The following is a 72,089-nucleotide window of genomic DNA, read 5'->3' as shown; positions in this document are numbered from 1 at the left end:
TTTCTGCTAGAAGACCTCTGCAATTATTCTGTAACTATTCTGGGTCCACTTCCTTTTGATATCTCAGCTGTTTCCCTGAATTTTGCTATGAAGCACACACAGTTTTCATAGACAATGCTCAGCTGTGGTCTTTCACTGACTTTGTGCCACCAGCTATATTCTGCTAGATCCTCCTCCCTCATTCCCTGATCTTCTAGAAATGACATAACTGGATGCCTGACCTTAATCTTTTGACTGCTAATATCCTCAGGAAGAAGGAGGGCCTGCCATGACATTTTCAAGTTAAAGTCCATCTGCTGGTTTCTTCTTTAGTTCTTTTTAAAAAAGGTAGAAAACCTTATTACCTTCCCTCAGAGTTTGAGAAGCCACTGAGGCTTCTTCTCAGCCTCACAGGAGATTATCTACCATAGGTGGCAAACTGTTTATATTAAAGAATGTCTTCCCAATTAGTTCATTCCCTCAGTTTCTTTTCTTTGGATTCCTCTTCCCAAGTTCAAATCTTGGGTTACACTATCAGAGACATCACCATGGTTATAGTGACCAATTCATATCCCCTCAATTTTTTTAGTTTTTTGCAAGGCAAATTGGGGTTAAGTGACTTGCCTAAGGCCACACAGCTAGGTAATTGTTAAGTGTCTGAGACCGGATTTGAACCCAGGTACTCCTGACTCCAGGGACAGTGCTTTATCCACTGCGCCACCTAGCTGCCCCTCCCCTCAATTTTCAATCTCTGAAGGTTTGATTAAAAGCAAAGTAATGATTGATTGCTTAAAAATCTAACAACTAGCTCTGATATTCAGGTTTCTCCAGTTTTTAACATCTAAACATATTTCCTTGTTAACTGGATGCACAAAACTCAGACTGACCAATTTAAATAAAAAGGAAAGCACATAAAGAGAAGGATGAATGCCATATATATTATACATTTTTGTGTGAATATGTGCAATACAAGTGTGGGAGTATGGAGGGATGAATTTACAAAGTGTCTGAAGGTGGTTCAGTCCCATCATAGAGTAACCTCCAGCAGGAAAAAAGAGCATAGCAATGACATCATGAGAAAATGCTGGAAGCCCTGTAATGACAGGTCATGTGTTGTTTTTCATATAGAGGTGTTATCAACATCTCCCCTGGCTATATGTGTTCCTTACTATGTGATGCCTGTACATGGTCAAATGTTCCACATGTGATTTATGCATTTGTGAGAGACATATGCCCCAGGTTTATGGAGGAAATATGTTTTGCTACTTTTGCTATTATTCATTATTCATTAAATGCCTTTGTATTTGGAACTGATCACATTTCTCAATTGATTGGGGGGAAAAGAAGCAAATACATCCTTGAGGGTCTATTATCTGCTATTTTGAACATCTTAATAATTGGGTAGTTAATTTGAGGATCATATGAAGGGAAGGAGGTATACCAGATGCTATATATCAAATACTTTTATAGTTGAATAAGAGGCCTTTGAAATCTCTTCCAAGCACAAAATTCTGGGCTTCTTCAAAGCTTATGCACTTATCCTGCCCCCATAACTGTTATTGTGTGGTTCTAATCACAAATTATAAAGATCTTAACAGTCTGCTTACTGTGCCACAGCTGCTTGTCAGTTGTGAGATGACATGAATATCTGTGGACAGATCAAAACTCTCTCTTTTGCTTGAAACCTTGGCAATGGTCTAGGAAACAATGCTAGTTGGGACTTATGTGGAGTGAATGTGGGAGAGAGAAGGGCATAGAGCTAGGAAAGATGGATTTGCTTTATTTTTTATCAATAATAGTGGAGAGCTCTATGAATTTTATTCTTTTTCTTTTTTCTCTGACAAAGAGAATAACTTATGGATAGGAAAGGACAGAATGGACTCATTGGAAAAGTCTGTGATGTTGGGAAAGATTGAATGCAAAAGGAAAAGGGGATGACAGAAGGTGAAATTGCATCAAGGAAGCAATGAACCAGAGTTTAGACATACTTTGGGAGATGGTGGAGGATAGAAGAACATATAGTTCTATTTTCCATCGGGTTATGAAGAGTTAGACATGACTGAACATCTACAAAGGAAGCTACAGAACATAAAGGGTTAAAAGAGAAAAATCTATCTGGTTCTAAACCCACAATGTGATAGATTATAAGGGACTAAGACTACTGGCCACTTTTGAAGGTATTACAATCCCCTAAACTAGCAACTTTGATAACAACATTAAATTCTCTCCAGCTTACTTATCAAACATTATCTGTTGTCATATCTTTTATACAAAATAAAGAAAAATAAGTATTACATACATAAACCTATGTACATGCATATATTTCTATATCTATCTGTAGAAATATTTTCATACAGTAGTGAAATGGATAGGGTGTCAGTTCTGAAGTCTGAAAGGCTCATCTTGCTGAATTCAAATCTGGTCTCAAATGCTAGTTGTTTGACCCTGGGCCAGTCACTTAACCATGTTTGCCTCAGTTCCTTATATGTAAAATGAGAAGGAAAAGAATATGGCAAGCCATTTTAGTACCTTTGCCAAAAATATCCCAAGTGGGGGTAATGAAGAGTTGGACATGGTTGAACAGCATCAACAAAACATTAATTGATAACCTAATTTATTATGTATGTCATGCATATTACATGGTTGCACATCTACTATAAATAGAGATCAAAGTATATAATTTGCAAAGCAATTTACAAAATTTGAAATACTTTAGAAACATTTTATTATCACTATTACTTTTTTTCTATTATTTAAGAATCATGTAGAAAAGTAGATGTGAGGTGGGGAGCAGAGAATAACATGAAAAACTTGAAAGTGAGATTGGAGACACATTGCAAAGGACTTTAAAAGACAAAGAGACAAGGCTACATTTTGTTCTAAGACATAAGGAACTTCAGAACCTGGGAGTGACATGGTTGAAATTATAATTCCTTCTTCTGGTCCTTCTCAATAATAGACAATTGCCAATCTGATCCATCCCCATACCCAAGATGGCAGAAAGATGTATGATATTTAGTGTTCTGGGACCTGAATCAAAAAAGAATGAGTTCAAAATTAGACTCACTCATTTACTGGCTATGTGATCATGGAAAAGTCATTTAACTTTAACTTTTTTCTGCCTTAGTTTCCCTTTCTGCACTTAATTCCCAGGGTTGTAATGAGGATAGAAAATATATTTATGAGGGATTTTGCAAATCACTATGGCATTATATATAATTGCTATTATATAAATGGTATTATTACTATCATTATTATTTTCACTTTTTGATAAGGAATTCCAGTCCTGAAATATAAGGAATATATCCCAATCCCATCACATCTTAGTGCTAACTTTGAGGTCAAATTTACCTCTATGAATTAGTGTCTCTGGTTCATCTTGCTTGTTCCCAAAACTTGGGGAATTTGCATGTAGACAGTTTATTAATTTTATTAATTTGTCTTTTTGAGGATGTTTATTCATTTATTGAAAGTCTTATTTTTCATATATATTTATATAGAGAATTTAATTACTTCTCATTTTTTGAGATTTTTATCACACTTATTTTTATTTTGTCTACAAGATGTGGCAACTGATAATAGATGTTGAGTGAGTATGAGAAGAATTGATGAAAGCAAGTTTGCCAGCTTAGATGACTAAGAGGATTGTGGTGCCTTTAATAGTAGCCAAGAACTAAAGTCCTTTATGCCCAATTCTTAAAAGTCATCTAGGCAAGTACCTCATTTTACAGATGAGGAAATTAAGGCTATCTCTCAGAGATAAATCGATTTGCCCTAGGGAGCTTTATGGATTTCCTTTCAGTTCAAACCAGTGCTTTTTCCTGTGCATCATACATTGTCTCAAGTGTCTTGGCAACAATTTTCTGTTTACTGGGACTCTCCTACTATCTTCAGTAGTATGGGGCAGCTAGGTGGTGCAATGGATAGAGCACCATCCCTAGAGTCAGGAGGACCTGAGTTCAAATCTTGCTTCAGACACCATACATACTAGTTGTGTGACCTTGGACAAGTCACTTAACCCTATTGCTCCACAAAACCAAGCAAACAAAAAGTAATCAGACAGCAATATAATATATTCTGAATGGCATTCTGGTGTTGGTGGTAGTTAAATCAAGATGATAGAGTGATGGGAAGCAATTTTGACTTTGTTCCTTCCCAATCTCCTCCACAATTAATTCTTAACATGCCAGACTTACTTCTAATCAGAAAAGCCAAAATCAATTCATAGTAAGTCATTTTTACATTTCAAAGCAGCTTAGGAATATAGATAGAAAGGTCTGTGGACAGTGGGATTAGTGATGACCAGAAATGTCATGCAGCAGCACAGTGGAAATGACAGAAGGCTATAATGGTGGTAACAACAGCAGTAGCAGTAGGAAGCAGCCCAGCACCCAAGGATAGTAGGGAAGAAAGAGATCCCCAGATAACTTTTCAGTAAATAGAAATAGGAATGGGTGCCAACTGGAAGCTCGGTTGCCCATTACCCAATTCTGGAGGAGAAGAGTAGCAATGTATGAGGGAATAGGGACCCTAGCTGTTTTAAGAACCTGGAACAAGTTCTATAATCATAGCTGATGATTCTGAGTCCAAGAACTGAGTGAGGACTCAGTTCTAATCTTTAGTCCTACACATGAATCCAAAGGAAAAAAAATAAACCAGTACAGGAGACATGATTTGAAGCAGAAAGACATATAGAATTAAAATAAGGGATTGAAGCAGAATCTGGCATGCTTATGCTGAAGTAAAAAAGTTAAGGGTGATAATCATGGTATCAGACAAATCAAAAATAATAAATTAAAAGATATAATTAGGTACCATAGAAATGAAATATGATCAATACTAAGTATATATGCACTAAATGGCATAGCATCAAAATTCATAAAAGTTGGAAGAGTCAAAGGAGGATATAGTAGAAGGAGACTAGCGGGGGGCCTCAACTTTCTCCTCTAAGAAGTAGATGAATCTCACCATAAAATAAGAAAGTAAGAAGAAATTTTAAAAATTTTGGAAAGTTAGATATAGTAGATTTATCAGGAAAATTGCATGTGAATAGAAGGAAGTATAACTTTTTCAACTGTTCATAGTACCCACCCAAAAATTTACCATGTATTAGGGCATAAAAATACCAAAACTAAATTCAGAAAAGCAGAAATATTAAACACACCTATTTCAGTCCAGAATGCAGTAAAAATTACATTCAATAAAATACAATTTTAGCAATTGATAAAAAGTAAGCTGAAGAATAAACACTATAATCTTAAAGAATGAGTGGGTGAATGAACAAATCATATAAACCATAAATAATTTCCTTTAAGAGAATGACAACAATGAAGCAGTAAACCAAAATCTGTGGGAGGCAGCTGAAGCAGGACTTAGGGGAAATTTATATGTCTAAATATAAAATATAATAATAGCAATATATAGCAAATTTAATAATATAATAAAAGGGAGAAAAATCATATCAGTGAACTTCAACTTAAGGGCAATTTTATGCAACATAAAAATGCAATGCAATTTAAGAAAAAAGTAGAAAAAGGACAAATTAAAAACCCCTAATTAAACAACAAAACAAATCCTCAGATTCAAAGGAGAGATTAACAAATTTGAAAGAAAAAGCCCTTTAAAATAATAAATGAAACTGGGAGTTTGTTTTATTAAAAAACAAGAAATAATAAACCATTGGCTAATTTGATTTTTTTAACAAAAGAATGATGAAAACCATATAACCAGTATGAAAAATTAAAGGAGATAATTTTCACAAACAATAAGATGAAATTAAAGCCACCATTAGGAAATATTCTACCCAATTATTTGGAATAAATCTAATCTAAGTGAAATAAATAAATATTTACAACAATATAAGGTGCCTAGATTTAGAGGAGATACCCTTATTTAGAAAATGAAATTGAACAAACCATAACTAAGGGAAAAAAACCTAGGACCAGATAGATAGTTGATTCTACCAAACATTTAAAAACCTATTTGAAAAATTAGGTAAAGAGTTGTATCAATTTTCTTATTGATATCAAAAGAATCCTATCTATTTCCATATTGCTGTTATTCTGTGCAATGTTTGCTTGGTTCAGTTCATTTCACTATTAATTAAGTCATGTAAATCTTTCCAAGTTCTTTTTGAAATTTTCCTTCTTTTTTATTTCTTTTAGCACAATTATATTCTATATGCCGCATCTTATTTATCCTTTCACTTTCAATGCCAAAGGCATCCTTTACTTTCTTTTTAAAAAAATTTAGAAAGGTTTCATTTATTTTGGGTTTTACAATTTTCTCCCCAATCTTGCTTCCCCCCCGCCCCATGGAAGGCAGTTTGTTAGTCTTTATGTCATTCTCATAGTATGCATTGATCTAAGTTGAATGTGATGAGAGAGAAATCATATCCGTAAGGAAGAAACATAAAGTATGAGATATAGCAGAATTACACAATAAGATAACTTTTTTAAAAATTAAAGGTAATAGTCTTAGGGGCGGCTAGGTGGCATAGTGGATAAAGCACCGGCCTTGGAGTCAGGAGTACCTGGGTTCAAATTCAGTCTCAGACACTTAATAATTACCTAGCTGTGTGGCCTGGGGCAAGCCACTTAACCCTGTTTGCCTTGCAAAAACCTAAAAAAAACAATTAAAGGTAATAGTCTTTATTTTTTGTTCAAACTCCACAATTCTTTCTCAGGATTTAGATGGTATTCTCCATCACAGATATCCTAAAATTATTCCTGATTGTTGCCCTGTTGGTATTAGCAAGTCTATTATGGTTGATAATCACTCCCATGTTGCTGTTAGGGTGTACCGTGTTCTTCTGAGTCTGCTCATCTCGCTCAGTATAAGTTCATAAAAATCCTTACAGGCTTCCCTGAATTCCCATCCCTCCTGGTTTCTAAAAGAACAGTAGTGTTCTATGACATACATATACCAACAGTTTGTTAAGCCATTCCCCAACTGATGGACATTCCCTCAGTTTCCATTTCTTTGCCACCACAAACAGAGCTGCTACGAACATTTTTGTACAGGTGATGTTTTTGTCCTTTTTCATAATCTTTTCAGGGTATAGACCCAGTGTTGGTATTGCTGGACCAAAGGGTATACACATTTTTTTTTGCCTTTTGGGCACAAAAATAGATGTTATAAAGATTTTATACAAATAGCTTATTTTCCTTTCCCCTCCCCCATGTTCTTAGGATAAAGACCTAGCAGTCATATAACTGGATTAAAGGGTACACACAGTTTTACAATCCTTTGGGCATAGTTTCAAAATGCTCACTGGAATGGTTAGATCAGTTCACAGTTCTATCAACAGTATTCCAATTTTCTCACATCCCTTTCAAAAAAAATGTCCATACTACTATTACTTAATATTGTACTATAGTAATAAAACAAGAAAAACAAGTTGAAGGAATAAAAAGATACACAACTATCAATATTTGAGATACTTAGAAGATCTTAGAGAAACAATTAAAACACCAGTTGAAACAATTGACAACTTCAACACATTTTCAGCATGTAAAATAAATCCACATAAATCATCAATATTTCCAAATATGATAAAAAAAATCCCAACAAGGATAGATAGAGAAATTCCATCAAAAGTAAGTATTGTCAATAGAAAATACTTGGAAATCTACCTGCCAAGGCATGCCAGTGGATTATATGAATACAAAATTTCAAAACAGTTTTTGCACAAAGATATAAATAATTGGGAAAAATATTAATTTCTCATTGGTAGACTAAGCTAATAAAATAAAAATGATAATCCTACCTAAATTATTTTACTTATTTGGCACTATATTAATCAAACTACAAAAGAGCTAGAAAGCTAGCTAGAGAGCTAGAAAAAAATTAATCAAGTTCATCTGAAAGAAAAAATAAGGTAACAAATAAGAAGGAAATGAATGAAAAAAAATGTGAAGGCAACACAGAAGTACCAGATTTCAAAGCATATTACAATATCGTGATCAAAAAAACAGCTTGACTGGATAAGAACAGAATGATAGATAAGTGTGATATATTAGGTACATAATATACAGTAGTAAATGATCATAGTAAATTAGCATTTTGTAATCTTAAGACCCTAGCATTTGGTGCAAGAATTTACTATTTGAGAAAAAATTATGGAAAACTAGAAAACAGTTTGGCAAAAATTAGGCATAGATACAATTTTTATAACAGGAACAAAGAGGTCAAAATATTTGCATGATTTAGACATAAAGGTTGATGTCATAAGCAAATCAGGTCAGATCATTAGATAATGGAAGAGTTTATGATCAAATAAAAGATAAAGAGAATCTCAAGAGTAAAATGGACAATTCTGATTACATGAATTTAAAAAAGGTTTTGCACAAACCAAGCCAAATGCAGTAAAAATTAGAAGGAATGTCAGAAACTCTACTGGAGGGGATATGGGAGGAAGTTTACAGAATGTTTTTTCTAATAAAGGCCTCATTTTACAAATATGAAGGAAATGGAATGAAAACTATAAAAATAGTCACTCCTCAGTTGATAAATGGTTAAAAAGATCAGCAAAATAAAGCAAATCTGAGCTAATAGATATGTTTCTATCAAATTGACAAACGTGACAGTTAAAGACAATGACAAATACAGAGGAGACATGGTAAAATAAGTACACCAGTGAACTATTGGTGGACTGGTCCAACCAATCTACAGGGCAGTTTGGAATTCACTACAAAGGAATGAAAATAGGTATAATCTTTAACCTAGAAGATTAAAAAAAAGATTTTTATGTACAAAAATATTTGTAGCAAGTTTTTTTGTGTGTAGTGTCAAAGAATTGAAAATTGTAACTATGTCAATCAATTGGAGAATGACTAAGCAAATTGTGACATATTATTTTTATTCTATAAGAAATTATGATAGCTTCTGAAAAGCCTGAAAAGACATAACTGTTATAATGTGAGGTGAAAACACAGTTCAATACACAGTACTGAAAATACTGTATTAATGATCAACTGTTCATGCCTCTAATCCATACTTTCATCAAAGACAATTCTACAGGATTTATGATTTAAAAAATTATATCCACCTATAGAAAGAGAACAGTTGAACTCTCAGAATAGATTAAAACATTTTTCTTTTATTTTCATTTATTTTTTATTTATTTATTTGCCAAATTGGAAATATATTTTACATGACTCTACATGTATAATTTTGTTATGTTGCTTACCTTCTTAAGGGGTGAATGAAAGTAGTCAAATGAAGAAAAGAATTTGGAAATCAAAATTTTTATTTTTAAGTATATTATCTTTGAATGTTAAAAAATGAATAATATGTTAATAAAAAATGAAGTTATCTTCTTTAAAAAAAATCCAGGTCATCAACTCCTTGATAAGAGATTTGACTTTACTTAGAAAAATTCTTTAACATGTATCTAGTTCAGTGGTCAACTTCCATTCTATGGATTTTTGAATTGTTAGACATTTTGAAAGAGTAGAGTCTAATTTGCTAAGAACATACTGAATATTTTAAAAACTTATTTGTTATTATGGATATTTGGAGTGATTACAATATGTCTTAACGGCATGAAATCACAAATCTTCAGTTTATCTGACATGAATCAGTGTGACCTTGGATTTGATGCTTCACCTTTGGGACCTCCAGTTTCATCATCTTTAAAATGAGAAGATTTAACCATATGGTCTCCAAGGTGTCAAACTATTTAAATAATGCCTTAAAGTTTGTAAAGCACTTCTTTCACCACAACCTCTGGAGATGTATAGGGCAAAGGTGATTATTTCCATATCAGAAATAACTAAGCTGAGGATCAGAAAGTTTGCCTGTGGTCATGCCCATGTTAAGAAATTCTTACTATTCCCATTTATATGTAATAAAACCTCATATAGAGAGAGACCCCAAGTGCCTGTAGCCTCATCTCTCTCTTGCAGGATTGTCCTTGTGCAACTCAAAGAGAGGTAGTACAGACAGTTCTCACTTCTTTCTTCACCAATCTGAGGGAGATGTTAACTTCTCCCAGGAAAGGAGCAAGGAGGTGGGGTCAGATGCTGCTGATCTGTTCTTCTTAGAGGGTGGGGGACTAAGCTAGAATTGTATCTGATCCTTTAAATATTCTTGGTCTAAGGGAAATTCCATCTAACTTCTGTTCACTATGTCATCATTTGTTGGGAGGTGAAGGAGGAGGATCCCAAGACTTGATCCTTTTCCCACCAAATACCAATTCCACAATGTATACACATCTAGCATACAGCAAAGAAACATATTGATCCAAATCAGTAGCACAACAGAAATCAGAGAAGATGCATAGAGAATATAGAGTGGATAGAGTGAGCAAACCTTTCCTTTGGAAGAGAGATTGGTTCAGTTCAGTCAAGAGGATTTTGGAAGACCCTACTTAAACAGACTGGGGACAGGGAATGGTGGGGACTTCCCACTCCTCTCATGTTTACTAGAGTCTTTTACTTCAGTAACCTGATGTATGATTTTCCTCTTCCATATTTCCTCTTGAAGCAGAAAACCAAAAATACTCAATGTGAATTGAAGCTTGAAGATTTCCAAAGGGAATGGAGATGACTGGAGTTCTTCTGTTTCCCTAATTCTGTCCTACCTTTCATGTAGGGCAGGGCCCTTATCTCTAGCCATAATGAGGGAATCCCAGGTCAGTGGACTTTGGGACCAGAATTATATGTACAATACATATATGTATGCATATGTATGTATATATATATATATATATATATATGTATATACATATATATAAAACTAAACTAAACAGATTCAGAAATATTGTCCATGTGACCTCTGGTATACACTGAATCTCAGATTTATACTCCACTCTCCACTGCATTATGCTATAGAATTAATGTGCAAACAGTCATTTATTAATCACTTTTCTTGAACCAGACATTGACTAATCAAAGGGACTAGGAATGCAAAAATAAAAGAATTCCATTTCTGCTAAGGAAATAGAACATATGTATAGGAGTGGTGACAAGGGAGGGATATTTTAATGAAAGAAGTCACTGGGATGGTGAGTAGAATTACAATAATTAGTACAAAAGAAGAGTCTAGACAAGGTGATATAAAAATTTGAAATAAGGAAAAATTTCATGGAGGAGGTACCTGAAGTGGATCTGGAAGGAAGACCAGGAATTCAAGGAGCAGAAATATGGGGTAAGAACTTCCAGGCCTAAACAATAACCTATGCTAGTGCCCACAAGTAATTGAGAACACAGGATAGGATGTATAATAACTAATCTCCTTTAAACACATATATACACACGAACAAAGATTTACTGGTAATTCACTTCATTAGATAATTGTTAACTCTGGACGTTTACATAGCACATCCTTGTGGGTGCTTGTTTCTGCCTCTAAGGAGGCTATCTCTTGGATAATGTTGACCATGCCCTCATAGAAAGTCATCTTCTTAGCTGTAGTCTTACATCTAACTTAAGTCTGACTTTTTGAGAACAAAAACAATACAATGTGTGAGGACTGATGTGAGGAACTAAATCATTTGAGCCTCTAAAACATCCAGTGTAGAGGTCAGTTTAGGAGCAAACCCAGCATAACCTGTTGTACCTGTATTTAATACATGTTTTTGACATGGTATCATAGTTTCACTGAGATCCCTGTATAAAGTTCCTGAGTTCAGTGTCCTGGTTGTCTAAGGTCCTTTAATCTGAATTCTTCAAAAATCTCCTTTCTTGAGCCAAGATGGCAACAAGAAGGGATAGAGTCTTAGGAGCTCTCTGATAAAATTCATCAGCTAAGGACTCTAACTAAACTTTTGAGAGACAGAACCCACAAAGGGACCCAGTGAGGCAGTTCTCCTACTCAAGGTAACCTGGAAAAGAGCAGAAAGGCTCTGCTCCCCTGGGTCGGAGAGGCGGCCCACCAGAGGGGTGGCCCACCAGAGCCAAAGAACTTCAGCCTCCCGGAGGCAGCCCCAGGGCGCTGGGGATCTCAGCTCACAGCAGTGGGGGAGTCTCCTGAGCTGCACCCCGAGGAGCACCGGGCACAAAGTGGGGGAACAGCAGGGGACCTCTGCCAGAGTGAGCACGTGGAGCCCAGCCCTCAGGGCACACAGCAAGCAGCATCCTCTTTCCCCAGCCCTGATCCAGGAAACAGAAGCAGGTGGAGCCAGTAAGCAGGAGCCCCCAGGGCATGAGCCCATTGAGCTGAGGGAGGGGAGTGAAGAGAGATTACTTAGCTCTGTCCTCTGCCGCTGAAACAGGACTCTGGGGCTCTGACCACATTCAGATCCTGACCACAGTCTAGGCCCCCCATAGAACAGCAGCCCCCCCCCACATCAGCCCCTTGGCAGAGGGGGGCGCTTATGATCATTCACAGACCAGGAGGGAGGACAGAACCTCACACACTGAGACCCTTGTGGGAGTGTCCCAAAATGACTTAATGAAGATGAACTGCATGTATTCCTGCATAGAAAAATGACACTGATAATACTCATATGAACCTTCTCAGTTAATAGAGCAGGTAGAGAGAGCTTTTATAGTTGAAGCACAGGAGAAAGCTGAATTCGAAGATAAAATATGGTGTAAAAATGGAGTCAATAGAAAAAAAGGGAAATGGAATGGGAGAAAGAAAAAGGAGAGGGGGAATAGTCCAAGATATTTCACATAAGATTTTTTTTTTTTATTACAATGAGCTATTGCAATGATATGGAAGGGGCGAGGCAAGGGGGAATGAGGGAAACTTTGCTCTCATCAGAGATGGCTAGGAGAGGAAAGAGCATATATACTCAATGGGGTATAGACATCTGGAGTAAGAAGGAGGGGGGAGCAAGGGGGAAGGGGTGGGGATGTGAATAAAGGAGGAGAGGATGGACAATGGGGGGAGAGTGGCCAGATATAACACATTTTCTTTCTTACTTCTTGCAAGGGGCTGGGAATGGAAGGCCTGCCCAGGACCACAGGGCCAGGTGGATTCTGGGCCTAAGGGGTGGTGTGGGGGCTCAGGGCTTCTTGGCCCCAGGACCAGGGATCTGTCTGCTGCACCATTCAGCTACCCGACAGCAGAGTCATAGTGAAAGGAGAGAGAAAATAAAGTACATGGTAGTGGAGAAATAAGAAAGGAGGGAGTTGAGATCAGCAATGGCAACATTGGAAAAATATGGAAATAACTTTTGTGATGGACTTATAAAGAATGAGATCCACCCATGACAGAGTTGTTGGTGTTGGAACAAAGACTTAAGCACATTTTTTGTTATGATTATTTGGGGGAGGGTGCAGGGCAAGTAGGGCTGGATGGCCTGCCTGGGGCCACATAGCGGGGTGATCTTTGGGTGTCTGCGGCCAGATTTGGACCCAGGTGCTCCTGGCTCAAGGGCCAATGCTCTTTCTGCCACCCAGCCACCCCTACTATTATTACTATTTTATTTTATTTTGGGTCTTTTTTTTCTTTCTTTCTTTTTTTGGTTTTTGCAGGGCAGTGGGGATCGGGTGGCTTGCATGTCACACGGCTGGGTGATTGTTGGGTTTATGAGGCTGGATATGGACTCGGGTGCTCGTGGCTCCAGGGCTGTTGCTTCTTCCATTGCGCCACCTGGCCATACCTACAATTATTACTATTATTATTTTTTATTTTAATTTTTTTCCTCTCCCCTTTACTTTTTTCGCCCAAACAAGTCTATCTATATTCATGGGGGAGGAGGAGGGGTATTCTGTTTACTTGTAAACAAGAATATTTTATTAATGTAAAAAAAACATTTGTACAAAATGAGAATAAAAAAATAAATTTAAAAGAAAAAAAGTCTCCTTTCTTAATTCCTAGTCCTAATTTAGGTTATTAATTTTCTTTGGTCCCCAAATTATATCTTTTTGTTGATCACAATTATATTTTGTAATTAATATTTTTCCTTTTTCAAATGTTACTTTGGATTGTTTCTGTCTGTCTATCTATCATCTATCTATCTATCCTCAAATATCCCCAAACATATCAAAGGTGTCCCTGGTTCTGTCCCATGTAGTTCAGTGAGTAACTAATCACAACACCATGATTGTGAATGGATTCATAATTTGATGAACAGGAAAGGGAGTCAGAGTCACGCATATTTAGCCTTTTCATTCATTTCTGAGATGCAAATCTCATTCCTATTCTCAGAGAGAATTTTCATCACAATGACCTCTTTTCTCATAAAAGGATAAAGGGTAAAGAATTTGATTGGTTTTTTGAATTTCAAACTGTGGCAGATGAAGTCTCTGATATTGTCTGAAATGGTAAAAGGAGTTTCTATTGGCTTCCAGCACAGGTGGCGTGGTTAGGAGCTGAGTGTATATAGGCCGCTCCTATTGCTATTTATCTCTCATTCAGAGATCTGGGGTCTCTCAAGAGGAGTTGGTGTCTTGAAGACTATAGTCAAACTGGGGATGTCAGGATGGCATTAGAAAGATTTTCCACCATCCAGAGGCTTGTTCTCCTTTTCTTCATTGTCATAGTGACCAGCTCTGGTAAGATTCCTACTTTCCTTTTTCTCTAAGTTCTGTGTTATTAGGAGTTAGACTGAGGTTGATTGAACTGAAGGACTTGATGGGGAGATTATCAGTCAGAAGATCATAATACAATATTTAACATCTATTTTAGGGAATGCAATTATATTGCAATGTCAAAATGTCTTTTCTTCTCTTTTGGTGGGTCTTTTCAATTTCATTTGGAGGGGTATTATTCATCCAGAAATGGTATTTTGTCCTAGAATCAGATCATAAGGTCCCTTATTATTCTAGGAATGGTCTGAACTTTTATATGACTTCCAATGTGGTGGATGGCCAAGGAACTAATAGAAAACCCATGCAGTGAAGCATTTAAGCATCATTGACCTGATTCCCTTGGCCTGCTCTGAGGTATCATCTCAGTTCCATGCCATATTTCTAAATAATTATGAAACTTCAAATCTTGCTATTTGCTAAATTCAGTATATAAATAAAAGGAAGGATGGAAGGAAAGTTTCATACATGAAGCAAGTGGAGAGATATCCTGATCTAGTCACTCAAGCCAAAAGATAGCTTTTAATGAGATTTGCTGACCTGACCTGGGAGATCATTATTAGTTTGTGAAATGACCTGAACTTTTTGCACAGCCTTTGTGACTAGGTGAGGAAAAATGCTTATATCAATTACTTCAAGATCCAAGTAACTCTGCACCTGCTGACTACTTCTGAGCTCCAATCTAGGAATTGTGATTTTAAGACCTATACCACTTTAAGTTTAAGTACAAGGGGTTATGCTTTACAGAAGTGTTTAGCAAACATTTTACTCCAAAGGTAGTTTTGAACTCCTCTTTCTGGAATTAGTCCTCCTGTCTAAGACAGGGTCAATCCTTTCCTCATCTTATAAGTGATGAACCTGAGAAAGAATAATGTCATCTGATGTCTACCCATAATCACTGATAAAGGCAGTGAGGAGTGAAGTTGAGATCTGGCCTGAAATTCAGAAGAGTGATTAAACTCCTCTAATTCGTCCCTAATTTAATATTCTCAAAGTGACTGATTATAAAATTTCTGTGAGTATTCAGAATTTCACGTTCTCCTACGTTCCCAGGAGTGACAAACCCAGCGGTGACAAAAGCTGAACTCAAATAGCAATGTTCAGTATGGATGAATTCACTGATTTCATTAACTTTCCCAAGGAAAGAAATTGAGCAACTTATATACCCCTACTCTTTCTGTAAAATAAAATTTTAGTTATAGTGGAAACAAGATTGGTCGTAGTTTGGAAACCCAGATCCTTCCACTAGTGATGTGAATTTCAGAAATTTCTTTACCTCTTTCAACCTCATTTTCTCCCATCAAAAAAAAAAGAGGAACTTGGAAGAATTTCCTTTAAGGATTTTTCCTTTGATGAAATATTAATATTCTTTATTGTTCTCCCATTCTCTTTGTTGGTTCCCTAAGGTTCCATCCCCATCTTACTGACAGGAAGGAATGCACATGATATTTTAGCTTTGGAATGTGCAAAGAAGACATTGCATGTTTTCAGGGGACAAGTCAGGGTTGGATTTAAAGTAAGAACCTTTTTGCTTAAAACATTTGTTAAGTTCCTGCTATCTGCTAGGGAACTCCTGGAGTTAAAGATTCTACTAGAGATGGAAGGGGATCTCTTCTATTGTCAATCTAATTAACTTTTTTTTAGAGTTTTTCTTTTGCAAGAAAATGGAGTTAAGTGACTTGCCCAAGGCCACACAGCTAGGTAATTATTAAGTGTCTGAGGCTGGATTTGAACTCAGGTACTCCTGACTCCAGAGCCGGTTCTGTATCCATTGCGCTATCTACCTGCCCCTTAATTAACTTTTTAACCTCTCTGTCAATCACCACTTTCACCTTGAAAAATCTCTAGGACTTCATGATATTACTATTTTCTGATTCTCCTCCTACCTGTCTGATATTTCCCCTTCAATCTCCTCTGGTCATCCCTATTAATCACTAATTTCTCCCTAGTATATAGCTGGGCTCTTTCCATCCTCTATACTATTTCACTTGCTAATATCATTCATTAACTGCTTATTTTTTTGTTAGATTTATCTAATACTGAGGGAAAAGTTGAGGTTCCCCACTACATAACTTTATTGTCTATATTTCTCTGAAATTCATTTATCTTTTCCTTTAAGAAGTTGAATGAAAACACTATATGGTACAAATTTGTGTAGTTTGACTTCATTCTCTATGGTACCTTTTAACAAGATATAGTTTTCTTGCTGATCTCATTTAATTAGATTTTTTTTCTGTTTTTGCTTTGTCTGCTTTTGCTTGTCCAAGATGATTGATACACCTTTTTTTTTTTAAAAATGACCTCAGCTAAAGCAATAGATTCCACTAGAGCCTGTAACCTTTACTTTAGTCTCTCTCTCTCTCTCTCTCTCTCTCTCTCTCTCTCTCTCTCTCTCTCTCTCTCTCTCTTCCCTCCCTCCCTCCCTCTCTCCTCTCTCTGCTTCAAGTGCATTTTGTGTAAACAACATATTGCAGAATTTTGTTTTTTTATCCACTCTGCTATGTTTAATAGGTGCTTGCTTGCACATTCTCAGTCTATTTCTTCACAGTTAACTTTATGTTAAAGTTGATTTCTGGACACTGTCTGAAACATCACTTCTTTTTTGGCCTGTACTTTGTGAGTGACCACAATTACTGATTTCTACCCTGGATCTCTAACTAGGGTCCCTGGCTCCCTGTATCTAGTATTTATACTGGTAGAGTGGCTAAGTAGTGCGGTGGATAGACCACTGGCCTTGGATTCAGGACAGGAGTTTGAATCTGACCTCAGACATTTGACCACTTACTTATTAACTGTGTGACCTTAGCCAAGTCACTTAACTCTGATTGCTTCACATCCAGGGTCATCTCTAGTCATCCTGATGCATATCTGACCACTGGACTCAGATGACTCTGGAGGAGAAAGTGAAGCTGGTGACTTTACATAGCCCCCCTCACTCTAATCCAAATTACATATTTGTTGAGGTCTTCTTCAAAAATGAAGGAAAAAAAAAATTTATTATCTAAACTTGTATCTATAATCTGCAAATGCTTCTTCTCACCCTGGGACCATGACCTGGAATGGAGTATGAGCAATTCAAGAGAGACCTGCAACCTGTGTCAGTGTAATTTTCTGACCGGTTGTCTGACCTTCTTATCATCAGTGGTTTGAAAGTCCTAGAAAATGCAACCATAAATCCAGTTGCCCCAAGGCCTGTTGCTGACTAGTGCTGGGTATATTCTGCTACGTATTGCTTTGTGCAAGAGCGTGTGGCCTCCCTGTTTTCTTGTCAGGTGTGTCATGCCCTGGATGACATTTCTTTTCTACCCTTGAGACAGAAACTTCCTGCCAAACTTAAAAGTTGTCTTGACTTGAATATTGTTTCAATTCGGTGGTTTTGTTAATTTTGCTGCTCCAGAATTTATTTTGAGTTATTATTTCAAAATTTTTCAGATGGGATTTTGGGAGACTTTGGATGAGTCCTTGCCTTTACTGTACCATCATGGCTCTGCCTCTCCTTGGTGTCTAGTTCATCTAGTATGTAGCTTGTTTTTACTAAGTCAATAATAATTTTTAAGTATCTACTGGGTGCCAAGCCCCAAACTTAGCCCTAGTGATGGTGCCTTTTAGGAACTCAAAATATAATAGGAGAGACAACAAGGAAAAAGGTTTGTGTAAACAAATATATACAAGAAGGAAACTGCCTGACCTAGAGTAACTGCAGTCCTCTTTCACTATTCCCCGGGATCTCAGAGAGATCCTTCACTTTCAAGACTTGAGTAAAATAGGGAATTCTGTTTCTTTCCAGACAAAGACAAGCTCCGACTCAGGGGAGGAGAGACCCCATGCTCTGGACGAGTGGAGGTCTGGCATAATGGTTTTTGGGGGACAGTGTGTGATGATTCCTGGGACCTGGCAGATGCAAATGTGGTTTGTCAGCAGCTGGATTGTGGCTCTGCTGTGGATGCCCCAAGAGGGGCTGCATTTTCCCCAGGAAATGGAATCATCTGGCTAGATGAAGTACAGTGCTCAGGGAAAGAGTCCTCTCTGTGGGACTGCCCTACAAGGACCTGGGGGCAGAATGACTGCACCCATGAGAAGGATGCTGGTGTGATGTGCTCAGGTGAGTGATAAGGATATAAGATGGGGTTGGAGGCTCTGAGAAAAGATGTTGAACTGGAGCACATGGGGTTAGAACTTGCACATAAATATAGTTTTCACAGGTCTGTCCTCTGGCATCAGGAGAGTTCTAATCTGACCCTGAGGTCACAGAATTTAGAAGAGAAAACAAAATTACTGGTCATTATCCCAGTGTCTCTACAGAGGAGGAAATAGAAGTCTGATGGTGTTATGAGACTATACCACAAGGGTTTACACACATGGGCAATTATAATTTGCTGGAACACTTTTGAACACAATTCCTGCAACTACCCAAACGACAATATTTCTTTTGTCCTCTAGAGTTCTGTCTAGGCTTGTATTGGGGAGATAGTAAGTAGGGGGCTTGGAAACCTTCTTGAAATATTTGAATATAATATTTAGAGCAGAGAGCTTTTCAGTTTTCAGGAGTTCTCCATGCACTAAAAATTCCTGGCCAGGATGGAATCTGGAGACTTTTCTGTTTTTCTAGTGACACTAGTGACCTGTGTTGGAAAAAAGAGCTTTGATTTTCTCTATCAGAATTTGACCTTGTACACTTTTTATATCTACTGAAAGAGTCTTTGGAGGGGAGAATCTCTGTGTGTTAATTCCTCTTATTATGTCATCTTGACTCTACCTCCTCAGATGTATAGTTTTATTCTAAAGCTAAAAGACAGACAGAAGGAGATAGACTCTCCATTCTAAAGCAAACAAGCCTAGCAAATGAGAGCATACTAATTGTGAGCAGAGATAAAGTTAACTCAAAGTTGGAGAGATCGTTTAGAGTTTGTACTTCATTCACTAATATTAATCCCTTTTTCTAGTAATTTCTATCTCCATGTTGCTACTGTTCTCTGGGTCAAGGGGACTAATGTAATAATTGAACTGCAACAATCATTCTCATAATATAATCCAGAGAGATTTACTTTGGGGCTCCCCACTTTAGGACATTATTTTCTTTTTTTAAAAAAGAAGCTTTTCTGATTTTCTCTACAGATGGATTTCTGGCAACTAACAACATCTACTCTGCACCATATTGTAACAGAAGTTGTAGTCAAATGACAAGGCATTGTAGACTTTTTCAGACTCATATTGAGGAAAATGATTTGCATAGAACTATAAAATTATTATTATTATTTTGGGGTTTTTGCAAGGCAATGGGATTAAGTGATTTACCCAATGTCACACAGTTAAGTAATTATTAAATGTCTGAGGTCATATTTGAACTCAGGTCCTCCTGACTCCAGGGCCAATGCTCTATCCTCTGCACCACCTAGCAGTCTCTAGCATTATAAAATTATGAAAAAGAATCTTTGTCAGTGAAGGTTGCCTTTTTCAGAAATCAGCAGATGTGTCACTTATTACTCTCTGTCTCTGTTTCTTGGTCTCTCTAGTTTAAATTGTTTTTGTGTGTGTGTGTGTGTGTGTGACAGAATAATACTGACCTGGATTCACAATTCACAAATCTAAATATGAGCATTGAACATCACTGTACTGGCGATTGTATTTCAAGCAAACAATTTCTTTTATGTTCTTCCCTGATTTCTTTTTTATTTCTTTTTCTTTTTATATTTTATTTTATTTTCCCCCAGTTACATGTAGAAACAAATTTGAACTTTAATTTTTAAAACTCTGAGTTTCAAATTCTTTTCTTTATTCCCACCCACTCTCTCATTAAAAAATTAAGTTATTTGATATAGATTAAAAATGTAATCATATAAAATATTACCATAATAGTCATGTTGTAAAAGTAAATATCCCCTGCTACCTAAAAAAAGAAAAAAAATTAAAAATATAAAGAAAAAGTGTATTTCAATCTGTATCCAGACACCATCAGATCTGTCTCAGGGGAAGGAAAGCATTCTTTATCATAAGTCCTTCAGACTTCTTGGGTCACAGAATTGCTGAGAAAAGGTAAGTCTTTCACAACTGATCATCCTACAATATTGCTGTAATATTGTATATCGTGATTTCCCATTGCATCTGCAATGCTTTATTGAGAGCATCGTATTCATCATTTCTTCCAGTAGAATAGTATTCCATCATAATCACAAAGCACAATTTAATCAATCATTTCCTAACTGATATGTGTCCCCTCAATGTCAACTTCCTTGCCACTAGAAAAGAGCTGCTAAAAAATCTTTACAAATATAGATTCTTTTCCTTACTGTCTTTCATCCCTTCAGAAATACAGACCTGGTAATGGCATTGCTAGGTCAAGGAGTAGGCATGGTTTCATAGCCCTTTGGGCATAATTCCAAATTGTTTTAAGAATTATTGAATAATTTCACAACTCTTCTAATAGTAAATCAATTTTACATTTTCCCTATGTCCCTCCAACATTTGTCATTTTCTCTTTTTATTCTATTAACTAATCTAATAGGTATCTCAAAATTGTTCTAATTTATCTTTCTCCAATCAATAGAGAGTTAGGACATTTTTTTGTAATATAGGTCATAGATAGCATTGATAACTTCATCTGAAAACTGCTTATATATTTTGATCATTCATCTTTTTGGGAATAGCTCTTTTTTAATAAATTTGATTTAATTTTCTATGTTTGAGGAATTAGATCTGTTATCAGAAAAATATTTCAATACTTTTCCTACAATTATTATTGCTAACTATATATCTCTCCATCCTACTCCCCCTATTTCCATTTATTCTATTCTTTCTTCCCTTTCACCTTATCCCTTCTCAATAATGTTTTGCATCTCACTACTCCTTCCCATAATATTCCCTCCTTTCTTATCACTTCCCCCATACCCTTCCTTCGCACTTTCCTCTAGGGTAAGATAGATTTCTACACCCAGGTGATTTGTACATATTATTTCCTCTCAGAGCCAATTTCTTTTTTTCTCTATAATAGAATTTTATTTATTTTGAGCTTTACAATTTCCCCCCTAATCTTACTTCCCTCCCCCACCCCCCACAGAAGGCAACTTGCCAGTCTTTACATTGTTTCCATGGTAGACATTGATCCAAATTGAATGTGATAAGAGAGAAGTCATATCCTTAAGGAAGAAAAATAAAGTATAAGAGATAGCAAGATTACCTAATAAGATTATCAATTTGTTTGTTTTTTCCTAAATTAAAGGTAATAGTCCTTGGTCTTTGTTCAAACTCCACAATTGTTTCTCTGGATACAGATGGTATTCTCCATCACAGATAGCCCCAAATTTTCCCTAATTGTTGCACTGATGGAATGAGCAAGTCCATCAAGACTGATCATCACCCCCATGTTGCTCTTAGGGTGTACATTGTTTTTCTAGTTCTGCTCGTCTCGCTCATCCTCAGTTCATGCAAATCCCTCCAGGCTTCCCTGAATTCCCATACCTCCTCTGGTCTATGGGTGACCACAAGCACTCCTTTCTGTGATGAGAGTCTCTTGCTCCCCTGCAGCTGCAGGCTCTGTTGTGTCACTGCTCTTCTGCCTGCGACTGTGACCCAGTTCAGAGTATGGACAGAGCACTACAGTCCTGCCTTAGTGATAGCAAAGAGACCCTCTATAATCTCCTTCTTACCCCCTTACAGTTCCAGAAGCAGCTGCTTTTGCTGATTCAGTGGCTTCTGAGTCCTGCAGGTCCTGGTCTGCAGGTCTGTGCTGGACTGTGCTCCACTCTCACCCTAGTGCTGCGGACATTTCCTGCAATCCTTCCAAATTGTCCTTGGCAATCTCTGAACTGAGATCTGGAAGCTGCCACTTCTGCCACTTCCCTGGTTGCCCTGTTCTCTGTTTCTGTATTGCTGGGGAGGGTTTGCTCCCACATGACCCATACTTTACTTCACTCCTCTCTGAACTTGGTGTAACAGAGTTTTCCTGTCAATCTTCCAAGTTATATTGGATGGAAAATTGTTTCATTCCATCTTTTTATAATTTCTGTCATTCTATATTTTGTTTAGAGTCATTAAAGGTATTGGGTGTGGTTTGAGGATAACTTGGGCCAGTTGTTGCCTTTATTCCACCATCATGACTCTGCCACTCTGCCCTTCCTTGATGTCATATTGTAGTATGGGTCTTCATGGCTTAGTACAGTGTTAAAGGAATGTGTGTTTAATGCCCTTATTTCTTAGCACTTGAATCCCTAGACCTCAAACATTTCAGAAGTAAGAGAAAATTAACATGGGAAAATATAGAAGTTGTATTTAGAACAAGGAGAACATAACTATAGAAGCAACCTTAGATATTTCAGCAGACTTTTAAAAAGATCTCAAGGCAATTGAAATATCATCTACTCTAAACATCTCTTATTCATTAAAAAAAAGAGAGAAGATGACAAAGTCTTACAAAATTAAAAATGAAAGAAAATGCACTCAGGGCAATTAGTTTTGGGGTGCAGAGGTGATGGTTATTTCTCTAAAGGTGAGATATCCTATGAGTCTAATTCTACTTCCTGGGAGAGAGACATCCATATACTCTGATGTTTCCATGTACTTGTCCCTTGTCTAGAAGAGTGGGAGGACTGCACTTCCCTACATATGTCAGACAGGCTCTTTTGGAGCATAGCAGGTTTTAAGTACCATCTGTTTTATTTCTTGTTCAGCCACATAAACATGCTTTCAAGGTTTTAATTGTCATGTTTTCAGTTAAGGTGTTTTCTTATGCTTCTTCTCCCTTGAGATTATAGTAGACAGAGTCATATAATTAATTTTGTTCTTTTACTCATCAGGGAAATCTTGGAGTTGAGGACCACTCAGTGGAGTTCTTTCTTGTCTTTCCAGGATTTGTCAAGCTGGTTGCAGGACCTGGGCCCTGTAGTGGGAGGGTAGAAGTCAATTCCAGACCAGAATGGAGCACAATCTGTGATTGGAATTTTAATCTTTTTACGGCCAAAGTCATCTGTGCTGAGTTACAGTGTGGGACTGCAGTCTCCATCATGAAGAGAGCTTACTTTGGAAGAGGAACTGGACACATCTGGGATAAAGAATTCCAATGTAATGGAAGTGAACCACTTCTCTCATTGTGCCCCACAGTACCACTTCCACGGGGAAAATGCCACCACAGCATGGATGTTGGAGTCATTTGTTCAAGTAAAATTTAATACAATGCTTTTATGCTGCTCCCACATTGAACTTGACACTGAGATTAAAACATCACAAATACTTTCCTAAAAACCCTGTCTTCTTCTCCCTAGGGTACACAGACTTTCGACTGATGAATGGAAGCTCACAATGTGAAGGAAGAGTGGAGATTCAAATTTTGGGAACTTGGAGAACTCTCTGTGCATCCCACTGGGACCTGGCAGATGCCAATGTTCTCTGCCATCAACTTAACTGTGGTATTGCAATGAAGCCTCCAGAAGTTGTAGATTTTGACAAAGGAAGTGTCCAAGTTACAGGGGATACATTTTATTGTACAGGGATGGAGCCTCATTTATGGAACTGTCCTGTGATTCTCCTGGGGACTTCTCCATGTTCCAAAGGAAAACTTGCCTCTGTGGTCTGTTCAGGTTAGTGAAGAAAAATCTCCCATTTGGAGACAAAGCCCATCTACATGATGAGCCAGTGAAAGTAATGATAGCAGCAGGAAAAAACAAGTATAGCAGTGTCTATAGCTATCAAGAGTCAAGGTAATCTTTTTCAATATTTAGAGAACCATGACAGTTTTTCTACTAAGGCATGTGAAGAATTCTAATCATGTTTTGGGGAATTATACATGGCTTTTGAACATATTTAGTTTATATATGTCATCATTCATTCATGACATTTTCTTGGGAACTCTCAGTTAGGAAAGATGAACTTTAGGGGAAAGTGCAGAATTATGCTAATATGTAGTTCTAACAGTGAACAGAGATATACTGATTCTGGTCTTTAGTAAAAGGGACTTAAACAGGAAAGACTAGGAATTGTCTAAATTCTCCTGTAAAGTATTTTCCTAGAAAAAGGTGGTAAGATCACATTGCAAGTTAAGACTAGATTAGAAGATCACAGACATCAAAATACTATTTGTTATTGGGAGAACCATATTACTGTTATCTCAGAATAAAACTGAAATGTTTTGTTCCTTGAAAACTGTAAGCTTAGGCTGATAGGACCATTTGCAAAAGATCTTCTCATTGGTGGAAACTGATTTCTTGATGGACAGCATTAGTGAAAGCTGAAGAAAAAGAGAGATCCTGGTCCAAAACAAAGAGGGATCCTGGATCAGGAGCTTTCCTCCAGATCTCATGAAATCAATTTCCAGCAATGAAGATTCTTTGGTCTAAGATTACACAATTTTATGTTGTCTGAACATTTGTTAGTGACAGTAGTAGTTTGCATCATTAATGTATGTATATCTGACATGCCAATAAGTCAGGGTCCAAAGCAAAATGTTGTCAGGAGTCAGAGGAACAGGATTCTTCAGAGAGAGATGTTATGCATTGGATCAATGCAGATCACTCAGCTACTAGGGATAAAAATTAAGGGACTAGATTGTGAGACATATGGAAGATGAAATAACTGAGGAAGTAAAGCTTTGAGCTTCCAAGCTTATTAACTTATTAAGCAATACATGCCAATTTCAAAACAATCAGGACCAGTGGCCTTTCTCAACTTTGATACTAAGAATACAGGAGAGGAAGATTTTATGTATTAATAACTATCAATAAAATAAGACCAATTAATTAAAAGAAAACAATTACCCAAATTATAAAATTAGATAATTTGATTTCTAATTGGAAAGAAGATTAGGGACTTTCCAAGTCTGGAAAGAAAGATCATGTAGGTGCAATTCCCTGAAATCAGAAGAGGTGTCCCAATTCCCCTGTCCCCCAAGTGTAGAAACAATAACTGATTGTCAAGTTTGGAGAAGTTTTCAGATAAAATATATGGGATGCTTGTGCAAAAATTCCTTGCATCAGTCTTTGGATCTGAATGGATCCTTAGTCAAGCATCAGGTAAAAGTGGTCCAGTTCCCAGTCATATAGGACTAAGTTCAAATAATGCAATAATATTTTCTCCTAATTCCCCCAATTTAATCGAATTTTCTTACAAGACAGAAAATGGACTAGATTATAACTAACTAGAAAGAGACTTAAGCTAATTCCAGAATTTAAACATAAGATGAAGTCAGTGTGGTTCATTCAATTCCCACCATCATCTTTTATTTTAATCCCCTTAGTAGGAAGACACAGAAAGCTGGTTAGAAGTTTAGAAACAAGTAGAGTTAGAGGGAGTCCCTTTTAGTTGAGCATTTTCTTGGGAAGTTATTTCTAATGATGTGTAAAAGTGGAGAGTTCCTGCTACTAGGGTTTCTTTTTCCTCAGTAACTTAGGAAAATCAATGTATGTAGTATAAGTATATGATGGAACACTATTGTTCTATTAGAAATCAGGAGGAATGGGATTTCAGAGAAGCCTGGAAAAACTTGCATGAATTGATGCTGAGTGAGATGAGCAGAACCAGAAGAACATTATATGCCTGATGATGATAAACCTTGATGAACTTGCTCACTTTATCAGTGCAATAATCAGGGACAATTTTAGCATGTCCGTGATGGAGAATATCATTTGTATCCAGAGAAAGAATTTTAGGGCTTAAACAAAGACCCAAAAAAGTTGTCTTATGTATCACATAATTTTACTATCTCTAATATTTTGTTTATTCCTAAAGGATAAGCTTTTTCTCTCAACATATTCAATTTTGATCAAAGCATATCATGGAAACAATGTAAAGATTATTAGATTACTTTCTATTGGAGGGAGGGGAAAACTGTAAAATTCAAAACCTTACAAAAATGATTGGTAGAAACTACTATTGTATATAATTGAAAAAAAATCAAATATTTATATAATAAAAATAAATAAATAAATGAGAAAATAAAAAAGGAAAATCAATTTATTAGAATTTATTAGGTAACTAAAATTTAAAGATTTCACTCTTTTTCTCTGTTGAGTTAGGGGAAGAAGAAATTCATATCTAACTTGTCCAAGAAAGATCTTGACCTTCAGGGTAGGGATTCTTAAATTTCTTTGGGCTGTGATTTCCCTTGGGTGTAATCTAAGGACTAGTGCTAAGAACAATATTTTTAATCTTTCTCTCTCTCTCTCTCTCTCTCTCTCTCTCTCTCTCTCTCTCTCTCTCTCCAATTAATGTCAGAACAACTAGAAGTCAGATTATAGCTGATCATGATCCCTACATTAACAATATTTAAGGAATCAGAAAAAAATAATTCTATCCTAATACCTCACCCTCTGGTCACTGCCTCCTGTGTTACCTCCTGATGGGAATTAAAGTCTCCCTTTAAGCGAAGGGGGAGAAGTTTGCAGAGAGACAGCTAGGAACCACAGAGGAGAGAGTACAGGTCCAGGAGTCAAGAAAATCTTAGTTCAGATATTTACTAGCTGCATGTCCCTGGGAAAATCACTTAACTGTTCCAATTTTATCATTTATAAAATTAACTGCAGAAGAACATGGCAAGTCATTCTTATATCTTTGCCAAGAAAACCCCAAATGGGGTCATGAAGAGTTGGACGCAGCTGATTGAAATGGCAACGGGGAGAAGAGGACTACAGATGTTCATTCTCCCTGTCTTTTGAGTAATATGATACTCCCAGCCTCCTCTTACATAATAAATTAGAGACCAATTATATTGTAATGTAGTTATCAATATATTTTACTTATTTTATTTTATTATTATTATTTTTAGTTTTTTTGCAAGGCAAATGGGGTTAAGTGGCTTGCCCAAGGCCACACAGCTAGGTAATTATTTTACTTATTTTAAAAGGTATTTTCCCCCAATTACATGTAAGGAAATATTTAACACATATAAAAAAATAGTTCCAAGTTTTCTCATTCCCTCAATTAATACTCCCTCTCCTCCAAATTTTTTTTTGTCAATATATTTGAAAACAAGTTTCTGTTCTACAAGCATAAAATGCCTGCTCTACAATTGAGGCATAGGCTGGTGGCAGAAATATTGTAGGAGGAAGCTACCCTAAACAATTCTTATGTGCTGTATAGCCTCCTGGCAGAAGGAAAGAAAAACCTGAGGAGGATGATCAGCTAGAAATGCTGTGACTTTTTTCTCAGAAATTTTATCTTATGGAAGGATAGACTTGTTAGGGTTACTGGAGTGGAAGAACAGACCTTTCAATGAGAAAAAAAATTCTGCTTCACGATATAGAGATGAAAATACCTTTTTAGACTGAGAAATTTCCTTAAAACATGGATTCTTTCCAATTTGCTGACCAGTGTCTTTCCTCAAGATATATATTTACCTTATTTCACCTCTCCCACTTTAAACTTTCATGGCCTGGATTTGAGTTCTGTGTTTTTTTTTGTAGGAAACCAGACCCAGTACTACTCATCCAATAATGCACAGCCTGATCAGGAAAAGGGTCCTGTTCTATTTCCAGGTAAGAAAGAACTTTGGACAATCTGAGAAAACTCTTCTTTTTCTTTGGGAAAATGAGCAATTAATCTGAATTTCTCTTTGTAGAAAATGTTCAACTTCGACTGTTGAATGGAGGAGGTCCCTGCTCTGGAAGAGTTGAAGTCTTTTATAATGGCACCTGGGGGACTATCTGTGATGATTCTTGGAACATGAGTGATGCCCACGTGGTGTGCAGGCAGCTGGGCTGTGGAGTGGCCCTCAAAGCTATGGTCTCAGCGCACTTTGGAGAAGGATCGGGGCCCATCTGGCTGGATGCGCTTAACTGCTCTGGAAATGAATCCCATCTAGGGGAATGCCCTTCCCTTCATTGGGGCCAGCATGACTGCAGACACAAAGAGTATGCAGGAGTCCTCTGCTCAGGTCTGTGCTACACACATCCCATGAGCATGAGGGACTTGTGGGAGCACTGTGCCAGCCAGAGTTTCCCTAAAGTTTAGTTTCAAGGAAAGACTTCTGATCTGAGAGGGGTGATTTCATTCATCAGCTGTGTTGGATAGGCAGATCTTCTCCCTCATGAATACATGCATATCTATATATACATAGGTGTTTATGTGCATGTTTGTATACATATATATATTTAGATATGTATATGCATGTTAATATCTATATCTATATAGATATATTTATATATACATCTTATATTTTCATTTCCTAATAGAGTATTAATCACATAATAGTTATAGTTCTCTGATTTACTCTTGGTGGCTCACAGATACATACTGATTTTGAAACTGTCAGATTGAGTAGTGAAAATACAGTAAAGATATTCCTTTCTTTATCAATGGGGGAGACAAGATAGAGAAATTGCTCAGAAATATAGAGGAAGTAATTCATGGAAAAGACTGTATTGGAAAACTCCCCAGTAAAATAAGAGAATGTAAAACAATTTCCAGAGGAAAGAGACTCAGAGACCCTGATTGTGTCATACCTTCCTTTTCATTTCCAGAATCCTTGGATCTCAGGCTGGTGAGTGATAACCAAGAATGCACTGGGTGGTTAGAGATTTTCTACAATGGAACATGGGGTAGTGTTTGCTCCAATTCCATGGACCACAATACTATATCAGTGATTTGCAGACACCTGAACTGTGGTGCCACAGGCATTATTAATCCCTTGCATAGCCACCGAGAAAGTTTACAGGCCCGATGGATAGACAAAATCAACTGCCAAGGTAAAGAATCCTTCCTCTGGCATTGTTCTTCTCAATCTTGGGACCAGAGTTCTTGTCACCAAGAAGAAGAAGCCCATATCACATGTGAAGGTACTTACAGCTGTCTCTGCTTTTGAATTGTTTTTAATGGGAGTTTTTTTAATCCAAAAGTAATTAATCTGTGGACAGGATTTAGATGTAAATTTATTTTAAGCAATCTAATAAACAGTGAAAGAAACTTAGATTGGTAGAAGTTATGTGACAAAGACATCAAATTTTTTTTTTACTTATCTTGATTCAACATATAGGAAGTCAGTCTTTCTCTCTTCCCCTCATAGAAAGAGATTTCTGCCTATATTCCCTCAGATGCTTTAACTTTCCAGTTCTTCACCTTATTCATTTACAAAGACATCCATCCAGTTTACAGACACAAAGCTTTTCTTTGCCTCATGCTTCTTCACTCACTCCATGAACAACTTTGACCTGCTTCCTTATAAAATCTCCACTTTAAGTTCATGTTCCTTCTTTCTAATTACTCTCTGAACTGCCTAAAGGCAAACATTTTGTAATATATCTATATATTTATACATATATTTGTATCTATGTATACACATTTATGCACCTATTTGTCTGTCTATAGGCACACACACACACACACACACACACACACACACACACGCAAAACTGGTCAAAGAATGAATTCATCAAATCATCGAATATGATAAAGAAGATGATAGAGTTATTTTATATTTTGGAACCATCTAGAGGGATCTTTGGGAATTCTGCTTTGGGATAACAGAACCAAATGACTAAACAATATTTTAGGGCTCATTAATCTAGCCCTTTCCCAATTCTTCTCTCTGCAGGAGGAGACTGCCCAACCCCTGGTCACTGCACAGGTATTTCAGTTCATCTCTATACCTGGGTCATTCAAAGTTTCCTCACATTCAACCTGGGAGGGCAATAGGAGATTTTTCTTCCTTTCTAGACAAGGACAAACTCCGACTCACGGGAGGAGAGACCCCATGCTCTGGACTAGTCGAGGTCTGGCACGCTGGCTCTTGGGGGACAGTCTGTTATGACTTCTGGGACCTAGCAGATGCTAGTGTGGTTTGTCAGCAGCTGGACTGTGGCTCTGCTCTAGATGTTCTACGTGGGCATAAATTTGGTAAAGGAAATGGAACCATCTGGTTGGATGATGTGCAGTGCACAGGAAGGGAGTCTTCTCTGTGGCATTGCCCTGCAAGACCCTGGGGACAGAATGAATGCAGGCATGAAGAGGATGCTGGTGTGATTTGCTCAGGTGAGCAGGAGGAACATAAAATGGAGCTGGGGTCTCTGAGAATAAGCATTGAACTGAAGGACATGGCCCTAGAGCTTGCCTATACAAGGAGTTTTCATAAGTCTTTCCTCTGGTGCCATGGGAGGCTGTAATTTGAAAATGGGGTCATAGAATTTAGAATATAAAATTAATTGTCATGATGTCAATCTCTTTGCTTTTCAGAAGAAGAAATAGAAGTTCACTGAAGTTATATGACTGTCACAAGGTCACACAGACTAGCAAATATTTTGGGGAAATTTTTGAACACAGGTCTTGTGAATCCCAAAGCTACACTATCTATTTTGTTCTCCAGAGTTCCTTCTCAGATTGTACAGGGGAGACAATATGTAGGGAATTTGGGAACTTTCTTGATCTGGTTGAATGATTGGTTCTTGCCATTTTTCATTTTATCGAAGAGTACCAAAGAGACATCACTATGGTAGAGATAAGTTACAATGTCCAATATAATCAAGCCAATATGAGCTTAGAATGCTTTACCACAGGTTGGGCACAAATAGTCTATGTGAACACCCAGGGTGGGTTCTCTAAACTTGAACATCACACATTTCCTTTGAGCTGCTTCAATTCTTCCTTGCTCAGGGAGCACAGGCCCCACTCTGATGAGAGCACACCATGCTGAGCCATCCTATACCAGTGTCTCCCATGCTGCACAATCAGTTCCAAAATTTTTCAGTGAGATCTTGAGAGTATCCTTATATTGCTTTTTCTGATGCCTCTATGAGCACTTGTCATGTGTGAGTTTCCATAAAATAGTCTTTTTGACTGGTCCAATGGAAACATGCTCTCTTCAGTAATGTTTGAATGCATTGCAGTTTATTTCAAGAAAGAACCTCGGTGTCTGGCATCTTATCCTGTCAAGTAATATGCAGACAATTTAAATGGAAGTTTGCCAGTCAGTCTAATGCCTCTTCTCACTCCCCTACTTTCTTTTGGAGTCTTCATACACTGAGTTAACTCTGGTAATGCATGTGTCAATCTTATTATGAATGTATATACCTCCTTGGAAAGTGTACTGCCAAATAAGTGAACTTATTCAAAACTTCTCCATTTAATATAACCCATGGGTCCATATATGGATAGGGTGGTGCTGACTGTTGGAACACCTGTGTCTTCTTGGTGTTAATTATTAGGCCAAAATGAGCACCAACAACAGAAAATTGATCCATACTTTTCTGCAACTCAGCTTCAAAGATTGCACTGAATGCTCAGTCTTTTGAATGTGTGTGAACAGAAAGTCATGCACCAACACTCCCTCCACATTCATCTTTTGAAGTTGAAGAATTTACCATCAATGTAGTAGATGAACTTGGTGTCATATTCATCCTCAGTGAAATCATTTGATAACATGGTTGAAAATGTCAGGCTTCAAAGCATGAGAACATGGGGGCAGCTAAGGACCTGAGTTCAAATCTGACCTCAGACACTTAATAATTCCTAGTTGTGTGACTGAGGGCAAGTCACTTAACCCCACTGTCTTAAATAAATAAAAGTTTTTTAAAAGCATGAGAATAAGGATAGAATCTTGTTTCACTGAACTGGTGACTGGAAAATTGTGAGAGCAACATCGACTATCCAGAACATGGGCAAGCACTCCTTGGGGTGTTTTCAAGAAAGACTAGTACCTCTAAGTGTGAGGGCTACTTTTCACCTTTGATATCCACCTGAGATACCTAACACTTATCTGTGACCCCAAAAAGATGTAACATGGGAGTGGCCAAACATGGTAAACTGTTTCAGCAGAGGGGCTAAACTAGGTTGAGTACCAAGGGAATCTCAAACTCAACAGTGAATTAGGGCATGTGTCTACTTGAAAAGAGTAATTGGAGCAGATAGCATTTGTATTTCCTGGATTTCTCCATGCCCTACAAATTTCAGTCCAGTCTAGAATTTGAAGATTTTTCTTTCTGTCTGACAGAAAGCCTCAGGTCTTATGACCTGAACTGGAAAAAAAAAAGTCCCATCCTCATTTTCTTAGACATTTTCTATCAGGATTTGACCTGGTATATATTTTATATGTTCTTGGGAGAACTCTTGATGGGAACTCTCTTTGTGCTAATTCTTGTCATTCTGTCATCTTGACTCAACCTCCTCAGTTGTATAGTTTTGTACTAAGGCTTTAAGGTAGACAAAGGAAGATAGACTCTCCATTCTAAAGCAAACAAACCACCAAACCCAGAAAACAAAACCTAGAAAATTGTGAGGAACAGAGATAAAGATAAGTGCAGAAGTTGAGAAAGATTCTTTGGAGTTGGTACTTCATTCACTGATGTTAATCATTTCATTTCTTCTAATAATTTCTTTCTCCATGCTGCTACCATTCCTTTGGGTCAAGGGGGCTAATACAAACTGACCTGAATCAATTTCATTCTCATCATGCAACCTAGAGAGATTTATCTTGAGGCTCGTGCCTCATTTTTGTCTGATTATAAAAAAATGAAACTTTCTGATTTCCTCTAAAGATGGTTGTCTAGCAACCAGCAACATTTACTCTATCCTTACCATAGTTCATTGCAAAATCCACAAAGTTTATATTCATCACCATATCCACAAAAACTTCTGTAGCAAATATAATAGATGCTACTATCAAATATCAAAGAATTGTGGGCTTGTTCCAGACTCACAGAGGAGAATGGTGTGCACAGAGTAAGACTATCAAATCATAAAAAAGATTCATTGACAAAAGAGATTGCTTTCTTTCCAAGTTAGTAGATGTTACCTAATTTCTTTGTCTCTCCCTAGTAACAAAACTAGAGAGTCAGAAAGACAAACTCAGAGAGAGATATATGTTTATGTGTATATGAGTATATATATATACATATACATACACACACATATATATGTGCGTGTATATATATATAATATATCAGAATAATGCTGGCCTGGAACTAAAATTCATAAGTCTATATATGTTCATTGTAAGTTACTTTATGGGCAGCTGGATTTAAAACAAACAAGTTCTTGTCTTCTTCTTCCCTGATTCTGCTTGTGGTAATGGACTCTCATGGCTTAGCACAGCATTAAAGGACTGTTTAGTACTCTTATTTCATAGTACCTGAGTCCTCAGTCTCAAACATTTCAGAAGTAGCAGGAATTTAATCATGGAAAAGTTATGAAAATTATACTTGAAACATGAAATACAGAATTATGGGGAAACACTTAGACGTCTCAGCACAAATCCTTAGTAAAGATCTCAAAGCACCAATTAAAATATCAGCCTATACTAAGCAACACTTATTTGAAAAAATAGAAAAGAAAGGATGAAAAGGGACCTAGAAAATTTAAAAAAGGAAAAGGAAACCTTCTTAGAGTAACCAGATTCCTGTGGCAGAGGATATATCAAATTAATCTAATACTGCTCTTTGGTTGAGAGAGTAGAAGGATTGCATTTTTTTTAATCTGTCAGACATGCTCTCCCAAAGAGTACCAAGAATTAAGAACCTTCAGATTTATTTCAGGCTCAATCATAGTTAACATATGTCTAAGATATTAATTGGCAGAGTAAAGGAAAGTTCCTATGCTTCTTCTCCTTTGTGAATATGCTAGGTAGTCTCACAAAATTATTTGCATTTTTCCTCATCAAGGAAATCTTAAAAGTTCAGGGTCTCTTACTGGATTTCTTTCTTGCCTTTCCAGGATCTGTCAAGCTTGTTGCAGGGGATGGTCCCTGTACTGGGAGGGTAGAAATCAGTTCTAGTAAAAATTGGAGCACAGTTTGTGATTGGAATTTCACTCTTTCTACGGCCAAAGTCATCTGTGCTGAGCTACAATGTGGGACTGCAGCTTCCATCATGAAAAGAGCTCACTTTGGAAGAGGAAATGGCAACATGTGGGATAAAGAATTCCAGTGTAATGGAAGTGAACCGTTTCTCTCATTGTGTCCCACGGTACCACTTCCTCAGGGAAAATGCAATCATGACATGGATGTTGGAGTCATTTGTTCAAGTAAAATTTAATACAATGCTTTTATGCTGTTCCTACATCATATTTAATACAGAAATTAAAAAGTAATGCTTTTCTAAAGCCCTGTCTTCTCCACAGAGTACACAGACTTTCGTCTGACAAATGGAAGCTCCCAGTGTGAAGGAAGAGTGGAGATCCAAGTTTTGGGGATCTGGAGAACTCTTTGTGACTCTCATTGGGATTTGGCAGATGCCAATGTTCTCTGCCATCAGCTTAACTGTGGTATTGCAATGAAACCTCCAGAAGATGTACAGTTTGGCAAAGGAAATGTCCAGGTCATGGGGGACACATTTTATTGCACAGGGACTGAGTCGCATTTATGGAATTGTCCTATGACTCTCCTAGGGACTTCTCCATGTTCCAAAGGAAAAGTTGCCTCTGTGGTCTGCTCAGGTTAGTGAATGGAAATCTGTAAATTGGATGCAATGCATATCTCTAGGTGGTGGGCCAGTGAAATTAATGATACCTGCATCTATAAAGGAAAAGTATAATCATGTCTATATCCATCAACAATCAGGTAATCATTTTCGGTATTCAAGGAAGAGCCAGGGAATCTTTTCATTCTTTATTTGTTTTGTTTTGGATATTTTATTTTCATTTTTCCAACTCCATATTATGAAATTCTTTCAATATTCATCCAGTTGCATATTCATTAAGTTATACATTTTTATACCAACCTCCCTTTCCATCCCTTTGCCTTCAGTGGCAAACAGTCTGGTAAAAGGAGTACAGGTATACCAGAGCATCTTTTCTACCATGGCAAGTGTGAAATGTGACATTTAATTGGGAATAGCACATTTCATTTATATACCTATATATAATATATATGTATACTATATATATATATAGGGAATTGCACATGTCATTTATATATATATGTATATATATATATATATATATATATATATATATATATATATACACATATATACATTTTATATAACATCATTCACTTAAGACATTTCCAAAGGAACATCCATGTAGGAAAGCTATATTGTGATCCATCAACTAGTTTAGGCGAATATGCAGAATCATGCTATTGTGTAATACTTAGAGTAAACAAAAATATGTTTCTGGTCATTGGTAGGAAGGACTTAAGAGGAACAAACAGACAGGAAGGCCTAGGAATTGTTCAAATTCTCCTATAGAGTGCTTTCCCAGAACAAGAAGGAAGTTCACTCTTCAAAGACAGAACAGATTAGTGGTAATCATAGACACCAGGATCCTTTTTGTGATTGAATAAACCATACTTCAGCCCTCTTAGAATAAAATCCCAATGCTTCATTCCTTGAAAACTGCAACTCTTTTATTTTAAATTTTATTTCTTTAGAGCAATGGTGTAAAATGACTTGCCCAAGGTCACACAGCTAGGCACTTATTAAATGTCTGAGAACCAAATTTGAACTCAGGTTCTCCTGACTCCAGAGTCAATACTCTATCCATTGTGCCATCTAGCTGCCCCCAAAACTGCAACTCTTGGCTTGCAGGGCCATTTGCAAAAGATCTAATTGGTGGAAACTGATTTCTTGAGGAACAGAGTTAGTGAAAACTGGAGAAAAGAGAGATCCTGGTCCAAAAGAAAGAGAGATCCAGCCTTCACTAACTTCCTCTCATGAAATCAATTTCTACCAATGAAGTGATTCTTATACAAAAAAGTCCTTTGGCCAAAGGTTATATAATTTATCATCTTTGAATATTTATTAGTGGTAGTAGGAATTAAATTAGGATAAAACCTTCTTATGATCATTTTTATGTATATCAGACATACAAATGGGTCAGGGGTTTTGAGTACAAAATTAGGTAATCTGATTTCCAATTAGAGAAGAAAATGAAAGATTCAACATTTTACAAGATGGAAAGAGAACAGATATGTGCAGTTCCCTGAAATCAGAAAAAAGACATGTTCCATTCTTCGCAAATATCTGTATTTAATTAAAAGAGTGTGGAAACAATAATTGATTGAAAAATACTGGACAAGTTTTCAGATAAAATGTATGGGTTTCTTGTGCAAAAAAATCCTTATATCAATCTTTGGATTTGATTGTGTCCTTAATTAAAAAACAACCTTTTCTCCATTGAGCTACAGGAAGAAAGAATTCATATTTAACTAGTTCAAGAGAGATCCTTGGAACCATTTCTGAGAATAATGATTTTTAACTCTCTTTCTCCAACTAATGTCAGAATGATCAGAAGTTATATTGAACCTGATTATGACTAGTATATTAAAAAATTTAGGGTATCAGAAAAAATAATTTTAACCTTGTATTCCCTTCTCCCTAAAGAGAGCAGAGCTTCCTCTGACTCCAGTTTTCTGCTTCCTTATCTAGTGAGAATTAAAGTAGCCCTTGGTTATGATGATGTTTGTCCTTCACTCTCAAAGAAGACCATAACGTCAGGGAGGTGATGCTATGACAAGCAATTGAATTGAATTTGAGTGAGGTGGTACTATGCTAAGTCACCAGTCTTACTTTCTCCTCCAGAGCCATCTGGGTTCAGTGGTCAGAAATGATCAGGATGACTTGAGATGGTCCTGGATGTGAGGCAGTCAGGATTAAGTGACTTGCCTAAGGTCACACAGCTAGTAATTATCCAATATCTGAGGTCAGATTTGAACTCTATCCTCCTGAATCTAAGACCAGTGCTCTATCCACTGCACTTCCTAGCTGTCCTTCCATGTTAGGAAGAGAAGTAGCTGGGTGTTCCAGTGGATTGAGTACATGAGCACAGGAAGATTTAAGTTCAAATTTGGTCTCAGACAATTACTGACTGCATCTCCTCAGGTAAGTCAGTTAGCTGGGCTTGCTTCAGTTTCCCAATCTGTAAAATGAAAATAGCAAACCTCTCCATTATCTTTGTCAAGAAAGTTAACAAAGGTAATCATGAAGAGTTGAATAGGAGGAAAGCAACTGAAATGAAACAACAGGGGGGAAAAAGAGGGCTAGAAATGTCATTGGGACCATATGAGATGGATAACCCTTTCCACACATAAGGTATCACCACACAGAGGCTTCTCTTGCTACAGTTTGGGTTCTCTTTCCTAAACAAGAGTTATCTACATATTTTATTTATTTTCTTTTAAATTATTTTATTTTACCTCAATTTTCTATAGAGACAATTTTAATATTCATTTAAAAATATTTTTAATTCCAAATATTCTCCCTCTTTCAACTCTTCCCTCCCTCAGAAATTTACCACAAGTAAAAATGCATACTCTAGAGTGGAGACATGGTGACTGGTGACAGAAATATGGTAAAAGGAAACTACTATATAAAGGTTTTAGGTGCTAGACCTGGGGAACAATGATCAGTTAGGAGGGATAAAATCTTTCTCTCAAAAACTCTTTCATATAGAAGGTCACAGATTTTTTAGAGCCCTTTGTACATGGAGGGTATGGTGGGAACAATGGGATTGGAGGAATAGAACTGTCAATGAGAGCATTTCTGCTTGATTATATGGAGATGAAACATATTTTTTTTAAAATTGGGAAATCCCTTTGTCCCCACTCATAACTAGTCTATTCTCCCAATTTGCTGACCCAGCACCTTTATTTCCCAGCACCTTTCCTCAAGTTACATTTTTACCTTATTTTTTCCCTTTTGTCTCAACACTTCCAGCTACTAGATTTGACCTGTGTGTTTTTTGCAGGAAACCAGACCCTATACCTCACATTTAATAATTCACAGTCTGACCAGGAAAAAGTTCCTGTCCAATTCCCAGGTATGAAAGAAATTTGAACAATCTGAGAAAACTGTTCTCTTTGGGAAAATGAGAATTAATCTAAATTTCTCCTTATAGAAAATGGACAACTTCGTTTGTTGAATGGAGAAGGTCCCTGCTCTGGAAGAGTTGAAATCTATTACAATGACACCTGGGGGACCATTTGTGATGATTTTTGGGACATGAATGATGCCCATGTGGTGTGTAGGCAGCTGGGCTGTGGAGTGGCCCTCAAAGCCATGGTCTCTGCTCACTTTGGAGAAGGATTGGGACCCATCTGGCTGGATGCACTTAACTGCTCTGGAAATGAATCCCACCTATGGGAGTGCCCTTCTCTCCAGTGGGGTCAGCAGGACTGCAGGCACAAAGAGGATGCAGGAGTCCTCTGCTCAGGTATGTGCCACACATATCTGACTATCCCTACTAACCCTGAAGGACTTGAGGGAGGACTGAGCACTCATTAGAGTTTCCCTAAAGTTCTATTACAGGACAAGATCTCTAATGAAAGGAAAACAATTTCACTCATCTACTGTTAATTGTATAGGTAGGTTTTCTCCCTTATGGAGATAAAGATAGATAGACAGATAGATAGATAGAAAGGTAGAGAGACAGATAAGTAAATAGAGAGCTACATACATGAATATATGAGTATGTATATTTAGGCATATATACACATATATATTTGATATTTGTGTGGTGGTATATATATACATATATATATATATACCATATATATACACATATATGTATATATTTACAGCTTGTTTCTTCATTTTCTAGTAAAGTGATATGCACATAATAGTCATGCAACTTGTCTGCTGATTTGCTTTATTATTGGTTATTCACAGATATACACTGTTTTAAAACTGTGAAACCGAGTAGTGAAATAACAGTAAAGAAATTCCTATCCTTATCAGTGGGGGAGACAGAAAGAGAGAAATGCTAAAAAATATAGAGGAAGTAGTTCTGGGAAAAAACAGTCTGGGGGCTGGACTATGCAGTGGAAATTCTCAGAAATGTAAGATAGTTTAAAACTATTTACTATGTGAAGAGACCCAGAATAAAGGTCCTCTCTGATTTTGCCATAACTTTTTTCTCCATTTCCAGAATTCCTGGATCTCAGACTGGTGAGTGATAAGCAGAAATGCACTGGGTGGCTAGAGGTTTTCTACAATGGAACATGGGGCAGTGTTTGCTCTAATTCCATGGACCACAAGACTGTATCAGTGATTTGCAGACACCTGAACTGTGGTACCTCAGGGATTATTAATGAGTTACATAGCCACCGAGAAAGTTTGCAGGCCCGGTGGATAGACAAAATTAACTGCCAAGGTAAAGAATCCTTCCTCTGGCATTGTCCTTCTCAATCTTGGGACCAGGATTCTTGTCACCAGGAGGAGGAAGCCCATATCACATGTGAAGGTAACAACTGTGTCTTTTGATTCCTTTTTAATGGAGTTATTTTTCAGTGTGAGTGGACAGGATTTAGATGCAAATTTATTTTAATCCATCTTTATAACTATTGGAAGAACCTAGTGAGAGTTATATGACAAAGACCTCAGACATTTTCTTTTAGTTGACTTTTTTTAAAAACTTGATTTCAACAAGTTGGGAATCAATCTTTTTCTCAATTCCTATTCTCTGAGCAGGAGACTTGAAATAAATATTTCTACAAACACACTACCATCTCAGTTCTTCATATTATTGATTTCTTCAATTAGGCTCTGAACTCCCCAAAAGCAGGCACTTTGTTAAATATAGATAGATACATAGATAGATGAGAGATAGATATATAGGGATGATAGATATAGACAAACACACCATTTTTTACTCAGTTGATAATTCTTTGTATAAACTAAGTGATTTATTGAATAAGATGAAAAAGATTATTCTATTTTTTATTTTGAAAGAAAATTAAGGAATTTGTGGGAATTCTATCTTGCAGCAGCAAAATCTAATAATTGAATGATATTTTAGGTTTATCATAAACACAGTCTTTTTTAATGTCTTCTCTCTGCAGGAAGGAAGGACATTGACTGCCCAACCTCCAGTAGTTGCTCGGGTATCTCAGTTCCTCTCTTACTATATGCTGAACCATCAGAAATTCCACACTTTCAAGATGAAAATGTAACAGGTTCTGCTTCTTTTTAGACAAAGACAAACTTCAACTGAAGGGAGGAGAGACCCAATGTTCTGGACGAGTGGAGATTTGGCATCATGGTTCCTGGGGGACAGTATGTGATGATTTCTGGGACCTGGGAGATGCAAATGTGGTTTGTCAGCAGCTGGACTGTGGCTCTGCTCTGGATGCCCCAAGAGGGGCTACATTTGGCCAAGGAAATGGGGCAATCTGGTTGGATGATGTTCAGTGCACAGGGAAGGAATCCTCTCTGTGGGATTGCCCTGCAAGGCCCTGGGGGCAGAGTAACTGTAAGCATGAGGAGGATGCAGGTGTGATATGCTCAGGTGAGTGTGAAGGACATAAGATGGGACTGGGAAGACTGAGAACAGATATTGAAGCTGTAAGACATGGGACTAGAACTCGCATATAAATGAGTTTTCTATAAGTCTGTTTTCAGGTTCCAGGGGAAGCTGTTATTTGATCCTGGGATCGTAGAATTTAGAACATAAAATTAATGGTCATGATGCCAATGTCTTTCCTTTTCAGAAGATGAAATAGAAGTCCATTGAGGTTATATGACTGCTACAAGGGCACACAGACTAGCAAGTATAACTTGCTGGGAAATTTCTCAGCAGAGATTCTGTGACTCTCAAACTTACAATATCTCTTTTGTCCTCTAGTCCTTTCCACAGACTTGTGCTGGAGGGAGAGAATGTAGAGGTTTTGAGAACCTTCTTGGTCTGCTTGATTACCTTGGGCAGATATTCAAATGATAGAGGATTCAAGCAGAATTCAGAAGCCATGTAACAAACTTGATCTCTATTCATTCTCATACTCATAATTGTTGATTTTTTTCTTCTAGTGAAAATGATAGGAGAATGTTACTGTTCAGTCTTTTCAACTTTATTATACTCTTCATGACTCCATAGACTGTGTCCATGGAGTTTTCTTGGGAAAGATCCTGGAATAGTTTGCCATTTCCTTTTCCACTGATTTCTCTTTTAAAGATAAGGAGCTGAGACAAGAGTTAAATGAATTGCAGAAGCTTGCCTTTGAACTTAGATCTTCCTGATCTTAAGTTCAGGGCTCTATGCTTTGCCATAGTGCCTGTCTGTCAAAAATGCACACTATTCATATACTTTGCCCTTCCATTCTAGCACACATAAGCTGGCAACCAGTTTATCAACAAGAATTTTCTAATTAATACTCAATATATGCTAGACACTGTACTAAACCACTATAATAGAAAAAAGGCAAAATCAACACATAAATAACTTGATACATAGAAGATACCTATAGAATAGAATGATGGTAACCTAGAAAGGAGCTTAAGCTTCTGGTGTATCTCAGGAAAACTTCCTTTGGAAGGATGTGTTTGAGTTGGGTCCTAAGGAAAGCCAAGTATGTCAAAAGGTGGAGGTAAGAAGGGTGAGCATTTCATTTTAGGATAGTTAAAAAACCAGTATTCAATTACAGAAGTGGAGTAGCATGTGGTATGAGGAAACAGGAATTGGATGACTGCATGGCTGAGTGGTAGAGTGTGCAAAGAACTTTAGATGCCCAACAGAGAAGTTATTTTGATTTCTGGAGGTTAACCAGGTGCTATGGGATTTTAGTAAGCATGGGTGTGATATGGGCAGCTAGGTGGCACAGACCTGGAGTCAAGAAGATGAGTCTTACTGAGTCAATATTGGGTTTCTGACACTTACTATGTGACCCTGAGCATTTCTTTAACTCTACTGGCATCCATTCTTACTCTGTAAAATGACCTAGAGAAAGAAATGACAAACCACTCTGGTATCTCTACCAAGAAAATCCCAAATGGGTTCTGAGATAGTTAGACATGTATGAAAAATGATTTAACAACAACAAAAGTAATGTTGCCCAAATACTTTCTAGAATGATCACTTTGGCAACTTAATGAAGATAAATTGGCATGAGAAGGATCAATCAGAAAGTTTTTTTAATAATTCCGGAGATCATGGAGACCTGAACTAGAGTAGTGGCTGTTAGTGGAGAAAAGGGAATATGTTGAGATGGAAATGACAAGATTTTCTAGAAAATTGAATTTGTGGAGAGAGTGAGAATGAGGGTTTAAGGACAGTATCAAGATTGTGAGCCTGAGTGACTGAGAGAGTGGTAGTTTCCTCAACAGTATTAGGTAATTTTTTTTAGTTTTTTAGTTTTTTTGCAAGGAAAATGGGGTTAAGTGGCTTGCCCAAGGCCACACAGCTAGGTAATTATTAAGTGTCTGAGACCAGATTTAAACCCAGGTACTCCTGACTCCAGGGTCAGTGCTTTGTCCACTATGCCACCTAGCCGCCCCTAGTATTAGGTGATTTCAGAAGAGAGGAAGATGTGTGAGGAGGAGAAAGAAAAAGAGAAAATGATAGTTGTTTGAGGCATATTGAGTTTGAGATATTTTGGGGACAAGAAGAAGGTTAAATGGAACCCCACCCTTAACTTCGCTATATAGGTAACTGTGATAGGAAAGCAGTAGAGGAACCAACCTTATTGGGACTCCCTATGAAAATCATTCATGTCTTGGAGAAGACATGCTATGTCAGAGAATCTGCTGAGAAACTGGTGAGCTAAAGATTGGGTTGGGGGGGGCATCTATAGAACTTTTTTTAGTTTTTTTTTTTTTTGCAAGGCAAATGGGGTTAAGTGGCTTGCCCAAGGCCACACAGCTAGGTAAATATTAAGTGTCTGAGACCGGATTTGAACCCAGGTACTCCTGACTCCAAGGCCGGTGCTTTATCCACTATGCCACCTAGCCACCCCTAGAACTTTCTTAAAGAATACATGATCCTCCCACAAATTCATTATCTGAATTTGGGATTTGACTTTAGCATATGTCATCTGGCTCCAATATGAACTCTCAGTCTCTTCTTAAACGTGATGTGGAAAATGGAGATCTAGATCTTAAATTGTTTGGAAGGAGCATTATGAAGAAAGTTCACATCATGGGGGTATTAGAGTAGGATTCAAAACCCATGCCCAACTTGCTCTCTACCCATTTTTCAGCTTTTAATCCCTCCTATTTTCTTCTAGTTGAGAAGACAATACTGTCATCTACTACTAAAGGTATAATGCTCTGCCACTGTCTCAATCTCCTTCCACCATTTCTAGGTTCCTTTGACAGCAGAAACCTTCCTAGACTCATGGTTGACCTTATGGTACCAGAGTCCTGAGAAACTACTGGGAAGTTTGTGGACTGGGGGCTGGGCTTTGGGGGGTTTCGCAAAATGTTCTTTAAGAATATATCAGCATTCTGCCAATTTCCAGTTTGAATTTCTAGAACTTAGTCCCAATAAAGAGGGTTCCTTTACTGCTTTGCTATCACACTTCCCTGTATGAAGAAGTTGAGGGAGGGGGTTCCACAATTGATAGATCTCACAGTTGTGGTGAACCATACTAACCTCTGTGAGTTTCTTGGGGGAGCATTTGGCAATTTCTTCCATAATTCAGAGCCTTATGAATCTTCTTCTCCAAAGGACCAATCACAAAGACAGTTTCTGCCTCTTCGAATTCTGGCATATTTCCCCTGCTTGGGATCTTCTGCCTCATCTTAGGGGCCCTTCTCTTCCTGGTCCTCATCCTCCTAGGGATTCAGATGCACAGAGGGAGAATCCAGAAACAAGGTGGGCAATCTATGGCACTGGAAAATGTGGGGAAAGGTGTGAGTGAGGGTAGGGAGCAACAACAGGGATAGGAATTGTGGACAAGGACAAATAAAGTACTTCAGAACTGAATATGAACCACAACCTTTTGCTCTTTTAAGCCCCAAATGGCTCCAGCTGTCATTGACGTAGGAGAGATAACTGTAAGGATAGAGTCTCTGCACAGCATGGGATTCCAAACAAGGTCATAACATGTGGGGCTGGGCAGAACAGGCATCTATAGTAGAAATAGAGAGTTATCTGAGAGTGAACAGAAAGAAGATTGAGGAGAGCCCTGAGATGTATCTTTTTCAGGTGACAGTTGCAGGTCCAGAGTTTTTGATCCATGATCATTTGTCCCAGTTTTGTCCAGATATGAGGATTCTCTTTATGAAGACCTATACCAAGAGATTGATTACCAGCTGACAGAAGATTCAGAGGACCTTCTGAGAAGCCCAGGTATGTATATATACTGCCTATTTTCCTTCCTTGGACATTCTGGACATGAAATAAAAGCTTTGATCAGTATCACAACCTATTGCCCTAGTATCTTCAGAAATCCCTGCCTGACTCCTTGCCCCCACCCCCAACATTTTAGTTTCCATTTTCCATTTTCTACATGTGCAGACAGGTCCAACAGCCCAATTCTAAGCTCTGATCTTCATCTCTACAGGAAAAATCATCAGAGTTCTTTGTTCTTTTGTCAAATGGAGTTCAGGTTAGAGCTCTCATAATTTCATAATTTCAGATTCAAGGATCCAATGCTTTCTCTGAGTCAACTCAATAGAATTAACATTATTATACCATTCCTTTGAACTACAAATCTTTCACTGTAAGAACAGAATTGGATACAAAAAACTTGAAGTCCTTAAAAAATAATAACTTGAAGCAGGATCAAACACCCTTAGGACTTTTCCATCCAATTTGAATTGTACTAATCATTAAGAACAGAATCACTTCTCTCCATTGCCAGACATGATACCCTCATTCATTAACAAACTTCAAATTTTCCACACATTTTTCCCTTTTCTGCATGAAGTGCAATACTCTTCTTTGTTAGGACATTACCTGTTACCTGCTGTCATTTTTAGAACTTAGCTTGTTGTATTAGGTTTTTGCAAGACAAATGGGGTTAAGTGGCCTGCTGAAGACCACACAGTTGGGTAATTTTTTTTTTTAGGTTTTTGCAAGGTAAATGGAGTTAAGTGGCTTGCCCAAGGCCACACAGGTAATTATTAAGTGTCTGAGACTGGATTTGAACCCAGGTACTCCTGACTCCAGGGCCAGTGCTTTATCCACTGCACCACCTAGCTGCCCCCTCAGTTAAGTAATTATTAAGTGTCTAAGGCTGGATTTGAACTCAGGTACTCTTGATTCCAGGGTATATTGATGATGTTTTCCCTTCATTATTGAAGAAGTCCATGACAGCAGGGAGGTGATTTCATGATAAGCACATGAATTGGATCCTGATTGAGGAGCTGCTGTGCTAAGTCACCAAATGCACCTTCTCCTCTAGAGCTATCTGGATCCAGTGACTAGATATGAATCAGAAAGACTGAGATGACCCTGGATGTGAGGCAATCAGGGTTAAGTGACTTGTCCAAAGTCACACAGTTAGTAAATGTCAAGTGGCTAAGGTTAGATTTGAATGCCTTTCCTTCTAACTCCAAAGTCAGTGCTCTATCTATTACACTACCTAGTTGTTTTATATTTCTTATGCTTTGCCAATCAAGTTCTTCCACAGTGAAATATGGAGTTTTCAAAGAAGTTGGCATAATAATTTCTGTCCCATTCAGGAGGTTCATTAGTCTCACTCAGAACACTTTGATTAATCATCTCAGAGTGACCTGTCACAAAGACTAGGAGTACCTTCCATACTGATATCAGAATGTATTGTGTCTTATTCAGAAGTTTAGAAAGATCCAGTAGGGGGTGGGGGCAGAGGGGAAACAGACAGAGACAGAAAAACAGAGAGAGAGAGAGAGAGAGAGAGAGAGAGAGAGAGAGAGAGAGAGAATGTTAAAGAGTTTCCTTTTCCTATTTGCTTCTATCATGTTCTTATTCCCAACAGGGTCTTTTCTGTGATAGATTAGCTTCCATACTATAGAAGGGAAAATGAAGGGAAAAGTCATCTTACACTTTCCCCAAATGATGGAAAAGAACAGACAAAAACATGTTTCCCAAGGAGTATTCTGCCCTGAAAGGCTACAACTAAAATCTAACTCTACTGTTCTTGGCAGCAGACATCCTCATCCCAGACATTTTATATCACCCTATGTTGAACTTTTAATAATAATAGAGCACTGGCCCTGGAGTCAGGAGTACCTGAATTCAAATCTGACCTCAGACACCTAATAATTACCTAGCTGTATGACCTTGGGCAAGCCACTTAACCCCATTGCCTTGCAAAAAACTAACTAAATAAATGAATAAAAAATAATACTCTGAATGACAGCTGGATACTCTCTGACTCTAAGCATATACTGGAAAGTTAGAGATTTAGACTGAGACAAGGAAAATGATTCAGAGAAAGGTAGAAATTTAGGCTAGATTTGATAGATGGCTCTGTACCTGAGAGGAGTATATGGTTTGATTTCAGGGTCATTATATGATCAAAGGGACATCAGAATCTGGAGAATAATTCAGAGAATCAATGTACTCTATCTTGTGAATTCTGACTCAGGATCACTGTCATCAGATAAACATGAATTGAATTATGACAATGTTGAAGGTTCTGGTCAAGTGATATGTATATATATGTATATATATATATATATATATATATATATATATATATATATATATATCTTTCAGCTGGGGCCAGTGATAAGTAGTGAGATCATTGAAAGAAAGAGAATTTAAGGAAAATGAACACGAAGGAGACTGAAATAATTGTTTGATATGAGGGAGAATTTGTCCCCTTTTCCACTTTGAACACTTGATGATTCTAAGTGCAAGGTTAGGTTTCTAAGTGATCCTATTCTTTAGCTGAATTCAGTTTATGTGTATATATGTATTTGGTTTCACATGCTCAAAGAAATTTGCTCACAGAAAAATCTTGTTGAAAATAAAAGTATCATCTCTCCCTTAGATATTTCACTTTGGCCCGATGATACCCTAGGTAATGGTTATGATGATGCTGAAGAATTATCTGGACCTGAAATTCCTCCTATGATCCAGATGAATGAGAGGAGTATTCTGGGTCCTGCCAATGAATGGGATGGAAACAGCGAATCACACACAGGTAAGTCATTTATATGACAAAAAGATTTTTCAGTACATCAAGAATCCTCTTTATTGACATTTTCAGATATATTACTGCAACCACTGTACCCACATTGATGTAGCTAAGTAACACAATGAACAGACCCTGGGGTTCTGAAACTGTCTTCTCCAGGCTCCTTTTTCATAGCCCACTCTTAGTCCCTGAAAGTCCTGCTCCCTTCCCTGACAACAGGGCACCTAGACTGAGAAAATTATCTTCACTCAGTACTGTACTATCTCTAAAGATTCCTTGTTATTCTTTAGACACAGTTACAAGTTCCACTCTACTTTACTGGTTCTAGGTCAGTCTCCTAAGTTCTTTGGGGGATCCCCTAATACCAGAATGGGAGAAGATGACCCACCAATGTCCTCTGAAGAACTGGGGTATGATGAAGTTGAGATTGGTGTCCCTTAGATGTCACTTTAAGACCATCAACTAGAAGCAGTATCTTAATAAATGCTTATTGAACTGAATTGGAATGTAATCAGTTTCCTGTGATACTTAAAATAGTTTTAGAAATCACTTGCCTTCAAACACTGTATGCTGAAAGGACAATGTTGAAAGCTTCCTCTCTACCTCTTCACATGTGGTAAACTCTATAATATTCTAAATTTTCCCTGCTGGCAAGATTTTTGCTCCATTAAAACTGCTTCTGCTTCAGGATCTTTAACTCAGAAATTTTCCTCTTTTATCCTCTTTTTCAAATGTCCTCACTCCTAAGCCTTCCTTAACCCATATTGTGAGGAATGTATGTTGTTTGGCTTCCACAGAATGTAAGAGGAGATTGTTAGTTTAAATTATATGTATAAATATTTATATACATTGCAAATCCTGGTATCTATCTGTGATTATGCCTATGGGCAGTTATGTGAGTGTAAGACAAAAGAATTGACCCCAACCTGAGCAGACCTGAGGTTAAATCAGACCTGCTCCATGGGTTGACTTAGGGTCCTTGTCCTTCACAAGTGGGCTTGTTCAAGGGGGTGCATGCATATTATTGTTCACTCACCTGTGCTCATTATTATAATGACTTGGAAGGAGAAATCATATAGGGGTGAATATATCAATTAGATTGTAACCCTGACCAATGGCTAGCATAAAGGGGAAGAACAAGTCTTTCAAAATGCATGTAAGATTGGACATTGTTGAAATTTACTGCCTTTCTCTTAGGAGAAATGGCTGTCCTCTGCAGAGAAGTTTGTTAATAAAAGCTAGTTTAATTGCTCTGCACTATTTATAATTATGAGCCTTTTATAACAGGGAGCAAGAACCCTCAGATGTCCTCTCATGCCCCTATACCTTTCCTTACATCTTATCGCCTCCTGGATCTCTCTCCCTCAACCTCTGCTAACCAAAGCAATAATTAAATGAATATTTTTTGCCCCTAAAATTCTCCTGACTCAGAGTTGTTTTTTTAGATGAATTCTTCCATGGTTGTGCCTGAAACTTTAGCTGGCTATATTTTCCCCACAGCATCATAGAGAGTAGGGTAGAAGATAACAAACCCTTTGGAAAGGTATGTTCTCTTCAGTTAGAGAACATACTTGGACTCTTCATAAAGCATCTTTGTTTACACAGAAGTTTTCCAAGCAGTTGAAAAGGTTGGCCACTTCATTAATGAAGAGTAGCAAGTAAATGAAATCATTCTGTGGGTAAAGAACTGGAAGAAAAGATAGAGATCAAGAGAATAGGGTATGAGATATATGTTATAAATAGCTCATAATTATACATACTTAGTCTACAGTGATTAAACTAGTTTTTATTAATAAACTTCTCTTCAGAGGAAGTTCATCTCTCCTAATGAGACAGACAGTGAATTACAACAATGTTTAGTGTTATATGAAGCAGGCCCACTTGTGAAGGACAAGGTCTGACTTGATCTAACCTCGGGTCTGATTAGGTGGGGTTCAATTCTTTTGTCTTATACTCACACACCTGTCCATAGGCAGAATCCCAGTCGGTAATGTATTTACATATTTAAACCAACAATCTCCTCTTATGCTCTGTGAAAGTCAAACTCCTACTTTCCTCATGCGCCCCAAGAGCAGGTTAGCCTTTAAAGGAAGTAAGGAGGGTATAAACAGTAAGGAAGAGTAGAGGGATGTGAGAGATTGTTTGGGGATCATTCTCCCTTAGATCTGGCTGTCCTACCAAAGGAAGATGAGCAATCAGGGAATAAGTAGCAAAGAAGGGGATAGGTTGTGAGAGTTATTTTAGGGAGTCACATGGCCCAAATGAGTAGTGAGTAATCTTTTAAAAGGGCAGGAAGATGAGGTAATTGGGTTAATAGGAACAGTAACTCAAAAGTGCAGAGATGGAGTAATTAGGGAGTTGTGGATGAGGAGAGGTAGCTCAAAGACTTAATTCTTTCTGCAAGCACAGAGATCCATAGTTTTAGTGAAAGGAGCTTGTCTTTTGCCTGGGGGCAGGGATTTACTGGAAGTCCTTGCCAGGGAGGGTACTTTATTAAAGGTATTTTGTTAAAAGTTCATTGATATCATCTCATAACTGGGGCAATGAGATTGGGGGGAGGGGGGTAAAATTAGCACATAGGAAATAGATTAATTATAAAAATGTTTTTATCTCTAGTATTCCCCTTCCTTCATCCAGATATGGAGAGCTCATGCTCACTGTCAACTGGACAGAAGACTTTGAGTCCATCTCTAATGATTTGGATCATTTTTTCAGATGATTTATATACGTATATATATATATATATTTAATTTCTTCATTTGAAAACTGCCAGTTCATATCCTTTTGACCATTTTTCAATTGGAAAATGATTTGTAACCTTATAAATTTGATTCAATTCTATAGATTTTAGAAATGAGACCTATATCAGAACTACTACCAATGAAATTTGTTTCCCAGATTTTTGTTTTCCTTCTAATCTTGGCAGCATTGGTTTTTATTAGTACAAAAAAGATTTTAAATTTAATCAAAATCATCATTTAACATTTTATAATGCAGTCTTTTTATTGTTTGCTCATGCTCATAAATATCTCCCCTTTCAATAGTTCTGATAGATAATTTCTTGATCTATTGATTGGTCCATGGTATCACTTTTATGTCTAAATCCTGTACCCATTTTGACCTTATTTTGAGATATGGTATGAGATGTAGGTCTATGCCTAATTTTTTGCCAGAAACTAATGTCTTTTGGTTTGTCAGACAATAAATTAATGTACACATTTACTGCTGTATCTTTTGTACTATTCTAATCCACTTGTCCATTACACCATTTCTTAACCAGTACCAGGGCAGTTTTGATGACTGCCACTATATAATAGATTTTTAGATCTGGTACTGCTAGGTCACCTTCCTTTGAATTTTTCCCCATCATTTCCTTTGATAGTCTTTGCTGCTCCTGACAAATTTTGTTATTAAGTGTCTGAGGTCAAATTTGAACTCAGGTCCTCCTGACTCCAGGGCTAGTGCTCTATCCACTGCACCACCTACCTGCCCTGATTCCCAAGTATTTTATGTTGACTACTCTTTCTTTAAATGGAATTTCCCTTTATATCTCTTCCCATTGGACCTGATTGCTCATATGTACAAATGTTGATGATTTATGTGGGCTTAATTTATATGCTACTATTCTGAAGTTGTAATTTTTCAAACAGTATTTTAGTTGAATTTTTAGGGTTCTCTAAGTATATGTATCATCTGCAAAAACATGACAGTTTTGCTTCCTGAATGCCAATTTGAATTCTTTCAAATGCCTTTTCTTCTCCTATTGCTAATACTATATTGAATAGTAATGGTGATAATTGGACATCCATGTATCATCCCTGATTTTATTGGAAGTGCTCCTAGTTTATCCCCATTACATAACATCTTTGCTGATAGTTTTAGGTAGATATTGCTTATTTTATTCCCATACTCTCTACTGTTTTTAAGGCATGGATGCTATATTTTGTCAGATTTTTTCAGCATCTATTGAGATAATCATATGATATCTGTTTAGTGTTTACTTGGGATAAATACTTCCTGATCATGGTGCATTATACTAGCAATAACTTGCTGTTATCTCTTTGCTGAAACTTTATTTAAGATTTTTGCCTCAATATTCATTTGGGAAATTGATCCATAATTTTCTTTATCGGTTTTTGACTCTGCCTGATTTAGACAATAGCACTATCTTGGTGTCATAAAAGGAATTTGGCAGAATTCCCTCTCTTATTTTTAAAATTTATGTTGAATTGGAATTAATTGTTTCTTGTAAAATTCACTTGTACATACATCTTGTCCTGGAGACTTTTTCTCAGGGAGTTTATTGATGGTTTCTTCAGTTTCTTTTTTTTTTCTGAAATGAGACTCTTTATGTATTTAATTTCTTACTTCTGGCCAAGATGGCAGAGAGAAGGCAGCACTGTTTTAAGCTCTCCTGGCCTTAATAGAACTAACATGAAGCAAACCTCTTAACAGATTTTGGAATCACAGAACCCAGGGAAAAACTGAGAAGAAGAACATCTACCAGCAAGTTCTGTTACAGAGAGGCTGGGCAAGCAGAGGGCAGAAAGTGTAGGGGTAGCAGGCTGACGCCAGGGGACTCAGCTAAGAACAGCTGCAGAAGCATTCGTTATGTGCACAGTGGAGGACAGGAGAGTTCCAGCATGGTGGCACAGACATCTATCCAGTCAGTCTGGTTAGTCTTCTGGAAGACCAGGCTTTGTGCCCCTTTGTTTCCAGCTGAGTCTCTCCCCCATTCCTAAAGGAAAGCATGACACACTCTCTAGAACAAACACAGGAATAACCCCCCATGTGTTTGTACCTTGCTCCAAGATCCAGGCATGGACTGAAGATCTTCCATTTGCTGATTAAACTGATTAACTTTTTAGCACAACTATTTGTTGATTAAATTGATTAACTTTTTAGCACAAGGCTCAGTAGATCCTGCCACTGCTCCCCACCCCCTCATCCCCAGGCAGAGGGAGTAGGTCTCTAATCAATACCACAGGCAATCCAGAGAAACCTTCTGACATCCCGTACTGGCTGGCCCACTTGGAGTTCCTAAGCCCAGGGAGCAAGGCCTCTAGGTATCTCAATACCTGTAAACCTGTCCTTCCCCCAACACAAAACAAAATGAAGAATGGTCATTGTAAAGTGGAGTCCATTGAATGTTATCTTGAAGATAAGAATACCAGCTCAGAGGAGAATATGAATTGGTCTCCAGCCCAGAAAGACTTCTTAGAAGAGGTCATGAGGGAATTTAAAAATTAAATGAAAAAATTGGGAAAAGAAATGTAAGAGAAAATTAACACTATGTAAGAGAAAACAATATCTTGCAACAAGAAAACAAATCTTTTGAAAATACCATTGGACAAATGCAAAAAGAAAATAATTCTCTCAAAATCACAGTTGGGCAAATGAAAAAAAGACAACTCCTTCAAAAATAGAACTGACCAATTAGAAAAGGAGATACAAGAGGCAAATGAAGAAAATTCTCCCCCAAAATAAAAAGATTGGAATCTGTGGAAACTAATGACTTCATAAGACACCAAGAATCTATTAACCAAAATTAAAAAAAAATTAAAAATGGAATAAAATTTAAAATACCTCATTGGCAAGACAACAGACCTGAAGAGACAAGTTAAGAATCATAGAACAACATGAAAACCTTGAAGAGAAATAGTGAAGGAGAATTTCCCTGATATCCTGGAACCAGAGGGCTAAATAGTCATTGAAAGAACAAATCAGGGCAGCTAGATGGTGTAGTGGATAGAGCACCAGCCCTGGAGTCAGGGGGACCCGAGTTTAAATCTGGCCTCAGACACTTAATAATTACTTAGCTGTGTGGCCTTGGACAAATCACTTAACCCCATTGCCTTACAAAAACCAAAAAAATGAAAATGAAAATAAAAAAAGAATAAATCGATCCCCTCCTGAAAGGGATCTCAAAATGAAAACACCAAGGAATATTGTGGTCAAACTCTAGAACTTTCAGATCAAGGAGAAAATCCTCCTAGAAAGAAATACTTCAAATACCAAGGAGTCACAGTAAGGATTAAACAAGACATGGCTGCATCAACATTAAGGGCTTAAAGGGTCTGGGATATGATATTCTGGAGAGCAAGGGAGATTGGAATACAGCCCAGAACTCACTATCCAGAAAAACTGAGCCAGTCTTCTCTTCCAGGGGGAAAGATGGATATTTAATGAAATAGGAGACTTTCAACTTTTCCTGTGAAAAGTCCAGACCTAAACAGAAAATTTGGTCTTCAAACAGGAGACTCAAGAGATACATAAAAAGATAAAAAGGAGTAAAGAAAAAAAAAACTTATCAAATAAGATGAAACTGGCTATAGCCCCTCATGGAAGAAAGAGTCTCATAACTTTTAAGAATAGTAACTCTATAAGAGAGAATATACTTGGGCATAAATAATGGACATTCATGACTTGTCTGTGTCTCTGGAATGATTTAAAAATAATATTTCCTTAAAGGGAGAAGCAGTAAAGAGAAAAATTGAAAGAGAAGATTGAATGAGATAAATTATATCTTGTGAAGAGGTGCAAAGGACCTATTGCAATAGAGGGGATGAAAAGAGGAGGGGAGAACTGCTTGAATCTTACTCTCATCAGATTTGACTTAAAGAGGGATTAACACATACACACTCAGTTGAGTTTAGAAACTTATCTTACCATTCAAGCATTAAGAGGGAAGGGTGGGGGGAGAAAATGAGGAACTGAACAGAACGAAGGGGAGGAAGAAGGAGCAAAGAGAAAGGGGAAATAAAGGAGAGGGTGGTTGGATAGAATGAGACAAGCATAATGAAGGAGCTGCTTTTCAGAAGTTAAATACTGGGGAATAGGGATAAGGTTAAAAAGGGGGAAATACAAATGGAGGGAAGATAGCAGGGAAGGCAATAAAAAGTGAGCAAAAATAATTTTGAACATGAATGATATGAACTCTCCCATAAAAGATAAGTGGATAGCAGAGTGGATTAAAAACCAGAACCCTGCAATATGCTATTTACAAGAAACACATTTGTGGCAGAGAAATACATACAGAGTAAAGGTAAAAGGCTGGAGCAACATATATTATGCTTCATCTGAAATGAAAAAGGCAAGAGTAGCAATCCTTATCTCAGACAAAGCAGCTGCAAAAATAGATCTCAATAAAAGAGATAAGTAAGGAAACTTAATATCCTCCTAAAAGTTACCATAGACAATGAAGCAAGTTCAATACTAAATATGTATTCACCAAGCAGTATAGCATCCAAATTTTTAGAGGAGAAGCTGAATGAGTTACAAGAAGACATAGACAACAAAACTCTACTGGTGGAAGACATCAACCTCCCTTTCTTAAAATTAGATAAATCTTAACATAAAATAAACAAGAAGGGAGTTAAAGAGGTAAGTAGAATGTTAAAAAACTTAGACATGATAGATCTTTGGAAAAAAGTTGAACAAGGACAGAAAGAAATATGCCCTTTTTTTCTTTAGTACATGGCACCTACACAAAAATTTTCCATGTTCTAGGGCATATAAACCTCATAGTCAAATTCAGAAAGACAGAAATATTGAATATTTCCTTTTCAGATCATAACACAATAAAAATCATGTGAAACAATGGGCCATGGAGAGGTCTACCTAAAACTAATTAGAAACTAAATAACCTTATTTTAAAGAATGAGTGAATCAGGGACGGCTAGGTGGCGCAGTGGATAGAGTACCGGCCCTGGAGTCAGGAGTACCTGAGTTCAAATCCAGCCTCAGACACTTAATAATTACCTAGCCATGTGGCCTTGGGCAAGTCACTTAACCCCATTGCCTTGCAAAAAATCTTAAAAAAAAAGGATGAGTGAATCAAACAAGTAATCATAGAAAGAACTAATGATTTCATCCAAGAAAATGAAAATAACAAGAAAATATACCAAAACTTATGGGATATAGCCAAAGCAGTTAATTATATCTCTAAATAATTATTATATTTCTAAATTATTATCTCTAAAAATATATCTCTAAATGCTTACATAAATAAAGTAAAAAGGAAATCAATGAACTAAGCATGCAACTAAAAAAGTTAGAGAAAGAATACATTAGAAAACCCCCTGATCAAATATCAAATTAGAAATTCTAAAAATTAAAGGATAAATTAATAAAATCAAAAGTAGAAAATTATTGAACAAATAAAACCAAGAGTTGGTTTTATGAAAAAACCAAGAGTTGGTTTTATGAAAAAAACCAATAAAATTGATATAACTTTGTTTAATTTGATTTTAAAAAAGAAGAAAACCAAATTACTAGTATCAAAAATAAAAAAAGGTGAACTCACCACCAAATGACTAAGAAATTAAAGTAATTATTCAGAACTATTTTGTCCAACTGTGTGTCAATAAATGTGATAATCTAAGTGAAATGGATAAATATTTACAAAAATATAAAATGCCCAAGTTAAATGAAAAGGAAATGAACTCAAATAATCCTATCTCAGAAAAAGAAATTCAATAAGCCATCAATGAATTCCCTAAGAAAAAAATCTCCAGGGCCAGATGGATTCATAAGTAAATACTATCAGATATTCAAAGTAAAATTGGTTCCAATTCTATAAAAGATCTTTGGAAAAATAGATGAAGACAAGAACTCTGCCTAACTCTTTCTATGACACAATATGGTGCTGATGCCTAAACCAAGAAGAGACAAAACAGAGAAAAAAATTGTAGACTACTTTCTCTAATAAATATGGATGTAAAAATCTTAAATAATATATTAACAAAGCAATTACGGGGAGTTATCACTAAGATAATGCACTATGACCAAATAGGATTTATCCCAGGAATGCAGGGTTGGTTCAATATAAGGAAAACTGTCAGCATAATTGACCATATCAATAACAAACCTAGAAGAAATCATATCTCAATAGTTGCTGAAAAATACAGATCTATTCCTCTTTAAAAGCACAAGAGAGCATTAAAATGATAAGCAGCATCTATGGGGATAAGCTCGAATCATTCCCCAAAAGATTAGGGGTCAAACAAGGATACCTGTTTTTACCACTATCATTTGATATTGTATTAGAAATGTTAGCTTCAGCAGTAAGCTTCAGCAGATGACATGATGGTATCTAAAAAACTACTGGAAACAGTTGGCAACTTTAGCAAAATCACAGAATATAAAATAAACCCACATAAATCTTCAGCATTTCTATATATTACTAACAAGATACAGCAGCAAGAGTAATGAGAATGCCTATTTAAAATCACTTCAGATAACATAAAGACTTGGGTCTGCCAAAGCAGACTCAGAATATCTATGAAAACAACTCTAAAACACTTTACACACAAATAAAATCAGATCTAAATAATTGGGAATATATCAACTGCTCATAGATAGACTGAGCTAATATAATAAAAATTAGAATTCTACCAAAGTTAAGCTACTTATTTAGTACCATACCAATCAAACTTCCAAAAATTAATCTGGTGAGCTAGAAAAATTGCAACTAAATTCATCTGGAGAAACACAAAGTCAAGAAAAGCAAGGGATTTCATGAAAAAAATGCAAAAGAAGGCCTTACTAAATCTAAAATAATATTAAAAAACATCAGTCATCAAAACCATCTGGTACTGGCTAAGAAATAGAGTGGAAGGTGCCGCTAGGTGGCGCAGCGTATAGAGCACTGGCCCTGGAGTCAGGAGTACCTGAGTTCAAATCTGACCTCAGACATTTAATAATTACCTAGATGTGTGGCCTTGGGCAAGCCACTTAACCCTATTGCCTTACAAAAACTTAAAAAAAAAAAAAGAAATATAGTAGTGGATCAGTCGAATAGATTAGGTACAAAAGAGATAGCAGGAAATGATTATAGTACTCACTGTTAGACAAACTCAGAGTCCAGCTTCTGAGATAAGAACCCACTATTTGATAAAAACTGCTGGGAAAATTGGAAGATAGTATGGCAGAAACTAGGGTTAGACCAACATCTCACTATCTGCTCCAAGATAAGATCAAAATAGGTGCAGGATTTAGACATAAAAGACAATATTATAAGAAAATTAAGAGAACAAGGAATAATTTACCTGTTAAATCTATGGAAAGGGGAGTAGTTTATGACCAAGGAAGAGACAGAGAACATTATATAAAAGCAAACTAGATAATTTTGATAACAGTAAATTAAAAAAAACTATTACAAAAACAAAACCATTCTAACCAAGATAAAAAGAAATATAGTAAGTTGCAATACAATTTTTACCACTAATATTTTTGACAAAGGATTCATTTCTAAAATAGAGAACTGAATCAAATTTACGAGAAATAAAGAAGCCATTCCCCAGTTGACAAATGGTCAATGGATATGTAAAGGCAATTTTCAGATGAGGAAATAAAAGCTACAGATAGTCAAATGAAAAATTGCTCTAAATAATTACTGATTAGAAAAATGCAAATTAAAACATCTGTGAGGTACCACCTGACACCTCTCAGGTTTGCCAATATGATCAGAAAGGATAATGATCAATGTTGGAAGGGATATGGGAAATCTGGGATACTAATACATTAATGTTGGAATTGTGAATTCATCCAGCCTTTCTGGAGAGTAATTTGGAATGATGTCCAAAGGGCAATAAAAATATGCATATCCTTTGATCCAGCAATACCACTACAGAGTCTATGTCCTGAAGAGATCATGAAAGAAAGGTAAAAGCTTCATGTCTCCTTCTATGACACCAGTATGGTGCTGATACCTAAATCAGGAAGAATCAAAACAGAGAAAGGAAATTATAGTTCAATTTCCCTAATGAATATGGATGCAAAAATCTTGAATAAAATCTAAGCAAATCAATTACAGCAAGTTATCACTCAGATAATACATTATGACCAAGCAGGATTTATCCCAGGAATGCAGGGTTGGTTCAATATTAGAAAAACTGTCAGTATAATTGACTATATCAATAACAAACCTAACAGAAATCATATGATTATGTCAATAGATGCTGAGAAAGCCTTTGAGAAAATATAGCACCCATTCCTACTAAAAATAATAGAGAGCATATGAATAAAGGGATTGTTCCTCAGGATCATAAGCAGTATCTGTCTGAAACCACCAACAAGCATTATATGCAATTGGGATAAACTAGAGGCATTCCTAAAGAGATCACAGGTGAAGCAAAGATACCCATTATCACTACTACTATTCAGTATTGAATTGGAAATGTTATCTTCAGCAATAAGAGAGGAAAAAGAAATTGAAGGAAATAGAATTGGGAAGGAAAAAACAAAACTCTCACTCTTTGTAATGACATGATCGTATACCAAGAGAACCCCAAAAAATAATCAAAAAAATTCTAGAAACAATTAGTAACTTTAACAAAGTTGCTGAAAATAGAATAAACCCACATAAATCCTCAGTATTTCTATATATTACTAGCAAGATACAGCAGCAAGAGCTAGAAAGATATCCCATTTTAAATAACTTCAAAAAGTATACAACACTTGAAAGTCTACCTACCAAGGCAGACTAAGAAACTCTATGAGAACAATTATAAAAACCTTGCATGTAAAAAAAATATTAATGGCAGCTCTGTTTGTAGTTGCAAAGAACTGGAAATCAAGGGGATGTCCATCAATTTGGGAATGGCTAAATAAAATGTGGTATATGTATGTAATGGAACACTATTGTTCTTTCAGAAATCAGGAGGGCTACCTATTTAGTGCCCTACCCATCAAAATTTCAAAAAAGTACTTTAATGAGTTAGAAAAAGTTGTAAATAAATACATATGGCGAAATAAAAAGTCAAGAATTGACAGGAATTTAATGGAAAAAAGTGCAAAATAAGGTGGCTTAGCCCTGCTTGATCTAAAATTATATTATAAAGCATCAGTCATCAAAACTGTTTGGTATTGGCTAAGAAATAGAGTGGTGGACCAGTGGAATAGACTAGGTGCAATAGCAGTAAATGATTATAGTAATCTGCTGTTTGATAAACCCAAAGAGTCCAGCTATTGGGAGAAAACTTCTCTCTTCAATGGAAAAAATGGAAGTCAGTATGGAAGAAACTTAGATTAGCCCAACACCTCACACCCTTTACCAAGATAAGATCCAAATGGATACAAGATTTAGACATAAAAACAATACTACAAGCAAATTAGAAGATCAAGGACACTCTCATAAATCCTGAGAAATGTAACTCTAACAGAGAGAACATACCTAGCCAGAAATGATGGACATCCATGACCTATCCATGAGACTGATATCTAATGGGATGCAACTGGCTTTAACTCCACTGGGGAGAAAGATTCTAATAACTCTCAGGAATTTGGATTCTATTCAACAGAATATACTGAACTAGAAGGGACAGACACTCAGAATTTTCTATGACTTAGATAGAATGATCTAAAAAAAATACACTACCTCCCTAAAAAGGGGGACAGGAAAGAGACGGGAGGAGGGAGGGGAATGAATGGGACAAATCTCATCACACTAAGAGGTACAAAAAACCTATGGTAATAGAGGGGAAGAAGGGAGTAGAGGACAAACACCTGAATCTTCTTTTCATCAAACTTGGCCTAAAGTCAACCTACACATACTCAGTTAACTTATAAAACATCTAACCTTTCAAGTATTAGAAGGGGAAAAGGGGAGGGGGGGACAGAGAAAGGGAAGGGGAAGGGAGGAAATAAGGGGAAATAACAAAAGGAAAGGAAGGGAACAGGGAAAAGGGAAAGAAAGGGGAGGGTGTGATATAGGAGGGCAAACACACTGAAGGGGGTGGCATTCAAAAAGAAAATACTGGGGAATATGGATAAAAGTGGGGGGGAAGGGGGAGAAATACAAACAGAGGGAAGATAGCACAGAGGGCAATAAAGAATTAGTAATCATAACCTTGAATGTGAATGGGATGAACTCTCCCTTAAAACATAAGCAAATAGCAGAGTGGATTAAAAACCAGAATCCTACAATATGCTGCTTACAAGAAACTCATTTGAAGCAGAGAGATACATATAGAGTAAAGGTAAAAGGTTGGAGCAAAATATATTTTGCTTCAGCTGAAGTAAAAAAAGCAGGGGCAGCAATCCTTATCTCAGACAAAGCAGCAGCAAAAATAGATAGCATTAAAAGAGATAAGGAAGGAAACTTTATCCTCCTAAAAGGTAACATAGACAATAAAGTCATTTCAATACTGAATATATATGCACCCAGTGGGACATCACCCAAATTCTTAGAGGAGAAGCTGAAAGAATTACAGGAAGACATAGACAGCAAAACTCTACTAGTGGGAGACCTCGACCTCCCGCTATCAGATCTAGATAAATCGAATCATAAAACAAACAAGAAAGAAATTAGGGAGGTAAATAGATTGTTAGAAAAATTAGATATGGTAGACTTATGGAGGAAACTGAATGGGGATAGGATGGAATATACCTTTTTCTCTGCAGTACATGGAACTTATACAAAAATTGACCATGTACTAGGACATAAAAACCTAATGATCAACTGCAGAAAGGCAGAAATAGTGAATACATCTTTCTCAGATCACAATGCAATAAAGGTCATACGCAATACTGGGCCAAGGAGATATAGACCCAGAGCAAATTGGAAACTGAATAACCTAATTTTAAAAAATGAGTCGGCCAAAAAACAAATTATAGAAAGAATTAACCATTTTATCCTAGATAATGATAATAATGAAACAGCATACCAAAACCTATGGGATTCATTCAAAGCAACTATTCAGGGGATATATTATAGCTCTAAATGCTTATATGAATAAATTGGAGAAAGAGGAAATCAATGAACTAAACATGCAACTAAAAAAATTAGAGAAAGAACAAATCAAAAATCCCCAATCAAATAACAAATTAGAAATTTTAAATATCAAAGGAGAAATTAATAAAATTGAAAGCAAAAAAAATATTTGAATTAATAAATAAAACCAAAAGTTGGTATTATGAAAAAAAACAATAAAATTGATAAACCTCTGGTCAATTTGATTAAAAAAGAGAAAGATGAAAACCAAATTGTTAGTATTATAAATGAAAAAGGTGAACTCACCACCAATGAGGAGGAAATTAAAGTAATAATTCAAAATTATTTTGCCCAACTTTATGCCAATAAATTTGATAATCTAAGTGAAATTGATGAATATTTGCAAAAATATAAGTTTCCCAGGTTAAATGAAGAAGCTATTAAATACCTGAACAACCCTATCTCAGAAAAAGAAATTCAACAAGCCATTATTGAACTCCCTAAAAAAAATCTCCAGGGCCTGATGGATTGACAAGTGAATTCTACCAAGCATTTAAGGAACAATTGGTTCCAATCCTATATAAACTCTTTGGAAAAATAGGGAAAGATGGAACTCTGCCTAACTCTTTCTATGAAACCAATATGGTACTGCTACCTAAACCAGGAAGAGTTAAAACAGAGAAAGAAAATTGTAGACCTATTTCCCTCATGAATATAGATGCAAAAATCCTAAATAAAATCTTAGCAAAACGACTACAACAAGTCATCACTAGGATAATACATTATGATCAAGTAGGATTTATTCCAGGAATGCAGGGTTGGTTCAGTATTAGGAAAACTGTTATTATACTCAATTATATCAATAACAAACCTATCAGAAACCATATGATCATATCAATAGATGCTGAAAAAGCTTTTGACAAAATACAGCATCCATTCCTATTAAAAACACTAGAGAGTGTAAGAATAAATGGACTGTTCCTTAAAATAATTAGCAGTATCTATCTGAAACCATCAACAACCATTATACTCAATGGGGAGAGGCTAGAGGAATTCCCAATAAGATCAGGGGTTAAACAAGGGTGCCCATTATCACCACTACTATTCAATATTGTATTAGAAATGTTAGCATCAGCAATTATAGAAAAAAAAGAAATTAAAGAAATTAGAATTGGGAAGGAAGAGACAAAACTCTCACTCTTCGCAGATGACATGATGGTCTACCTAGAGAATCCCAAGAAATCATCTAAAGAACTACTGTAAACAATTAGCAATTTTAGCAAAGTTGCAGGTTATAAAACAAACCCCCATAAATCCTCAACTTTCTTATATATGACTAGCAAGAAACAGCAGGAAGAGCTAGAAAGAGAAATTCCATTCAAAGTAACCTCAGACAGTGTAAAATACTTGGGAGTCTATTTGCCAAGACAGACTCAGAATCTTTTTGAAAACAATTATAAAACACTTCTCACACAAATTAAATCAGATTTAAATAACTGGGCAAATATCAACTGCTCATGGATAGGGAGAGCTAATATAATAAAAATGACAATTCTACCAGAGGATTATAGTAATCTGCTGTTTGATAAACCCAAAGAGTCCAGCTATTGGGATAAAAATTCCCTCTTTGATAAAAACTGCTGGGATAATTGGAAGTTAGTATGGAAGAAATTTAGATTAGACCAACACCTCACACCCTTTACCAAGATAAGATCCAAATGCTTACAGGATATAGACATAAAAAACAATACTATAAGCAAATTAGAAGATCAAGGACTAGTCTACCTGTCAGATCTATGGAAAGGGGAACAGTTTATGACTAAGGAAGAGTTGGAGAACATCACTAAAAACCAATTAGATAATTTCCATTACATTAAATTAAAAAGGTTTTGCACAGATAAAACCAATGTAATCAAGATCAAAAGAAAAATAGTAAATTGGGAAACAATCTTTACAACTAATGATTCTGACAAAGGACTCATTTCTAAAATATACAGAGAACTGAGTTATATTTTTAAAACAAAAAGCCATTCCCCAATTGACAAATGGTCAAAGGATATGCAAAGGCAATTTACAGATGAGGAGATCAAAGCAATCCATAGCCATATGAAAAAATGTTCTAAATCATTAATTATTAGAGAAATGCAAATTAAAGCTTCTCTGAGGTACCACCTCACATCTCTCAGATTGGCCAGTATGACCAGGAAGGATAATGATCATTGTTGGAAGGGATGTGGGAAATCTGGGACACTATTACACTGTTGGTGGAGCTGTGAACTCATCCAACCCTTCTGGAGAACTATTTGGAACTATACCCAAAGGGCAACAAAAATGTGCATATGCTTTGACCCAGCAATACCACTACTGTGTCTATACCCTGAAGAGATGAGGAAAAAGGGTAAAAACATTACTTGTACAAAAATATTTATAGCAGCCCTGTTTGTGGTGGCAAAGAATTGTAAATCCAGTAAATGTCCTTCAATTGGGAAATGGTTTAGCAAACTGTGGTATATGTATGTCATGGAATACTACTGTTATATTAGAAACCAGGAGGGACAGGATTTCAGGGAAACCTGGAGGGATTTACATGACCTGATGCTGAGTGAGATGAGCAGAACCAGAAAAACACTGTACACCCTAACAGCAACACGGGAGTGATGTTCAACCTTGAAGGACTTGCTTATTCCATCAGCGCAACAATTGGGAACAATTTTTGGCTGTCTGCAAAGGAGAGTACCATCTGTATCCAGATAAGGAGCTGTGGAGTTTGAACAAAGTACAAGGACTATTCCCTTTAATTCCGAAAAAAAAAAACCCAGATGTCTTATGGTTTGAACTGGTTACCTCTGAGAATTCTGTTCTCTTTAAGGATATGATTTCTCTCTCATCACACCCAATTTGGATTGAGGTACAACATGGAAACAAAGTAAAGACTGACGGAGTGCTATCTGTGGGGTGGGGTGGGGGAGGGAAGCAAGATTTGGGGGAAACTGTAAAACTCAAATAATATCTTTAATAAAAAATTTTAAAAAAAGAAGATCAATTACTAGTTTACCTGTCAGATCTATGGAAAGGAGAGCAGTTTATGACTAAGGAAGTGATGGCGAACATCACCAAATTCAAACTAGATGATTTTGATTACATTAAATTAAAAAGCTTTTGCACAGATAAAACCACTGTAACCAATATCAAAATAAATGTAGTAAATTGGGAAACATTTTTAGCAAGAAATGATTCTGACAAAGGACTCATTTCTAAAATATACAGAGAACTGAGTCATATCTTTTTTTTTTTTTTAAAAAAAGCCATTCCCCAGTTGACAAATGGGCAAAGGACATGCAAAGGCAATTTACAGATGAGATCAAAGCAATCCATAACCATATGAAAAACTGATCTAAATCATTAATTATCAGAGAAATGCAAATTAAAGCTCCTCCGAGTTACCACGTCACACCTCTCAGACTGGCCAATAGCACCCAAAAGGATAGTGATCATTGTTGGAAGGGTTGTGGGAAATCTGGGACACTATTACACTGTTTGTGGAGCTGTGAACTCATCCAGCATTTCTGGAGAGAAATTTGGAACTATGCCCAAAGGGTAACAAAAATGAGCATACCCTTTGATCCAGCAGGAAGTACCACCACTGGGTCTATACCCTGAAGAGATGATGAAAAAGGGTACAGATAATTTTTGTACAAAAGTATTCATAGCAGCCCTATTTGTGGTGGCAAAGAATTGGAAATCAAGTCAATGTCCTTCAATAGGGAAATGGCTTAGCAAATTGTGGTATATGTATGTCATGGAACACTATTGTTCTATTAGAAACCAGGGGGGATGGGATTTCAGAGAAGCCTGGAGGGATTTGAATGAACTGATGTTTTTTGAGATGAGCAGAGCCAGAAAAACATTGTACACTCTAAAAGCAACATGGGGGTGATGATCAACCTTGAGACTTGCTCATTCCATCAGTGCAACAATCAGGGACAATTTGGGCTGTCTGCAATGGAGAATACCATCTGTATCCAGATAAAGAACTGTGGATTTTGAACAAAGTTTGAGGACTATTCCCTTTAATTTAGAAAAAAACAAACCAGATATCTTATTGTCTGATCTTGTTATCTCTTAGATTTTTTTGTTTCTTCCTTAAGGATATGATTTCTCTCTCATCACACTCAATTTGGATCAATGTACAACATGGAAACAAAGTAAAGACTGACAAATTGTTTCTGTGGGGGTGGGGGTGGGGGAGGGAAATAAGACTGGGGAAAAAATTGTAAAACTCAAATAAAATCCTTAATTAACAAAAAAGAATTCAAGAGCAATGGGATTTCAGAGAAGTTTGGAAAGATTTGTAAGAAATGATGCTGTGTGAGATGGGCAGAACTGGAAGAATATTGTACAACTGAACAAAAATGTGTAGTGATGATCAACCTCAATGAATTTGCTCATTCCATCAATATAATAACAGGGACAATTTGGGGGGATCTGTGGTGGAGAATACCATCAGTGTCCAGAGAAAGAACTAAGGAGTTTGAACAAAGGCCAAAGATTATTATCATTAAAAAGTTGTTGTATGTATTACATAATTTTGCTATCTAATATGGCCATTCTTCCTTAAGGATACAGATTTTTTCTCTCAATACATTCAATATTGATCTATGTATATCATAGAAACAATGTTGAAACTATCACATTGCCTTCTGTTGGGGGAGAGGGAGAGTGGGAGGGGAGAAAATTGCTACATTCAAGACCTTGCAAAAAACTACTATTGTGTATAAATGGAAAGCAAATAAAATAAAAAAGAGAAAAAAAGAAAATAAGGAACAAACAACAACAGCTGAAAAAGTAATTTCCTCTTCTGTTAACCTGGGAATTTATATTATTGTAAACATTCATCCATTTCATTCACTTGTCAACTTTATTGGTAACCAGTTAGGCAAAAAAGCTCTAATGAGGTCACCCTTTTCATTTTTGATACTGGTAAACTGGAAATTTTCATTCATTTTTGTTTTTTTTAATAAGAACCAACTCAGTCATATTTATCAGTTTAATAGTTTTCTTACTTTCAATTTTATTACTCTCCTTTGATTTTCAAAATTTCCAATTTGATATTTAATTGGGGATCTTTAATTTGTTCTTTTTTAGTTTGTCTAGTTGTATTGATCTCTTTCTCTATACTATTTATACAAGCATTTAGAGATAAAATTTCCCCTAAAAATTACTTTGCATCCTATAAATATTGTCTTTATTTTCTTGGATAAAAATGGTTCACTATTTCTAAGATCTGTTGTTTGATCCACTCATGCTTTTATTTTTTAATTAAATTTTTATTAAATATATTATTTCAGTTTTTACAATTTTCCCCCCAATCTTACTTCCCTCCCCTCACCCCACCCCACAGAAAGCAATTTGTCAGTCTTTACTTTGTTTCCATGTTGTACCTTGATCCAAATTGTGTGTGATGAGAAAGAAATCATATCCTTAGAGAAGAGACAAGAATTCTAAGAGGTAAGAAGATCAGACAATAAGATATATGTTTTTTTCTAAATTAAAAGGAATAGTCCTTGAACTTTGTTCAAACTCCACATCTCCTTATCTGTATACAGATGGTATCTGCCTTTGCAGACAGCCCAAAATTGCTCCTGATTGTTTCACTGATGGAATGAGTGAGTCCTTCAAGGTTGATCATCATCCCCATGTTGCTATTAGGGTATACAGTGTTTTTCTGGTTCTGCTCATCTCATTCAACATCAGTTCATAAAAATCCCTCCAGGCTTCTCTGAAATCCCATCCGTCCTGGTTTCTAATAGAACAATAGTATTCCATGACATACATATACCACAGTTTGCTAAGCCATTCCCCAATTGAAGGATATTTACCTCATTTCCAAATCTTTGCCACCACAAATAGGGCTGCTATAAATATTTTTGTACAAGTGATGTTTTTACCCTTTTTCATCATCTCTTCAGGGTATAGACCCAGTAGTGGTATTGCTGGGTCAAAGGGTATGCACATTTTTGTTACCCTTTGAGCATAGCTCCAAATAGCTCTCCAGAAGGGTTGGATGAGTTCACAGTTCCGCTAACAGTGTAATACTGTCCCAGATTTCCCACAACCCCTTCAACAATGATCACTATCCTTCCTGGTCATATTGGCCAATCTGAGAGAGGTGAGGTGGTACCTCAGAGAAGCTTTAATTTGCATTTCTCTAATAATTAATGATTTAGAGCATTTTTATATGGTTATGAATTGCTTTGATCTCCTCATCTGTAAATTGCCTTTGCATGTCCTTTGACCATTTGTCAATTGAGGAATGGCTTTTTGTTTTAAAAATATGACTCAGTTCTCTGTATATTTTAGAAATGAATCCTTTGTCAGAATCATTAGTTGTAAAGATTGTTTCCCAATTTACTACTTTTCTTTTGATGTTGGTTACAGTGGTTTTATCTGTGCAAAAGCTTTTTAATTTAATGTAATCAAAATCATATAATTGATTTTTGGTCATGTTCTCCAACTCTTCCTTAGTCATAAACTGCTCTCCTTTCCATAGATCTGGCAGGTAAACTAGTCCTTGATCTTCTAATTTGCTTATAGTATTGTTTTTATGTCTACATCTTGTATCCATTTGGATCTTATCTTGGTAAAGGGTGTCAGGTATTGTTCTAATCTAAGTTTCTTCCATACTAACTTCCAATTATCCCAGCAGTTTTTATCAAAGAGGGAATTTTTATCCCAATAGCTGGACTCTTTGGGTTTATCAAACAGCAGATTATTATAATCATCCCCTGCTTTTACACCTAGTCTATTCCACTGGTCCACCACTCTATTTCTTAGCCAATACCAAACAGTTTTGGTGACTGATGCTTTATAATATAATTTTATATCAGATAGGGCTAAGCCACCTTCTTTTGCACTTTTTTTTCATTAAGCTCCTGGCCATTCTTGACTTTTTATTTCTCCATATGAATCTACTTACAATTTTTTCTAACTCATTAAAGTAATTTTTTGTAATTTTGATTGGTAGGGCACTAAACAGTTAGTTTAGTTTTGGTAGAATTGTCATTTTTATTATATTAGCTCTACCTATGCATGAGCAGTTGATATTTGCCCAGTTATTTAAATATGATTTAATTTGAGTGAGAAGTGTTTTATATTTGTTTTCAAAAAGATTCTGAGTCTTTCTTGGCAAATAGACTCCCAAGTATTTTATATTGTCTGAGGTTACTTTGAATGGGATTTCTCTTTCAAGCTCTTCCTGTTTTATCTTGCTAGACATATATAGAAAAGTTGAGGATTTATGAGGGTTTATTTTATAACCTGCAACTTTGCGAAAATTGCTAATTGTTTCCAGTAGTTTTTTGGATGATTTTTGGGATTCTCTAGGTAGACCATCATGTCATCTGCGAAGAGTGAGAGTTTTGTCTCTTCCTTCCCAATTCTAATTTCTTTAATTTCTTTTCCTTCTCTAATTGCTGACACTAACAATTCTAATACAATATTGAATAGTAGTGGTGATAATGGGCACCCCTGTTTAACCCCTGATCTTATTGGGAATGCCTCTAGCCTCTCCCCATTGAGTATAATGCTTGTTGATTGTTTCAGATAGATGCTGCTAATTAGTTTAAGGAACAGTCCATTTATTCTTATACTCCCTAGTGTTTTTAATAGGAAAAGCTTTATCAGCATCTATTGATATGATCATATGATTTCTGATAGGTTTGTTGTTGATACAATTGAGTATACTAATAGTTTTCCTAATATTGAACCAACACTGCATTCCTGGAATAAATCCTACTTGATCATAATGTATTATCCTGGTGATAACTTGTTGTAATCATTTTGCTAAGATTTTATTTAAGATTTTTGCATCTATATTCATCAGGTAAATAGGTCTATAATTTTCTTTCTCTGTTTTAACTCTTCCTGGTTTAGGCAACAGCACCATATTGATTTCATAGAAAGAGTTAGACAGATTCAATCTTTCCCTATTTCTCCAAAGAGTTTATATAGAATCGGAACCAATTGTTCCTTAAATGTTTGGTAGAATTCATTTGTGTATCCATCAGGCCCTGGAGATTTTCTTTAGGGAGTTCGATGATGGCTTAATGATATAAGTATATAAGGATGGCTTGTTGAATTTCTTTTTCTGAGATAGGGTTGTTCTTCATTTAACCTGGTCAATTTATACTCTTGTAAATATTCAGCCATTTCACTTAGATTATCAAATTTATTGGCATAGAATTGGGCAAAATAATTTTGAATTATTACTTTAATTTCCTCCTCATTGGTGGTGAGTTCACCTTTTTCATTTATGATACTAGCAATTTGGTTTTCTTTTTTCTTTTTTTTAATCAAATTGACCAGAGGTTTATCAGTTTTATTGGTTTTTCATAATACCAAGTTTTGGTTTTATTTATTGATTCAATAGTTTTTTGCTTTTGCTTTTATTGATTTCTCCTTTAATTTTTAGAATTCCTAATCTGGTATTTAATTGGGAATTTTTGATTTGTTCTTTCTCTAATTTTTTTAGTTGCCTATTTAGTTCATTGATTTCTTCTTTCTCCAATTTATTCATGTAAGCATTTAGAGCTATAATATATCCCCTGAATAGTTGCTTTGAATGAATCCCATAGGTTTTGGTATGTTGTTTCATTATTATTATCATTATGTAGGATAAAATGGTTAATTCTTTCTATAATTTGTTTTTTGTTCCACTAATTTTTTAAAATGAAGTTATTCAGTTTCCAATTTGCTCTGGGTCTATATCTCCCTGGCCCAGTATCTCATATGACTTTTATTGCATTGTGATCTGAGAAAGATGTATTCACTATTTCTGCCTTTCTGCAGTTGATCATTAGGGTTTTATGTCCTAGTACATGGTCAATTTTTGTATAAGTTCCATGTACTGCAGAGAAAAAGGTATATTCCTTTCTATCCCCATTCAGTTACCTCCATAAGTCTACCATATCTAATTTTTCTAACAATCTATTTACCTTCTTAACTTCTTTCTTGTTTATTTTATAATTCAATTTATCTAGATCTGAGAGTGGGAGGTCAAGGTCTCCCACTAGTAGAGTTTTGCTGTCTATGTCTTCCTGTAATTCTTTCAGCTTCTCCTCTAAGAATTTGGGTGATGTCCCACTGGGTGCATATATATTCAGTATTGAAATGACTTTATTGTCTATGTTACCTTTTAGGAGGATAAAGTTTCCTTCCTTATCTCTTTTAATGCTATCTATTTTTGCTGCTGCTTTGTCTGAGATAAGGATTGCTGCCCCTGCTTTTTTTACTTCAGCTGAAGCAAAATATATTTTGCTCCAACCTTTTACCTTTACTCTATATGTATCTCTCTGCTTCAAATGAGTTTCTTGTAAGCAGCATATTGTAGGATTCTGGTTTTTAATCCACTCTGCTATTTGCTTATGTTTTAAGGGAGAGTTCATCCCATTCACATTCAAGGTTATGATTACTAATTCTTTATTGCCCTCTGTGCTATCTTCCCTCTGTTTGTATTTTCCTCCTTCCCCCCCTTTTATCCATTTTCCCCAGTATTTTGTTTCTGAATACCACCCCCTTCAGTGTGTTTGCCCTCCTACATCACCCCTACCCTTTCTTTCCCCTTTCCCTTTTTCCATTTTCCCTTCCCTTCCTTTTGTTAGTTCCCCCTTTTCCCCCACTCCCCTTCCCTTTCTCCATCCCCCCCCATCCTCTTTATCCCCTTCTAATACTTGAAAGGTTAGATGTTTTATAAGTTAACTGAGTATGTGTAGGTTGACTTTAAGCCAAGTCTGATGAGAAGAAGATTCAGGTGTTTCTCCACTGCTCCCTTCTTCCCCTTTATTACCACAGGTTTTTTTGTACCTCTTAGTGTAATGAGATTTACCCCATTCAATCCCCTCTCTCCTCCTGTCTCTTTCCTGTCCCCCTTTTTAAGAAGGTAGTGTTTTTTAGATCATTCTAGGTCACAGACAATTTTAAGTGTCTGTCACTTCTAGTTCAATATATTCTATCGAATAGAATCAAAAGTCCTGAGAGTTATTAGAGTCTTTCTCCCAAGTAGGGTTAAAGGCTGTTACATCTCTTTAGATAGCAGTCTCATGGATAAGTCATGAATGTCCATCATTTCTGGATAGGTATATTCTCCCTGTTAGAATTACAATTCTCAATATTTATGAGAATTTTTTTCCCCATGCTGGGATAGGGCCAGTTTCAACTTACTGGATAGCATTTTTTTTTCCCTTTTACCAGCCCCCCTTTTTTTTAACCTTTTCATGTGTCTCTTGAACCTCCTGTTTGATGTCCAAATTTTCTGTTTAGCTCTGGTCTTTTCATCAGAAACTTTTGGAATTCTTCCATTTCACTAAATGTCCATCTTTTTCCCTGGAAGAGAAGGCTCAGCTTTGCAGGAAAGTAGATTCTTGGCTGCATTCCAAGCTCCCGTGCTCTTTGAAATATCTCATTCCAGGCCCTTTGATCCCTTAATATTGATGCAGCCAGGTCCTGCATGATCCTTACTGTGGCTCCTTGATATTTAAATTGTTTCTTTCTGGCTGCTTGCAGGATTTTCTCTTTTATCTGATAGTTCTGGAATTTGGCCACAGCAGTCCTTGGTGTTTTCATTTTAGGATCTTTTTCTGGTGAGGATCGATGTATTCTTTCAATAACTACTTTGTCCTCCTATTCCATGATATCAGGGCAGTTTTCCATCACTAGATCCTGTAATACTAAGTCCAGGCTTTTTTTATCTTCAATGTTTTCAAGAAGTCCTATAATTTTCAGGTTGCCCCTCCTCGATCTATTCTCAAGGTCAGTGGTTTTGCTGATGAGGTATTTTACATTTTCTTTTGTTTTTTTATTTTGTTTAACTGACTCTTGCTGTCTCATGGAGTCATTAGTTTCTGTATACTCCATTCTTTTTGGGGGGAGGAGTTTTCTTCATTAACCTTTTGCAACTCCTTTTCCAAATGGTCAATTCTACTTTTGAAAGAGCTTTCCATTTGGCCAACTGAGGTTTTGAAAGAATTATTTTCTTTTTGCATTTGCCCAATTGAGGATCTGAGAGAATTATTCTCATTTTGTATTTATCCAATTGGGGATCTGATTTAATCTCCTTTTGTATTTGTCCAATTATACTTTCTAAGGTTTTGTTTTCTTGTTGAAAGGTATTAAATGTGTCTCCCAAATTTTTAAGCTCCTTCCTTATTTCTTCAAGGAAATCTTTCTGTAC

At 36.5% G+C, this 72,089-nt stretch overlaps 1 protein-coding gene across 2 annotated transcripts; it reads left to right on the top strand.

Moving 5' to 3' along the window:
- Window positions 1–14,304: 14,304 nt before the first annotated feature.
- LOC141523435 (antigen WC1.1-like) lies at window positions 14,305–49,641 on the top strand. Of its 2 annotated transcripts, XM_074236614.1 has the most exons (20): window positions 14,305–14,429; window positions 18,250–18,564; window positions 23,304–23,612; window positions 23,717–24,031; window positions 27,848–27,919; window positions 28,003–28,317; window positions 28,904–29,218; window positions 29,974–30,006; window positions 30,096–30,410; window positions 34,083–34,391; window positions 34,488–34,802; window positions 38,055–38,126; window positions 38,205–38,519; window positions 39,234–39,548; window positions 40,147–40,188; window positions 40,278–40,592; window positions 43,746–43,892; window positions 44,274–44,369; window positions 47,002–47,154; window positions 47,477–49,641. In XM_074236614.1, exons 1-20 carry the CDS (start codon window positions 14,357–14,359, stop codon window positions 47,587–47,589), a joined length of 4,254 nt encoding a protein of 1,417 aa, XP_074092715.1. In that variant the 5' UTR covers window positions 14,305–14,356; the 3' UTR covers window positions 47,590–49,641. The 2 variants fall into 2 exon arrangements, 1 of the variants encoding a protein (XP_074092715.1); XR_012478486.1 differs by lacking the exons at window positions 44,274–44,369; window positions 47,002–47,154; window positions 47,477–49,641 and having other exon boundaries at window positions 40,278–43,335; window positions 43,746–43,818.
- The last annotated feature ends 22,448 nt before the right edge of the window (window positions 49,642–72,089 follow it).

Source organism: Macrotis lagotis, chromosome 5 (assembly GCF_037893015.1).
Source record: "Macrotis lagotis isolate mMagLag1 chromosome 5, bilby.v1.9.chrom.fasta, whole genome shotgun sequence".
Lineage (NCBI taxonomy): Eukaryota > Metazoa > Chordata > Mammalia > Peramelemorphia > Peramelidae > Macrotis > Macrotis lagotis.
The sequence above is the reverse complement of the archived record's forward strand: the minus strand, read 5'-3'. Positions and strand labels throughout refer to the sequence as shown.

Excerpts from the sequence above, each read along its gene's own strand:
- LOC141523435 (XM_074236614.1), top strand. The coding sequence starts at position 14,357 with ATGGCATTAGAAAGATTTTCCACCATCCAGAGGCTTGTTCTCCTTTTC. Across the intron at positions 14,430-18,249 it reads TGTCATAGTGACCAGCTCTG|ACAAAGACAAGCTCCGACTC; the intron begins GTAAGATTCCTA and ends GTTTCTTTCCAG. Across the intron at positions 39,549-40,146 it reads AGCCCATATCACATGTGAAG|GAAGGAAGGACATTGACTGC; the intron begins GTAACAACTGTG and ends TTCTCTCTGCAG.